At 42.8% G+C, this 72,089-nt stretch overlaps 1 protein-coding gene across 1 annotated transcript; it reads left to right on the top strand.

The window, feature by feature from the left end:
* Positions 1-47,480: 47,480 nt before the first annotated feature.
* Fbxo33 (F-box protein 33) lies at positions 47,481-66,106 on the top strand. Its single transcript, XM_021178901.2, has 4 exons — positions 47,481-48,365; positions 61,082-61,192; positions 62,167-62,852; positions 64,930-66,106. The coding sequence occupies exons 1-4, from the start codon at positions 47,737-47,739 to the stop codon at positions 65,199-65,201; spliced, it is 1,698 nt and encodes a 565-aa protein (XP_021034560.1). The 5' UTR covers positions 47,481-47,736; the 3' UTR covers positions 65,202-66,106.
* The last annotated feature ends 5,983 nt before the right edge of the window (positions 66,107-72,089 follow it).

Raw genomic sequence — 72,089 nt, 5'->3', positions numbered from 1 at the left:
CTCATTTTCGAGGTGCACGGAAGATGTAGGGAAGTGTGCAGAACATTAATAGATGCTAACATCATAATTCAAAAGCATACTTGTAGCCACTACCTGCAACCAGCACTTCAGTTGTGGATGAAGAGTGGGGAGTCTTTATTAAAGTATTAACTGTTGGCATTTCCTCTAGATTCCACCCCACAGTTACCTGGCATCAGCCAAGTGTGCCTGGACTCACTATAAACGGGGCTGCTTGCCCCTTCCTCACCCTCTCTTGCTCTTGCTCTTCCTTTCCTACCCTCTTCCCTCTCTGTCCCTTCTTCCCACCCCACCCCTTCATGGCCAGCCTCTCTCTCCTCTCTCTCTCTCTCTCTCTCTCTCTCTCTCTCTCTCTCTCTCTCTCTCTCTCTCTCCCTCCCTCCCTCCCTCCCTCCCTCCCTCCCCCTCCCCCTCCCCCCACCCCCACCCCCACCCCCACCCCCACCCCCTGCTTGTCTCTACTACCCTCTCAACCTGCTACCCATGCCCTAAATAAACTGTATACTATACCGGGTGTGGCTGGTACCTTAAGGGAAAGGGATGCCTCAGCCTGGGCCCGCAGAGGTACTCCTACACACACACACACACACACACACACACACACACACACCATACTGCGCCTCCACCAAACATCCCTGGCTTTTTTTTTTCTTTTTTATAAGACACAACATTAATTACATGGAAAACAGCCATTTTGCTTGTGTTTCAAGGTAATAAACTAAGACCACTGCCATCTAGAGAGGAAGGACCGTGCTACCTATGGGTCCTTCTGCCACAGAGCACCTTGGCTTTGGGTAGAGAAGCAGAAAAAGACAGAGAGGAAAGGAGAGAGGAGGGGACTGAGAAAAGACCAGGAAGAGAAAGGTGGGGTGAGGGAGGGGGTGGGAAAAGAGGAATCTAAGTTCCTTGGTAGAGCAGAGGGATAGAGGAGACATCCAGAGAAAGACTGAAATGGAAGAATGTAGTAAAACTCCATGGTGACAGGTGACTTAGGACCAGGATAGCAGAGGGGCTGCGGAGTCCATTAGAGGCTGCTTCTCGCTGCTGTGAAATCGCTGCCGCTATCCTTTTCCCAAATCTGCACAGAAGGCATTTACACTCATGAATGTTTTATGTGAAAGGGCTTTTAGTGGACATCAAGCAGGGAGCTCAGTATGGTTTCTGGGTCAGAGCAATGTAGAAATCTTGAGAAGGGCTTCAGAGTCCCCACAGGACTTGGAATAGGGGTGTCCGTGCCAGTCTTATGCGACTCTCTTGGGGTCCAGGAAGAATGAGAAGCGGGGGAGGAATCAGACATCACCTTATTCGAGGAAAGGCTGATTTGTGCAGAGGAGAATTTCAAAAGCACTTTTTCTTATCCATCTTTAACCCAGAGGACCCTCGTTACCAGGCTTGGAATTTTCAGAAAAGACGGGCCCAGCTTTTTCCACGGGGTCACATTGCCACCTGCTGGTGTTTATGAAACAGTACTGCTGGTAAGAATCTTAAAAGGTTTCCTTTACTAACTCATTCCTCCTTTCTATAGGAATACAGATTTGCCCGTTTGAGCATCATATGGTGATGTCTGATTCCTCCCCGCTTCTCATTCTTCTTGGGCCCCCAAGAGAGCCGCATAGGACTGGCATGGACACCCCATTCCAAGGCCTGCGGGGACTTTGAAGCCCTTCTCAAGATTTCTGCTCTGCTCTGACCCAGAAACCATGCTAACAGCAATCTTTTTTCTTTAAATATATTTTAATAAAAATATAGTTTCGCCATTCCACCACTTCTCCCCTCCCCTATAGTCCTTCCAACCCCTCCCACACCTCGCTCCCTCTCAAATCAGTGTTTTTTTTCCTTTGACCGTTATTGCTACATATATATTATATATTCATTCACAAGCATGTAACTACACTCTGCTGAATCATTTTCTCTTGTTTATGCGTATGTGACTTCAGCACTGAGCACTTTGTATTGAGAAACCAATTAGGTGGTTCTAATCCCTCCTCTCTTGGCAGTCATTAGATGACTACAGGTCTTTGTCTAGGAGTTGGACCCAATGAGACTTCCCCTACTTCCTTGCTGGCACATCTAATGGTATTGTCATTGTTCAGGCCCTGTTTAGGCAGCCATTTCTAGAAGACACAGTCTCACAGGAGAGTCTTTGGACCTTTGGGTCTTAAATTCTTTCTCCCCAAATTTCTCAATGTTCTTTTGACCTTAGATTCAGGATCTGTGGTGTAGATTTGTCAGTTGGAACTCAGCTCCCCAGAGTCCACTGGTCTCCAAGTTGTGTCTAGTTGTGTTTTTCTGCATTGGTCTCCATGTGCTATAAAGAGAAGCATATTTGATGAGAGGCAAGAACTACACTTACCTATGGGCATAAGGATAAGTTTTAAGATCTAGTTGGAAATTAGGCTGACCTAGTAAAGGGTCAATAGTAGGTTCTCTTCTAAGGTCCATGACCTCACTCTCCATCCCAGGGTACTTAGCTAGGTTTCTAATACAAGGAAATATTTCTCTCCCAGAAAGTACTATGCAAGCTGACAAAGAGGAGAAGAAATTAATACTCCTATCCAGTTCTGATGCCTATGAATTGTCTATGAATTCCTGCAAGGCAGGAAGGCCCTAAAGGTGCAATGCTGACATGCATATGCTAGCCATAACCAACAACTGCGTGTAAGCCCCACTACAGCAATCTTTTTGTTCCTAAAAGTTGTATTTCATTTTGTTTTGTTTTGTTTTGTGTTTTGTTTTGTTTTTTGAGACAGGGTCCCTCTATATAGACCTAGGTATCCTTGAACTCACTGTGTGAAACAGGCTGGCCTCAAACTCACTGTAATGACTGCCTCTGTCTCCAAGACACATGCACCACCATACCTGGCTACTAACAGCTCTATTAATATTAACACCTTGCCTTTCAGTATTCAGGAACCATTTAAACAGAAAAGCTTCTTTCACAAGTAGGTTCTCATCCCTGGACAAGTGGCTCCAATGGCCAAGTGGGTCTTCCTCCATCCTCTGCTTAAGGACCACTGTGGGCCTTCCTCCATCCTCTGCTTAAGGACCACATGGACCTTTCTCTATCCTCTGCTTAAGGACCACTGTGGGCCTTATTCCTCTATCCTCTGCCTAAGGACCACTGTGGGCCTTCCTCCATTCTCTGCTTAAGGACCACTGTGGGCCTTCCTCCATCCTCTGCGTAAGGACCACTGTGGGCCTTCCTCCATCCTCTGCTTAAGGACCACTGTGGGCCTTCCTCCATCCTCTGCTTAAAGACCACTGTGGGCCTTCCTCCATCCTCTGCTTAAGGACCACTGTGGGCCTTCCTCCATCCACTGCTTAAGGACCACATGGACCTTCCTCAATCCTCTGCTTGAGGACCACATGGGCCTTCCTCCATCCTCTGCTTAAGGACCACATGGACCTTCCTCCATCCTCTGCTTAAGGACCACTGTGGGCCTTCCTCCATCCTCTGCTTAAGGACCACCATGGGCCTTCCTCCATCCTCTGCTTAAGGACCACCATGGGCCTTCCTCCATCCTCTGCTTAAGGACCACCGTGGGCCTTCCTCCATTCTCTGCTTAAGGACCACTGTGGGCCTTCCTCCATCCTCTGCTTAAGGACCACATTGACCTTCCTCCATCCTCTGCTTGAGGACCACATGGGCCTTCCTCCATCCTCTGCTTAAGGACCACATGGACCTTCCTCCATCCTCTGCTTGAGGACCACATCGACCTTCCTCCATCCTCTGCTTGAGGACCACATGGGCCTTCCTCCATCCTCTGCTTAAGGACCACATGGACCTTCCTCCATCCTCTGCTTAAGGACCACATGGGCCTTCCTCCATCCTCTGCTTAAGGACCACTGTGGGCCTTCCACCAATCCTCTGCTTAAGGACCACATGGACCTTCCTGTATCCTCTGCTTGAGGACCACATGGGCCTTCCTCTATCCTCTGCTTAAGGACCATATGGACCTTCCTCTATCCTCTGCTTAACGAGCACTGTGGGCCTTCCTCCATCCTCTGCTTAAGGACCACTGTGGGCCTTCCACCAATCCTCTGCTTAAGGACCACATCGACCTTCCTCCATCCTCTACTTGAGGACCACATGGGCCTTCCTCCATCCTCTGCTTAAGGACCACATGGACCTTCCTCTATCCTCTGCTTAAGGACCACTGTGGGCCTTCTTCCTCTATGATCTGCCTAAGGACCACTGTGGGCCTTCCTGCATCCTCTGCTTAAGGACCACATGGACCTTCCTGCATCCTCTGCTTAAAGACCACATGGACCTTCCTCCATCCTCTACTTAAGGCCCACTGTGGGCCTTCCTCCATCCTCTGCTTAAGGACCACTGTGGGCCTTCCTCCATCCTCTGCTTAAGGACCACTGTGGGCCTTCCTCCATCCTCTGCTTAAGGACCACTCAGGGGCTTCTTCCTCTATGCTCTGCCTAAGGACCACTGTGGGCCTTCCTCCATCCTCTGCTTAAGGACCACATGGACCTTCCTCCATCCTCTGCTTAAGGACCACTGTGGGCCTTCTTCCTCTATGCTCTGCCTAAAGACAACTGTGGGCCTTCCTCCATCCTCTGCTTAAGGACCACATGGACCTTCCTCCATCTTCTGCTTAAGGACCACATGGACCTTCCTCCATCCTCTACTTAAGGCCCACTGTGGGCCTTCCTCCATCCTCTGCTTAAGGACCACTGTGGGCCTTCCTCCATCCTCTGCTTAAAGACCACCATGGGCCATCCTCCATCCTCTGCTTAAGGACCACATGGACCTTCCTGCATCCTCTGCTTAAGGACCACTGTGGGCCTTCCTCCATCCTCTGCTTAAGGACCACTGTGGGCCTTCCTCCATCCATGGCTTAAGGACCACATGGACCTTCCTCCATCCTCTGCTTAAGGACCACCATGGGCCTTCCTCCATCCTCTGCTTAAGGACCACCATGGGCCTTCCTCCATCCTCTGCTTAAGGACCACATGGACCTTCCTCCATCCTCTGCTTAAGGACCACATGGACCTTCCTCCATCCTCTGCTTAAGGACCACCATGGGCCTTCCTCCATCCTCTGCTTAAGGACCACATGGACCTTCCTCCATCCTCTGCTTAAGGACCACCATGGGCCTTCCTCCATCCTCTGCTTAAGGACCACATGGACCTTCCTCAATCCTCTGCTTAAGGACCACTGTGGGCCTTCCTCCATTCTCTGCTTAAGGACCACTGTGGGCCTTCCTCCATCCTCTGCTTAAGGACCACATGGACCTTCCTCCATTCTCTGCTTGAGAACCACATGGGCCTTCCTCCATCCTCTGCTTAAGGACCACATGGACCTTCCTCCTTCCTCTGCTTGAGGACCACATCGACCTTCCTCCATCCTCTGCTTGAGGACCACATGGGCCTTCCTCCATCCTCTGCTTAAGGACCACATGGACCTTCCTCCATCCTCTGCTTAAGGACCACATGGGCCTTCCTCCATCCTCTGCTTAAGGACCACTGTGGGCCTTCCACCAATCCTCTGCTTAAGGACCACATGGACCTTCCTTTATCCTCTGCTTAAGGACCACTGTGGGCCTTCTTCCTCTATGCTATGCCTAAGGACAACTGTGGGCCTTCCTCCATTCTCTGCTTAAGGACCACATGGACCTTCCTCCATCTTCTGCTTAAGGACCACATGGAACTTCCTCCATCCTCTGCTTAAAGACCACCATGGGCCTTCCTCCATCCTCTGCTTAAGGACCACATGGACCTTCCTGCATCCTCTGCTTAAGGACCACTGTGAGCCTTCCTCCATCCTCTGCTTAAGGACCACTGTGGGCCTTCCTACATCCTCTGCTTAAGGACCACTTTGGGCCTTCCTACATCCTCTGCTTAAGGACCACTGTGGGCCTTCCTCCATCCACTGCTTAAGGACCACATGGACCTTACTCCATCCTCTGCTTAAGGACCATATGGACCTTCCTCCATCCTCTGCTTAAGGACCATATGGACCTTCTTCCATCCTCTCCTTAAGGACCACATGGGCCTTCCTCTATCCTCTGCTTAAGGACCACATGGACCTTCCTGCATCCTCTGCTTAAGGACCACCGTGGGCCTTCCTCTATCCTCTGCTTAAGGACCACATGGACCTTCCTGCATCCTCTGCTTAAGGACCACCGTGGGCCTTCCTCCATCCTCTGCTTAAGGACCACATGGACCTTCCTCCATCCTCTGCTTAAGGACCATATGGACCTTCTTCCATCCTCTCCTTAAGGACCACATGGACCTTCCTCCATCCTCTGCTTAAGGACCACATGGACCTTCCTGCATCCTCTGCTTAAGGACCACCGTGGGCCTTCCTCTATACTCTGCTTAAGCACCACATGGACCTTCCTCTATCCTCTGCTTAAGGACCACATGGACCTTTCTCTATCCTCTGCTTAAGGACCACTGTGGGCCTTCTTGTTCTATCCTCTGCCTAAGGACCACTGTGGGCCTTCCTCCATCCTCTGCTTAAGGACCACTGTGGGCCTTCCTCCATCCACTGCTTAAGGACCACATGGACCTTCCTCAATCCTCTGCTTGAGGACCACATGGGCCTTCCTCCATCCTCTGCTTAAGGACCACATGGACCTTCCTCCATTCTCTGCTTAAGGACCATTGTGGGCCTTCCTCCATCCTCTGCTTAAGGACCACCATGGGCCTTCCTCCATCCTCTGCTTAAGGACCACCATGGGCCTTCCTCCATCCTCTGCTTAAGGACCACTGTGGGCCTTCCTCCATCCTCTGCTTAAGGACCACATGGACCTTCCTCCATCCTCTGCTTGAGGACCACATGGGCCTTCCTCCATCTTCTGCTTAAGGACCACTGTGGGCCTTCCTCCATCTACTGCTTAAGGACCACATGGACCTTCCTCCATCCTCTGCTTGAGGACCACATGGACCTTCCTCCATCCTCTGCTTAAGGACCACTGTGGGCCTTCCTCCATCCTCTGCTTAAGGACCACATGGACCTTCCTCCATCCTCTGCTTAAGGACCATCATGGGCCTTCCTCCATCCTCTGCTTAAGGACCACATGGACCTTCCTCCATCCTCTGCTTAAGGACCACCATGGGCCTTCCTCCATCCTCTGCTTAAGGACCACATGGACCTTCCTCAATCCTCTGCTTAAGGACCACTGTGGGCCTTCCTCCATTCTCTGCTTAAGGACCACTGTGGGCCTTCCTCCATCCTCTGCTTGAGAACCACATGGGCCTTCCTCCATCCTCTGCTTAAGGACCACATGGACCTTCCTCCTTCCTCTGCTTGAGGACCACATCGACCTTCCTCCATCCTCTGCTTGAGGACCACATGGGCCTTCCTCCATCCTCTGCTTAAGGACCACATGGACCTTCCTCCATCCTCTGCTTAAGGACCACATGGGCCTTCCTCCATCCTCTGCTTAAGGACCACTGTGGGCCTTCCACCAATCCTCTGCTTAAGGACCACATGGACCTTCCTTTATCCTCTGCTTAAGGACCACTGTGGGCCTTCTTCCTCTATGCTATGCCTAAGGACAACTGTGGGCCTTCCTCCATTCTCTGCTTAAGGACCACATGGACCTTCCTCCATCTCCTGCTTAAGGACCACATGGAACTTCCTCCATCCTCTGCTTAAAGACCACCATGGGCCTTCCTCCATCCTCTGCTTAAGGACCACATGGACCTTCCTGCATCCTCTGCTTAAGGACCACTGTGAGCCTTCCTCCATCCTCTGCTTAAGGACCACTGTGGGCCTTCCTACATCCTCTGCTTAAGGACCACTTTGGGCCTTCCTACATCCTCTGCTTAAGGACCACTGTGGGCCTTCCTCCATCCACTGCTTAAGGACCACATGGACCTTACTCCATCCTCTGCTTAAGGACCATATGGACCTTCCTCCATCCTCTGCTTAAGGACCATATGGACCTTCTTCCATCCTCTCCTTAAGGACCACATGGGCCTTCCTCTATCCTCTGCTTAAGGACCACATGGACCTTCCTGCATCCTCTGCTTAAGGACCACCGTGGGCCTTCCTCTATCCTCTGCTTAAGGACCACATGGACCTTCCTGCATCCTCTGCTTAAGGACCACCGTGGGCCTTCCTCCATCCTCTGCTTAAGGACCACATGGACCTTCCTCCATCCTCTGCTTAAGGACCATATGGACCTTCTTCCATCCTCTCCTTAAGGACCACATGGACCTTCCTCCATCCTCTGCTTAAGGACCACATGGACCTTCCTGCATCCTCTGCTTAAGGACCACCGTGGGCCTTCCTCTATCCTCTGCTTAAGCACCACATGGACCTTCCTCTATCCTCTGCTTAAGGACCACATGGACCTTTCTCTATCCTCTGCTTAAGGACCACTGTGGGCCTTCTTCTTCTATCCTCTGCCTAAGGACCACTGTGGGCCTTCCTCCATCCTCTGCTTAAGGACCACTGTGGGCCTTCCTCCATCCACTGCTTAAGGACCACATGGACCTTCCTCAATCCTCTGCTTGAGGACCACATGGGCCTTCCTCCATCCTCTGCTTAAGGACCACTTGGACCTTCCTCCATTCTCTGCTTAAGGACCATTGTGGGCCTTCCTCCATCCTCTGCTTAAGGACCACCATGGGCCTTCCTCCATCCTCTGCTTAAGGACCACCATGGGCCTTCCTCCATCCTCTGCTTAAGGACCACTGTGGGCCTTCCTCCATCCTCTGCTTAAGGACCACATGGACCTTCCTCCATCCTCTGCTTGAGGACCACATGGGCCTTCCTCCATCTTCTGCTTAAGGACCACTGTGGGCCTTCCTCCATCTACTGCTTAAGGACCACATGGACCTTCCTCCATCCTCTGCTTGAGGACCACATGGACCTTCCTCCATCCTCTGCTTGAGGACCACATGGGCCTTCCTCCATCCTCTGCTTAAGGACCACTGTGGGCCTTCTTCCTCTATGCTCTGCCTAAGGACAACTGTGGGCCTTCCTCCATCCTCTGCTTAAGGACCACATGGACCTTCCTCCATCTTCTGCTTAAGGACCACATGGAACTTCCTCCATCCTCTGCTTAAAGACCACTGTGGGCCTTCCTCCATCCTCTGCTTAAGGACCACATGGACCTTCCTGCATCCTCTGCTTAATGACCACTGTGGGCCTTCCTCCATCCTCTGCTTAAGGACCACTGTGGGCCTTCCTACATCCTCTGCTTAAGGACCACTGTGGGCCTTCCTCCATCCACTGCTTAAGGACCACATGGACCTTCCTCCATCCTCTGCCTAAGGACCATATGGACCTTCCTCCATCCTCTGCTTAAGGACCATATGGACCTTCTTCCATCCTCTCCTTAAGGACCACATGGGCCTTCCTCTATCCTCTGCTTAAGGACCACATGGACCTTCCTGCATCCTCTGCTTAAGGACCACCGTGGGCCTTCCTCTATCCTCTGCTTAAGGACCACATGGACCTTCCTGCATCCTCTGCTTAAGGACCACCGTGGGCCTTCCTCCATCCTCTGCTTAAGGACCACATGGACCTTCCTCCATCCTCTGCTTAAGGACCATATGGACCTTCTTCCATCCTCTCCTTAAGGACCACATGGACCTTCCTCCATCCTCTGCTTAAGGACCACATGGGCCTTCCTGCATCCTCTGCTTAAGGACCACCGTGGGCCTTCCTCTATCCTCTGCTTAAGCACCACATGGACCTTCCTCTATCCTCTGCTTAAGGACCACATGGACCTTTCTCTATCCTCTGCTTAAGGACCACTGTGGGCCTTCTTCCTCTATCCTCTGCCTAAGGACGACTGTGGGCCTTCCTCCATCCTCTGCTTAAGGACCACTGTGGGCCTTCCTCCATCCTCTGCTCAAGGACCATGTGGGCCTTCCTCCTTCCTCTGCTTAAGGACCACTGTGGGCCTTCCTCCATCCTCTGCTTAAAGACCACTGTGGGCCTTCCTCCATCCTCTGCTTAAGGACCACTGTGGGCCTTCCTCCATCCACTGCTTAAGGACCACATGGACCTTCCTCCATCCTCTGCTTGAGGACCACATGGGCCTTCCTCCATCCTCTGCTTAAGGACCACTGTGGGCCTTCCTCCATCCACTGCTTAAGGACCACATGGACCTCCTCCATCCTCTGCTTGAGGACCACATGGACCTTCCTCCATCCTCTGCTTAAGGACCACTGTGGGCCGTCCTCCATCCTCTACTTAAGTACCACTGTGGGCCTTCCTCTATCCTCTGCTTAAGGACCACTGTGGGCCTTCTCCATCCACTGCTAAGGACCACATGGACCTTCCTCCATCCTCTGCTTGAGGACCACATGGACCTTCCTCCATCCTCTGCTTAAGGACCACTGTGGGCCTTCCTCCATCCTCTACTTAAGGACCACTTTGGGCCTTCCTCTATCCTCTGCTTAAGGACCACTGTGGGCCTTCCTCCATCCTCTGCTTAAGGACCACATGGACCTTCCTCCATCCTCTGCTTAAGGACCACTGTGGGCCTTCCTCCATCCTCTGCTTAAGGACCACATGGACCTTCCTCCATCCTCTGCTTAAGGACCACATGGACCTTCCTCCATCCTCTCCTTAAGGACCACATGGGCCTTCCTCTATCCTCTGCTTAAGGACCACTGTGGGCCTTCCTCTCTCCTCTGCTTAAGGACCACATGGACCTTCCTCCATCCTCTGTTTAAAGACCACCGTCGACCTTCCTCCATCCTCTGCTTAAGGCTCCTTTCAGTCCATGCAATATACTGTACTTACTTTATTACAATGCCTGCCTCCCAAAACTAGATCATAAACCCCTTAATATTTTAAGATTGTACTTTTTCTGCATGTACATTCCCAACATCTTCACAAAACATGCATATGGAAGTTGACTAATAAAAATTTGAGTAACATTGAATCAAACAGCTTAAATCAGTTATGCAAACTTTTATATTAATAAAATGAATAAATAACCTTTTTATTTTTTGTTGAAAGTAGTTATAGTTTCATCACAGTTTTCCCAGCCCCGACACCTCCCAAATCCTTCTGACTTGCCCACCACCCTATTTCACACCTCTCTCTCTCTCTCTCTCTCTCTCTCTCTCTCTCTCTCTCTCTTTCTCTCTCTCTCTCTCTCTCCCCCCCCCAGCAAACATGCAAGAAAGCAAAATAAACAACAAAAAACAGGATAATAAAAATCACCTTGTGTATGCAGTGGCTTTTGCCCAATACTACATTTTACACAATCTATATATATAAATTCAGAATAAAGAACAAATATGGACTCCTCTTTGCTGCCTTTTTCTATTAGCATAGAAGAATTTTGCATGAAGAATTTTGAATTCTTAAGTGTAGGTTCAATTCCTATTGTCATAAAAATAAGAGGGTTTAAACCTCTATAATTTACTCTATCAAATAACTCTTTTATCAGACATATTTCTATAAGTATGGCGGGGTCCCCGCTAGGAACATTGGTAGAGAGATGTGTCATATGCATAATGTTAGTGTGGCAAAAAGTTTTGCCATATCTACTAGTAGTAGTAGCAAAAAGTTTTTTCATAGGAGATATATGAGTTGATCATAGCTTAAGAGGGGTAAGATGCTCGAATTCATAAGAATGTTGATAATAGTGGGTTTCTGTCATGAAATTAGTTGAATAAAGTTCTGGTAAGTTAATATAATGTAGTGGACCTAGGAAAATAATAGTTGTTAGGGCATTTATGAGAATAATATTAGTATACTCTGCTATTAAAAAATAATGCAAATGGGCCGGCTTTTATGTGTATGCTGGTTCAAGTGTAGTTGTGTGTGCATGCTTATAGAGGTTGGAACACAACCTTGGCTGTCATTCTTTAGACTTGTCTTCTCGGGTCTGAAGTTTGCTGAGTAAGCATGATTGTCTGGCTGGTGAGCCCTAGGAATCTACCTGCCTATCTCTTCCTCTTTGTCCCTGAGATTCTCAGGGACTGCTAGCATGCCAGCTTTTTTTTTTTCTTTTTTTTCTTTTTTTTTTTCTGCATGGCTTCTGTGGGTAGAAATTTTGTAAAATGTAGTATTGGGCAAAAGCCACTGCATACACAAGGTGATTTTTATTATCCTGGTGCTTACAAGGCAAACACTTTACCAACTGAATCATCTCTAACTGCTATTAGCATATAGCTTATAAACTCTTAATTGTCACAAGATACTCTAAAACAAAATACTGATACAGTCTGATGTCAGCTTTCAGAGGAAATAGACTAAGCAGGTCTAATTTATTTGATAATGCATTAGTATCATTAAGATTCAAATGAATATTAAAGGTTCATTATTTGATTTATTCATATTATTTACATAATACCGGGTCACAAAATAGAGTCGAAGCTGTGATCTACTGAAATCCCCATGTTGATCCTAATGAATATTAGGGTCCCCAAGCATCTCTTAAATATGATTACCCAGTATGGAAAAGACAGGTGACTTCAAACAAACCTCCTGCCTGCTTTAAACAACCAGGGCTAACACGTTCTCTTCTTCAGAGCCTCTGGAAAGGCACTTCCAGGAAGCAGAGCCATGCACAGTAAGAGCAAGGATGGTGGACAAGAAATGCAGGCAGTGGGAAGCCAAATGTGAAGCAATGTGTTAAGCAAGGCAGTGGTGACAGGGCTCTGCATAAGGAGCAGACAAGCTGCAACTACTAGTGCAACTGAGCAAAACTTGAGTCCTTCATGTGCTTCCTATCTGCCTCAGACTCTTCATTCGGTCCTTCCCATTTTCCTAAGGTGAATCTTATCCATTCCCAGGTAGGTTCTGAGTCCTTAATGCATAATGCATAACGCATCCCCTGCACTCTTCCTCCTTCCTCCTCTATATAAATGTAACACACCAATTTTGCTGTCTTAGGGGATAAAGTCATGTTCCTGGAGAGCCCAGGGATATATCCTACTTTCTTCTTCCCTTTACCACCAACCTTCATTTAAAACACACACACACACTCACTCATAGACCACACACACACATACACACACACACACACTCATATACTCTCATGTACACACATACTCATACACAAACACATTTTCATACACTCTCACATACACACACACTCATGCAATTCTGATGCCACAATTCTTTTTTCCCTTCATGGAATAATTCTGTGAAATTTTCACTCTTCTGGGTTCCTATCATTTTCCCAAAGTTAATAACTTCAATTTACCATATTCAGCTAATTCTTGATCAGTTTCTGGAGCTTGGGGAACAATGACTGCCTTGATTCACAGACATATCAGGTCCAAAACTTCACGTTCTTCTTGAATTACAGCTCTTCTCAATTCCTTCCCTGGAGCCTGTTCTGCCTTCCACATTTAAAATAGAAGTAGATGTACAAACCAGCTGAACACTCATCTCATTCTCTCTTGACATGTTCTTCCCTAGAGAGTTCATTCATTATTTTTATCCTTCCTCCCTTCACTGATGTAGCAAAGACTGATTAGAGGCCACCGGTATGACAGGTACTTCCTTAGAGCTTGGGATTCTGCAGTGGATGAGTCTGACAGCATCCCCATTATCAAAAGCTACCATCCTGGTGTGTGTATCTTTTAGAGGAAGGGTGGGAAATGACAGACTAAACAAATCAAAAGGAAAATAAGCAAAAAGTTATCAAAATAAGCTTTACAACTGATCCTCATCATTAGAAAGTAATAGAAAGTAGGCTTCCAGCCGGGCGTGGTGGCACATGCCTTTAATCCCAGCACTCGGGAGGCAGAGGCAGGCGGATTTCTCAGTTCGAGGCCAGCCTGGTCTACAAAGTGAGTTCCAGGACAGCCAGGGCTACACAGAGAAACCCTGTCTCGAAAAACCAAAAAAAAAAAAAAAAGAAAAAAAGAAAAAGAAAAGAAAGTAGGCTTCCCCAAAGCTGCCATCTATCAGCCCCAGAGCACCTAACTAGTAGGGAGCTTGCCAGTTGAACTTCCTGTGTAGAGTAGGCTCCAAGACTCCAGGGAAGACCCCTGGCATGAGCTGACCCTACCTCATAGCCAGACTACACAGGGCTCTCAAAAGCCAGGGGGCCTTGAAAGTGAGGAATCATAACTGGGAGGAAAAAAATCCTAGCAATTTAAATGCTGCAGGGAGAACAGCAACCAGCAAAAGACATCACCATAGCAACCAGAGGAGCCTTGGGACAATATGCAAAATTGAGAATCTTGCCTTCCTCCAGCCATAAAGACATAGAAACTGCCTTATGCCACAATCCCAGAGCTGTCTGAGGGACAGAAGCTATCTGAGAGTCTGAACAGGCACTAGGCATTCATGACAGGAAATGTTTACATTATCTTATGAGGCTAAATTTCAAAGCTGATTAAATGAGTTTCCTGGTATGCTTATACTGTTACTTTTTTTTTTTTAATCTCCCATGTTTCCAACGCTCTAGCAGTTTGAAAATTGTAAGTGGCTTAGGGCAGCAGTAACAAATTTCCCCACATGTAAGAGTTGTAAGACAAGAAGGCTTATGGTATGTGTCAATCTCTAATCCTGACCCATTTCTTGAGTTTCTTATCAACATTTCTAACAATCTGCTGGTTTAAAATGCATCTCTCCAACCTACAGAGACTGTCCCCTAAATTCTATGCCACAATTAAAATGATCTTTAGCCTTACATGATGGTATTCACCTATAATCTCAACACTTCAGGAAGCTGAGGCAAAATAAAATGCATCCATGATCCGTTTAATCAAGTTAGAAACAATGTTAGAGTTTTCAAAATGTCACAAACCTGGCCTGACATTACACAGAGATACTATTTACATACATTCTCACCAATACACTGCTAACTCAGGCCTTAACGCTGTTATAATTATAGGCTTCTTAACTTGAGGGTGGCCTGTGAAGGCAAATACAAAGTAAGAGGATCATTTTATCAAGTTCACATTCACCAGAGAGCATCCTCTAGGAAGAGGCACCAAGCACTTACTTAGAATATTAACCAACTGACTTCATCCACTTCTGTCATTTGTCATCAAAGTGCCAGCATAATGAACAATGTGGCCACGATGGCAGGGATGAACTCTACGTGAGGATCCCCCCCCCTCCGGAAAGATGAACTAGCTCTTAGTACAGCAGATTAGCCATCCTATCAGTAACAGAATCCAAAATTCACCGCCCCACATGACATATTCCTTCAAGGAGAACATACAGTTAGTGGGAAATGTATTTTACTGGACACTTTGCACTCTAGAAGAGGCAGTGGTTCATCTTGACAAAATATCAGTACATATTACAATATGAATTTGCCTTTACGGCCTACAGAGACTTAATCAACACTATCGCCTGGAAACTTACTGGTTCACTTTAACCATATCTCATATAACCTTGCCTCACATCAAGAAAGTCTATTGATAGCAAGGGGAATGTGAATACTTGAAGATAGGCCCCACTGGTCCCATCTCACTCTGCCATTCAGAAGATGTCAGCACGGCAGAGCAATGAGAGCATCCTGACAACACGGTAAGGCACCTCCCAGGAGATGCCATATGAGAACACAGAGCCCTTATCCAACACAAAGTTATAACCCCAAGCAATAACCATAACATAGTGACTACTTCTGCAACAGAGAAAATACAGGCAGCCAGGAAATGAAAAGGAGAAGCAGAAGTGGCCCCAGAGCTGTCATTCTCAGAAACCCACATCATTCCTATTTCCTTCCCCATGAATGAATCCTGATCAATCCCACCAAAGAAAAGAGCCCATTAATATTTGCCACTGTTAATTGATCATGTCAAGAACCAGAGCCAAGAAACCAGACAAGTGATCTATTTAGTCTTGATAACTCGGTCACTATTTAGTCTTAATAACTAGCTTGATCGTTAGAAAGAGGTTTGGCTCTGTCACACAGGAGGACAGAAAAAAGAAAAACATTTTTATCACCCAGATGATGAACATAGTGTTTGTCCCATGGGGATATGTACAAAAGGTATCTCATCACACACTTTTGCACATTAAAAAAAAAAAAACTGTAATGCTGGTTGGCCAGGAAACCACTAGACAAGTTTGGTCTCAAACTCACAGAGATCAACCTGCTTCTTTCTCCCAAACACTGGGGTTTTGCCCTGCTTTCACCTCATTTTGATAACAAATGAAGAAAGTTAACAGAGTCTTCGGGAAGCTAACAAGGGCCTCAGTGATCCAACATGTGAAGAAATTGAAGTAAGTCCTTCTTAACTTCCACTTGTATTTCCAGAAAGAGACTGATAAGGCTTGAATATGGTTTGAGTACCCCCACCTCAAGGCTTCCTGTGTTAAAATTTAATCTCCATTATAAGATACTAAGACTTTAGAAACTGGGTTGAAAAGATGGCCACTCAGTACAGTGCTCGCTCATAAACCTGAGGAATTGAGATAGATCCATAGATCCCACATGAATAATAAAAATGCCAGGCATGGTGGCATATGGTTTTAGTCCCAGATCAGGGTAGGCAGAGGCAGGTAGATCCCTAGGACTCACTGGCCATCTACTTATGAGCACAGAGAGAGAGAGAGAGAGAGAGAGAGAGAGAGAGAGAGAGAGAGAGGCATCCGCACATGCACACACAAATGTTCACTTGAACACATGCTAAGTCCTGGTGTCTTTGTAGGAAGAGGGTGAAAGACTAGACAGTTACACATGTACACCTTGTCCCATGCTGCACGATCCCCTGTGGTACCACAGGATTCTGTCAACATGATGTAGCCCTCTTGACCTTAAACTTCCAGAACTGTGAACCAAAATGAACCTCTTTTCTTTACAAATTACCTTGCCTCCAATATTTCTCAGTAGCCATGGGAAACAAAGACAGATCAAGCAAAATCTCGGGGGATCTGTTCCCAGACAGAGTGAATATATTTTGTGAAACAGGTAGATAGTGGCAAGAGTATATTGTGTAAGAGACTCTTCCTTGGTGGAAAAAAGTATTATTGTGAAAGCTCATAACTTATACGGATCCAGGTGTCTTCCATTAAAAGGAGTTTTCAGCCAGGCGATGGTGGCGCACACCTTTAATCCCAGCACTTGGGAGGCAGAGGCAGGCAAATTTCTGAGTTCGAGGCCAGCCTGGTCTACAAAGTGAGTCCCAGGACAGCCAGGGCTACACAGAGAAACCCTGTCTCGGGGGGCTGGGGGGGGGAGTGTTTCTTACAAGGAGTTTCCACACCAAAGTTTAAGTGCCCTGTTTTAGGGGAGGTCCACATCCGTGAGGGATATCAGAGCCTAGCCTCCTTGCCTCCATTCATTATAACTTGGGATGCTCATCCACAGATGCCCCCCATGGCCCCATGTCACACTCAGTGTATTGCTTGCCAGTGCTGCCTTGCTATGCTCCTTGGTGGTGTTTTTCTCTGAAAAGTGAGCCCCAATAAATGCCTCGCATGCACGCTCTTGCTGCCCATTTGGCGTGCCCGGTTGATCTTTGAGTGTGTTCTTGCTTTCTGTCACAGGAAAACAACAGATAGTCATCTTCTTGTCTTGCCCTAGAACAGGTCATTTCTAAAGGAGTGCCCCTGAGATAAAAGAAAAATAATGGAAGGGAAATTGTTGAATGTAGGTGAAAGTCCTTTAATTTTTTTTCTTTGCTTGAAAGATCAGATTGAGGCATAAAGGAGTAAAGGAAAAAAAACTTGACAATTTGCAATAAACATTTGCTGGTGGTACATCATTAACCAGAGACTGAAAACAGTTCAGCTCATTATTCACAGCTAGTTCCTCTTTGTATCTTTATATACTCTAACTAACTACTTAAGCCCATTTGATGGTTAGCCTATTTTATCAAAACTTCTGTGGTTCTGAATTACATATACAAATAACATTGTCTCTAAGAGGTGACTGGTGGCTCAACCTAGTTATAGGATTCAGTGGTATAATTTTCTGGCCCGTGGCACCATTATACCATCTCCATTGAGCCAGTACACTAGTCTCCAGAGCTGCACACAGCAAGTTCAATATCAGTCTAATTCTTTTAGCCTTTTGCAACTGTTGTGGACTATGAGAAGGATAAGGGGGTGCCTGGTTGTAAGGCACCCAGTCACTTGGGACATAGATTCAAAAGGTATATCTTGTCCCTAGCCCCTTTCCTCGCTGGTTCTCTCTGCCTCCTCTATGCTATAAGGTGGGCTATTTTGCTCACCACGTCTGCCAACCATGAAGTTCTGCTTCACCCTACATGAGCTCAGAAGCAATGGAGCCAACTTACTGCAGCCTGAAACCATAAGTCACATAAATTCTTCCTCATTTAAATTGTTTTCTCAGGCATTTTGTTACCGAGACAAAAGTTGCAAACAGAAAGTAACTTGCTGTTACTACATGGACCCCTAAAGTGTTGTCATTGACCTAGGAGTTTTAGATGAGTATACATACTAAATGCTTTCTCCCACTAAGTGAAGGAGCAGGGTACCTGTCAGGAGCCATAATGAGACAAGCTAATAACTAGCAGGTGATCATCCTGAAATGGCCTGCTTCGAATTATTATATAATCTGCGACAGGTGTGCCCTTATTAAGCAAGGCTGTAAGGGATTCATTTTAGGACATATTCCTGCTATTAATATGCTTTTCCTGTCATTATTAAACATATATAATAATCACTAATAGCACACCCCTTTGAAGTGGATCTCTGCAGATCTATATAGTTATGCTATATAGATAAATAGATGACTTAAGTCTTTATGATGATCCTATAAGAATTCCTAAAATTATACCAGTGATTATTAAGCTCACTTATAGTGGGACTGCTACCAGGTCCTTTTCTGATAGTCAAAACTGCGATGAGAACTCTGCCGGTCTCCCAAGTGTCACCAGTTAATTGCTCTCAGATAGTAACCAGACTTTCTCCTACTCAGAGCACATTCCAAGAGGTTGTAAAACAATCAACCAAAACTCATAAAAAGGGAACTAACAATTTATTGTAGGTGCTAGGACAGAAGATAAAATATTGACTGGGTTTATCTATATAAAACTTCACTAATAACTTAGTTATGTTTTAAACCTTCAGTGAACCTGTGGAGCTGAGACAGGTGATAGATGTTTAGTCAGATAATTACTCCTAATGTTTATGCATGTAAACATTCTCTGTTGTAAACTTCTATTTCAATTTATGATTTGATTTTCTGTGTGAACTTGTGATGGACTTTTTAACATGTGATCATGTATTCTGAATGATGTTTAAGGGCTGAGGACAAAAAGAAGAGTCAGAACTGAGGGACTGAGTCGAGAGGAATGGAGGTGAGAAGAACTGAGCTGAGGAGAAGTTTTTAGACAGAACACTTTTTAGATTAGAAGGAGAATGCAAAGCGGTATAACTTAGAAACTATAGGTAACATAAAATACTAAGAGAGCAATGTACAGAATGCAGAGGGAAAGAGGAAAAAGGAAGATACTTCAGAGAGCAGAAGGAGCAGGCAGGCTTCTCCTTACCCTGGGACAGAGCAGATCCCATGGTAAGGACAAGGCAGGCTTAGTCTTATTAAAAGAAACAAAATTTTTTTTTCTTACAAACATGGGTTTAATTAATTTAGCATTAAAAGGGTAGAAGCCTTTTCTTTCTCTATGTAATAAAGATTGGAGTTCATTTTTCATCCAGAATGAGTGAGTTCTTTCCACACCAGTGCTTGGTCTTTTGCTCCATATGCATATGTTAGTATGGATGTGTGTGTAAGTATGTAATTGTGAGAATGCATGCAGGCTGGGCCCAACTGTACATGAATCTGTATATGAACTTATGTGAGATTATGCATATTTGCTTATGTAAGAGTTTTTCCTTCTGTGAGTGTTATTCTCCTCTCCTGGTTCAATAGAAGTTTATTGCTCCAAACCTCCCCCTACAACAAGCAAGAGGCATCTGGACAACAGGGTAAAGGCTCTAGAGATTAATCCTTTACTTAATCTCCTGCTGTTTTAGGCTGAAGTGCTAAGTGCCTGAGACTGCAGTCTCTGGCCTCAGGTACACAGAAGGCAGGTCAGCTACAATAGCAGAGTAACTTAGATAAGTAAACTTTTTATTGTACAGCAACCCTAAATTTCTTGTAAGACAAAGTCTTACCCTAGAATTTCGTAAGACAGAGTCTTACCATCATCAGCCTACACTCTTCCCCCTCCACTTCCTCAAGAAGAACTGACAAGAAAGAAGAACTTCATCCACACTGGGATTGGTCCCCAGCAGGTACCCTCCAAGCTACAGATCTGTATCTTTCTTTTAATGAGGGCTTTCTATTTTTAATGTATGTGTGTGCATGTACACACATATGAACTTCTTTTGTGTTCTTAGGTTTTAGGTGTTTCTTCCTTCTGAATTCTCCTACCTGTGGATTCAGATATGTTTCCAGACTGCATGTTTCTTAAGTTTATCTACAATGACTTTTTGTTTGTTTGTTTGTTTGTTTTGTTTTGTTTTGTTTTTTTGAGACAGGGTTTCTCTGTGTGGCCCTGGCTGTCCTGGAACTCACTCTGTAGACCAGGCTGGCCTCAAACTCAGAAATTCGCCTGCCTCTGCCTCTCAAGTGCTGGGATTAAAGGCATGTGCCACCATGCTCGGCTGACTTTTTGATCTAGGTATAGACCCTTAAGTTCAAAGACAAAAAATATGTTTTTTATAAAGTCTTCCACAAAACAAATCATAATACATCTTTTAAAATAAACATTTAACAAGCCATAATCACTGATTATAATTCACTTCAATGAATAAACAATTGGTAAATGACTTGAAAGATTTCTTGTTGCTTTTTCTTTTTGTTTTTGTTTTGAGGGTTGTTTTTGTTTGAGGGGTTGGTTTTTTGTTTGTCAGTTCACTTGCTTGCTTTTTTTTTAATTTTTATTAATCCTTTATGAGTGTCACATCATACACCCCAGTTCCTTCATCTCCCCATCCCCTTATATCTGCCCTTTGCCCTTGAAGCCTCCCACCCAAAATAAAACACAAACAAACAAAAAAAATGTATAGAAAATATCTCATCGTGGAATCTGTAGTATGTCACAGTGTGTCCCACAGTATCTCTGTCCATATGTCTTCACTTGCAAATGTTCATGACAAATGAGTCTTTAGTCTGATACGAGATCTCTGGCTTCTGTGACACCATCAATACCGGATCCTCACCAAGACTCCTTCCGGCTATCCTGTTGTTGCCCTATGTCTTGGAGATCCCGCAGCTTTGGAGCAGCAGGACTGGCCCTTTCACAAGCCCCAGACATTCGCAGATTATATAGATTTTGGGGTGGGCCACTTCAGAGCCCTAGATCTATGCCCTGGGTGGCAGTTGAGATGGTCAGCCCACCAGCTCTCCCTTATCCACATCACTGGAGCAAGCTCTCCAGCATTGCACTAGCTAGAGGCACAGTCCTCCTACTCTCATGCCCTCAGGTGGCTCAGCCACACCCACACCTCCAGAGCCAGCTCCACTGTACTCCCAGTCAAGGTGCAGGGCCCACTTTACAGAGTGCTACAGCCCATGAGAGGGTGGAGCTAGGTTTCCTGTTCTCATGACCCCTGGGGCCAATTCTCCCGACCTCAGTAGGTGGCAAGGACACTGGAGAATGCATCACCCCACACCCATGCCACCACATGGAGCACAAATGGTGGGGCCACCTCTCCTGGACTCTCTCCCTCAAGACTAACTCACCTGCACTCCTGCTACCAGGGTCAGCTCCGCTATGCTGTCCAGATAAGGTACTGCAGCTGGTGAGGCGCAGGGCTAGTTCTTCTGAGCTCATGACCCTGTGGGCAGCTTTCCTGACTGCTGAAGGTGTTGAGGAATGTGGGTGGGGGCATCACCTCTGCACCCATTCCAACCATGCAGACACTCATGCCTCCAGGGCCAAGAGGAAGGACTCTCCCACACTCATGCCTCCAGGACTGGCTCACCCACACCCCTGCCACCAGAACCAGCTCTCCAGAGCACTGCCCCAGTGAGGGGCAGGGGCAGTTATGCACAGCCCGTGGATATCCCCGTGGTCCCTGGTGGCTGCCCAAACTAAGGATGTCCCCATGTTCTCTAGTGGTATGATGAGCCATGGTCATTGACACTAACCCCCACCACTGCATATCCATGGACTCAGACTTGTATGAAATTCCCAAATAACCAATAAAAATATCATGTTGGGGAAATAATAAATAAATAAATGAGCCAAATGAGCCAAGAACAAATCACAAAATACCCAATCACAAAATAAGAGAATGGAAAGGTGATTTTTCAAAAAGTAATAATAATATACTGAAGGACAATTAAACTTCAGTTCTACCTCTCTCCTTTTCAACACTGTATTTTATTTGTGTACACACACACACACATTTGTGCTAGTGCCCAAAGAGGCCAGAAGAGAGTGTTTAATCCCTAGAACCAGAGTTACAAGCAGTTTTGAGCCACCCCACATAGGTGCTTGATGCCAGGGGCATCAAGAGCTCTCAATCATTGAGTCATCTCTCCAGCCCCTTGGTTTGATTTTTTGAGACACTCTTACAGTCATTATGCTTCAGTGAAGAGATTACAGGCATGCACCACTGGTTTAGAGATTACAATATGACTTAAAGTGATACATTACTTAAAGTATTCCTTGCCAAATTAAAAAAGTGAAATACATCCAAATCCACTTAAAAAGCCAGTATAAACTTTATTACAAAAATTTAATTTAAGAAGAATAAACCTTAAAAATGCAATTACTTGTTTTAGTTTAGGTTTTTGTCAACTTGACACCTAGACATATCTGGGAAGAGAAAATCTTAATTGAGAAAACGCAGTAGTCAATTCTGTGGGATACTCTTTTGATTAACTGAGGGGGGAGGGTCCTGCCCATTGTGGGTGGTGCCCCACTCCTAAGGTGGTCCTGAGTGGTAGAAGGAAGCAGGCTGATCAAGCCTTGGGGACCAAGCCACTAAGTCAATGGCTCTCAACCTTCCTAATGCCGGAACCCTTGAATACAGTTCCTTGTGTTGTGGTGACTCCTAAGCACAAAATTATTTTTAACTATAAAATCATAGCTGTAGTTTTGCTACTGTTATGAATTGTAATGAAACTATCTGTGTTTTCCAGTGGTCTTAGGTCTTAGGTCTTAGTCCCAAAGGGTTTAGAACTACAATTATCTGTGGTTATAAAGTTAAATAATTAGGCTGCAGTTAGGTATTATACTGACTTAGGAAAAGTGGTGATAGTAGGTTCTCCTCTAAGACTATGAGCTCCCTAACCCTGGGTAGGTGGCTAGCTCTCCGGTATCAGGTGTGATTTCCCTTATATTGAGAAGGCCTTAAGTCCACTTAGAGAACTGTTGGTCACTGCCAGGACACTGTCACTTCTGCACCTTTGAGGATATCTTGCTATCCTGGTCATTCATAAGCATCCTCACATCAGCTATTTGTCTTACATACTCCAGACTCAACTGCTTGGATGGTATCCACAGTAGTCTGGTCCCTCCTATGTTAATTAACAATTAAGTAAATGCACTCACAGACATGTCTGCAGGCTGCTTTGATAGAGGCAATTCTTCAGTTGAGGTTTCCTCTTCCCAGGCTTGTCAAGTTGACAACCAAGATTAGCCATCCCACATGCTATTCCCTAAACATCTCTTTTTAAGATTTATTTTTATTATTTTTAAGTGTGTATATGTGTTGTGCTGTGTGTTTGTGTGCATGTGCGTACGTGTGTGTGTGTGTGTGTGTGTGTGTGTGTGTGTGTGTGTACAAGAGTGCAGGTAACCACAGAAGCCAGAGGTGTTGGAGCTCACTGGAACAACAGGCACCTCGTGGTGATGAACCACCTGACCTGGGTTCTGGGAAACAAACTAGGGTCCTTTGAAAGAGCAAGGCATGCTCTTAACATCTGAGCCACCTCTCCAGACCCTCCCTAAACATCCTTTCATGCCTGGGTGAGTAGGGGCTTCCAATCACCCTCTCTGCTTCCTGTTATGCCACAATTTCCTGACAAGACCATAGACTAGATCTTCCACAGCCTTTTCTTAATTTTAGAATTGTCTTGCCATCTGGAGGAACTGGAAAATAGAAAGTTTTATTTTCAAACCCCACCAAGTCCTAGCTCCTTTATATTTAACGATTCCTTCTTTAGCTCATCCCTCTCTTCCTTAGCTCATCTCTTCCCTATATTTTTCTGTAAGCAGCAAGAAGTCAGACCCCTTACATTCTTTCCCTGGAAAGAACCTTACTGAATTTTATTATAGCCATGCCCTGTTTGTCACAACACCATGGTGGGAATGTCACTGAGCCTTCTGCTTTGGCATAGTCACCTGCTTTTCTCCAGCTCCTTCATACACTACTCCACTTCATTCCAGTCCTCTCCAAAACCTCCCCAAGGGCTCTCAAGTTCCCAGTCTCCCTAAAGCAGCCTCACTTCTTCCCACTCTCCTGTACTGTCCAGTCTAGCCTTGGTCTGCCTCGAGTTTAAGTTTCCAACACAGAGCATTCCAATTTCAGATAGTGACATCTATTTCAGTTTCTGCGGCTACGTGAAAATTTTCTTCCAAAATTTAATGGTTGCAGTAGTTACTTTCCACATCCTTGTGGTCAAAATACCTGACAGAAACAACTTGGTGTGGGGGGGGGGGGGTGTAGGAGAGATGACTCAGCAGTTAAGAACATGTGCTGCTCTTTCAGAATACCAGGTTCTGTTCCCAGTACCTACACAATGGCTCACAACCACCAGTAACTCCAGTTCCAGGAGATCCAATGCCCTCTTCTAGTTTCTGTGGGCACCAGACATTCACATGGTACACAAACAAACATTCAGGGCCTCACAAAAATTTTTTTAAAAATCATTTTTAAGAGTTGAGAGAAGGGCTGGAGAGATGACTCAGCAGTTAAGAGCACTGACTGCTCTTCCAGAGGTTCTGAGTTCAATTCCCATCAACCACATGGTAGCTCACAAACATCTGTAATGGAATCTGATGCCCTCTTCTGGTGTGTCTGAAGGGAGGGATAATGTACTCATATAAAATAAATAAATACATCTTTAAAAAAACAAAGAGTTGAGAGAAAGGTTTATTTGTTTAATGGTTTCATAAGGTCCGTTGTGATTTATAATAGCCAGAAGCTGGAAAGAACCCAGATGTCCCTCAACAGAGGAATGGATACAGAAATTATGGTACATTTACACAATGGAGTACTACTCAGCTATTAAAAAGAATGAATTTATGAAATTCCTAGCCAAATGGATGGACCTGGAGGGCATCATCTTGAGTGAAGTAACACAATCACAAAAGAACTCACACAATATGTATTCACTGATAAGTGGATATTAGCCCAAAACTTAGGATACCCAAGATTTAAGATACAATTTGCTAAACGCATGAAACTCAAGAAGAATGAAGACCAAAGTGTGGACACTGTGCACCTTCTCAGAATTGGGAACAAAACACCCAGGGAAGGAGTTACAGAGACAAAGTTCGTAGCGGTGATGAAAGGATGGACCATTTAGAGACTGCGGTACCCAGGGATCCATCCCATAATCAACTTCTAAACGCTGACACCATTGCATACACTAGCAAGATTTTGCTGAAAGGACCCAAATATAGCTGTCTCTTGTGAGACGATGCTGGGGCCTAGCAAACACAGGAGTGGATGTTCACAGTCAGCTATTGGATGTATCACAGGGCTCCCAATGGAGAAGCTAGAGTAAGTACCCAAGGAGCTAAAGGGATCTGCAACCCTATTGTTGGAACAACATGATGTACTAACTAGAACCCCGGAGCTCTTGTCTCTAGCTGCATATGTATCGAAAGATGGCCTAGTCAGCCATCAATGGAAAGAGAGGCCCATTGGACTTGCAAACTTTATATGCCCCAATATAGGGGAATTCCAGGGCCAAAAGAATGGGAATGGGTGGATAGGGAAGTGGGGGGGCGCTATGGGGGACTTTTGGGATAGCATTGGAAACGTATTGAGGAAAATATGTAATAAAAATATTAAAAAAAAAAAAAATAAGGTCCATTGTGGTGAGGGAAACACAGCAGACCAGCCATGGTTGTGGGTGACATGTAGAAGAGGCCTACTCACTTCACAACATGCAGGAAGCAGAGAAAGCAAGCTAGAGCCTCCAAGTGGCCTGTTGCCACCTTCTAGACCTCACCTACCAAACATCAAATCACTTCTCCAAACAGTAAAATAGCTGGGGACCAAGTGTTCAGACCCATGAATCCTGTTTTTTACCACAAAATGGAGGAGCCTGAAAGACATTATATCAGGTGGAATAAACCAGGCAGGGAATGATAGTATCACATCTTTTTTTCCTCATATGGGCTGAAAAAGTCAATGTAACATAAGCAATTCCTAGAGTTTCGGAAAGTATATGTGTGAATATTTCATATTCAAACCATGACCATAGCTCAAAGAAGTCCTATTTACTTTGGTTGAGAATCTGCAATTTCTGTATTCTTGTGGTCCCAAAGTCCACGTCAGGACCAGTGTGGGAAGCCACACGTGCTGTTGCAGGGTGGCTCTGGCTACCGCTGGCCACCATGCATACATAGGCAGTAAAGTTTTTTGCCAAAATGAGGTTTTGAGAATTAACCAATCAGATGAGAGACAAGTTAACCAATCAGATGAGAGACAAGTTAACCAATCAGATGTGAGACATGCAAATGAGGTGGTAAGCATAACCCATGCATAACCAATCCGGGTGTGAGACACGCCTCTCCTAGGCCTATATAAGCAGCACCAGTTCTGGGCTTGGGGTCTCTTCGCCTCTGCAATCAAGCTCATCCTGTTGCAGCGTCGTTCGGGCGCAAGCAAGAGACCAGATTTGTGACTGCAGCAGTCCTAGTTCCCATGACAGGCTTAGAGCTTGGCCCACAGGGGCCCCAGAGTTTCTGGAGGGACTGAGATTTAAACTTGGATGGCCCAGAGTTTCCCAAAGGACTAGAGTTCTGACTCCAGCCCCAGCCACTACACAAAGATCAACATGTTACTGGGGTTTGACTCCACAAGTTCCCTTGGTAATTCATGTGCACTTCTGCTCACGACCCCAGGATCACCCCCACCATGGAATCCGTGATGAGTGTCACCAGTCTCTACAGATGAACTTCACAAGACATTCCTGTGGGAAGACTGGCAGGAAACTCGAAACAACCAACTCGAGCAGAAGTTAAAACTGGAAGACAAATCAATTCCAGCAGATGCACAAAACATAAAAGAAACACAACTGCCCACCATTCTCATCCTTAACCTCTCAGCTCCCCTCTAATGGTATTAGCTTATTGTTGGGTGTAACTTTTGCTACCCTGCCTTAACTCCACAATCAGACCATGCTACCAGCTCCCACCCAGAGATTATTGGATCCGCAGATGAAAAACATAGACACACACAGTTGTTCAATTTCAATTTACCTTATTGTCACAGTTGCTAGGCGCCCCCCCCCAATCTGCCTTAGCTAGTGTGCCCTTTCCAGAACTCCCATCTCAGCACCCTAAATCTGCACTCAACTTCAGTTGCTCAGCCACCTTCAGTCCCAGGTCAACACCTCCAAACTCCCACCTGTAGAATCAGCTCATGGCCGCTCTGCCTGAGATCCTACATATCTCACACCCAACATCTTATATATCCTCTAATGGATAACCCATAGTTCATTCTTCCTTCACCTTCTATTTAACTTGTATTAGAGGGCTTTCCTAATCACTCTTCCCAAATAAGCAACTAACCTCCAAGCATGGGTACTTCCCATGCATTTGCTTTCTATCTGCTCTCAGTGGAGAAACACTCTGTGAAGGCAAAGGTGTCTATTTGTTGGACATTCACTAACTCGTTGTCTTTAAAATGAGAGAGACAGAAGTTCTAAAAGCTAAAAAAGATGAATGGGATGTTGAACCACAAGGACACAGTCTTTCAAGCAAGGAACCCATAAATGCCCCTATGTCCATTCCCCTGTGTTTATTGCTCTTGGAGTGTTCTTACTATAAACCCATTACTTACCTCCTTTTAAAATGATGGTTTTTATGATTAATGTACTACATTGCATGTTCGTGCTGCAATAGTGTAATACACAATGCACTGATCAAATTCGTCATCCCCTTCCATCCTTCCCAGCACACATATACTTTCCGAAACTCTAGGAATTGCTTATGTTACATTGACTTTTTCAGCCCATATGAGGAAAAAAAGATGTGATACTATCATTCCCTGCCTGGTTTATTCCACCTGATATAATGTCTTTCAGGCTCCTCCATTTTGTGGTAAAGAACAGGATTCTCTTCTTTATGACTGGATAATCTTTCCTTGTGAGTATAGGTCTCAGAACTAAAGCACGGGTGTGAGCACAACCCCTCCTTCTCCTTGTATACTCATCACAGTTCATCAGTTTCATACTTTATTCCATGTGATCTTCACAAAAACACAAGGAAATAGATGCCTTATCAGCCTTTTTTTTTTTTTTCAGATAAATTAGTAGAGTTCAAAAAGTTAAGTCACAGCCAGGCGTGGTGGTGCACGCCTTTAATCCCAGCACTTGGGAGGCAGAGGCAGGGGGGATTTCTGAGTTTGAGGCCAGCCTTGTCTACAAAATGAGTTCCAGGACAGGGCTATACAGAGAAACCCTGTCTCAAAAAAAAAAAAAAAAAAAGTTAAGTCACCCAGTGTTCTGACCACCACTTCTCTACCACTCCAGGTATTGTTAATTACCTGTGGAGTCGAAAACCCACACAGCCGTGTTCCAGCCCATACATGCTAATTCATCCAATCTGAATGAGAATCTAGTACTGTTATATCCTACAAGGTTGGCAGAGGATCCTCATATACACACCAATAAACCATTACTTCATTACAAAGTTCCACCAAATATCATTTTCTTGCTTGGAATATTGTGATGGCTTTCAAGGTATGCAAGGTGCTGTTTGGCATTCAAAGCCTTGAGCAATGGTCCCATGTTGTCTTTCCAGTCACTAAACAGAGACAAAGCTGGGCTGGGCTGCCCTGGCTCCTGGGCTATGTCCCTTCCTTCTGCTCCTGCAGCTCCGAGTGAGGTAAGGCTCATTTTTCCCCCACCACTCAGCCCAGGATCACATTTCTCCAGGTGTCAAAGAGCAGATCAAAATCAAGACATCCAGAAACACTTGACATTAATTTCTCCTACCCTGTGTTTGAGGAACTAATGTCGCATCCACCAAAATGTAAACCCCTGTAGACTGGGGTCTCTGCTTATGCTGTTCTTCCAATAACTGGCACCTGCATTATGTAACCAATACATGCAAAATTAAAATTCAGCTTGCTTGCACTGCTGAATGGTAGAACACTACAGCTGCCCTCCATGGTCTAGCAGGACTTATAAAAGCTCTCATACAAAGGGTTGTGAAGGCAGACTATGCTACCCAGCTGCCAGGTCAATATGTCATTCAGTCAAAAAATTCTTACCTGTCAGGTCCTATGCTTGCATTGAACATTAAAAAAAAAAAAATGACAACCAATCAACATCTATAAGTTGCAATAGGAAAGGGTCTCGAGGAGAGTTAGTTGTTTGTTTTTTAAAGTGCCAAGGAATAGATGTTTTCTATGATCCTGAGAGAGGTGAATGAGTGGTACATGGCTGGAAAGGCTATCACTGGGAGCAGCCAGAGGGAGTTCCCCAGGCATTCTGTATTTCTAAGTCACAGCCACGCCTCAGAAGGAAAAAGGATTAACTATGCTGTCTAGGACATCTACCAAAACTGAGTGAATGAGGCCTGCAGTTATGTGAAGAGATTGCTTGCTCCCCATAGCTTACTTAGTCTGCTTTTTTATAGAACTCAGGGATGGCACCACACACAGTGGGCTTGGGTCTTTCCCATCAATCACTAATTAAGAAAAATGCCTTACAGCTGGATCTTATGGAGGCATTTCCTTAATTGAGGTTCTCTCTTTTTAGAGAACTATAGTTTGAGTGTCAAGTTGACATTAAGACTAGCCAGCACATCACCCATCAGTCAGTGGATAGAGTAGGCACAGAGTTAATGGAAAAACAGTTGAGTCCAATAATAAACATTTTGTTTTAGGTAATAGTTGATCATATCTGAGGATTTTTAAAATGCAGAATTGTGAGCCAAAAGCTAAGAAATATTGACTTATAAAAGTATTTTCCCCCACAGAGAGATAATTGAAACAGGAAAAAGTGAGACTTCCAAACAAAAGTCATGAAGAAAACCATAGGAAACTTGTGAACTTACAGGTCAGGGGAAGAGAGAAGTGTGAATGAGCATGATAGTGAAGATAGAAAGAAATAAAACAGGACAGCTCTAAGTAGATACAGCCATAAGAATTTACTCAGGTTTTAAGAATAATCAAGCTATCATTGCTCTCATATTTAATAATTTCTCAAATATATTCATTTAAGTCCTCAAAATCTGAAACGAAATGAAAGAAAGCAACATTTCATTTCAATCTTTATTTTAAATTGTCAGACTGACATATTTTTCCAATAACCTCTGAGATGAAGATACAGCTTGTGTCCTTTTGCACATTTAATTGGAATTTGGATGAAAGATAAAGAATATGATGCAACAAGACTCTGTCACCCAGGAAACCAACTAATATCATGGAAAAATCATGCAGCCTTCTTTATAAATATGCGTCAACCCTGCTTGACATCTGGGCTAGTTCCATATATAAAAGGAACATCTAATCCATATTTACTTACACTGGTAGCAAATTGAATAAGTTAGAAAATAGAGAAATGGGTAACTTTACAATAATTCACGGAAGGGACAGCTTTTAAGTAATTAGTTTATGGAGGAGTAGGGAATGAGGATTTGGTATTTGGCGTGTGCCTCTCAGTTTCAGTTTGGGAAGATGCGCAAGTTTCTATAAATAGTGCCTATACAGAGTGTCTGTATACCCAGTGCACTGGCGTGCAATAGTTAAAATAGTAGTCTTATGTGTACTTTGTCACAGTTTAAAAAATTACTTCAATTAACAGTTTATAGTGTAAAATAAGAGCTAATTCCCAGGAACAATGACTTTATCAATTTTATTTTAGTCCCAGGTCTCTGAATTCATGCCTGAAATTTAGTAATGAGGTGGGAAAAGTGGGTTAAGCCTAAGATGATATTGACAGGGGAAATAAAGAACAGGATAAAGACAATTCTTTTTTTTTAATTGCTTTTATCAATTATTCTCTATTGGTTTTTTTTTTGTTTTTTTTTTTGTTTTTTTGTTTTTTTGTTTTTTGTTTTTTTTTGTCTAATTTGGTTTCTTATTAGGGACATGTTCGGCAATAGCTAAATTTTAAACCTTTTTTTTTTTTTCAACAAAATCTCAATTGTTCAATTTTATCAATGAAGACAAAATCTCAATTGTTCAATTTTACCAATGAAGACACAGGAGCCAGATGCTGGGGTGAAAGCCTGCGAGCTCAGAGAGACAAAGAAAGCACCTAGCTGACTTTCCTTCTCTCACACATCAGCTCAAAGATCCTCCTTCCAACTAAATGTCCCTTCTATTTCCTATGTGTCTCTCTATCCCTCCTCCTGACCCCCTCATACTCTCAATAACTTTTTCTCAATAATCCTATGTTCACTTCCTGTCAACTGGTTGCTTGCTCTGTCTCTTGACCTATGGTTGACTTTTATTTTATTTTATTTAGTCCTTTTTACAATATTCAAACAAAGAGCTCTTAAAAGCGGGGTTTTCCAGTAAATAACATAATCTTGGGGTTCATAGTGAGATCAAATATCCTGCAACAAAGACAAATATCAAATATGAAAAATTTAAGTGGCACTCACAATGACCAGGTCTGTAAAGAGAGAATCAGCCATGAATGTTTGAGAAATGAAGTTTTTTTTTATTTTCTCCCTGACTTCACTTAAGCAGTTACCAAACAAGAAGGAAATGTTTGTGTCATCTGGTATCTGGTCAGCTCACTATTGATTTGATTTGTAACACTGCCTCTTTTTTTATGATCTTTTTCCTTTAAAATTTTTTATGTGTATGAGTCTCTTGCTTGTATGGATACATGTTTGTGAACTATGTGTGTACAGGTATCAGTGGAGTCTAGAAGTGGGCATCAGATCACCTGGAACTACAATTATAAATGGTTTTGAGCTGCCATGTGGGTGCTGGGAATTGAACTCAGGTCCTCTGGAAGAGGAACCAGTGCTCTTAACTGCTGAGCCTTCATCTGTCCAGCAGATTAAAAATCCTCAGATATGATCTACTATTAACTAAAACAAAATGTTTATTGGACTCAACTGTTTTTTCATTTCATTTTTTTCAACTCTGTGCCCACCCTATCCACTGATTGATGGGTGGTGTGCTGGCTAGTCTTATGTCAACTTGACACTCAAACTATAGTTCTCTAAAAAGAGAGAACCTCAATTGAGGAAATGCCTCCATAAGATCCAGCTGTAAGGCATTTTTCTTAATTAGTGATTGATGGGAAAGCCCAAAGCCCACTATGAGTGGTACCATTCCTGGGTTCTATTTAAAAAGCACAATGAGCAAGCCATGGGGACCAAACCAGTAAGCAGCACCCCTCCATAGCCTCTGTACCATCTCCTGCCTCCAGGTTCCTGCCCCATTTGAGCGCCTGTCCTGACTTCCTTTGATGATGAATAGCAACATGGATGTGTAAGCCAAATAAACCTTTTCCTCCACAACTTGCTTTTTGGTGTTTTGTCACAGCAATAGAAATCCTATCAAGGCCAGATGGATGAATGGATGAGTTGGTTGACTAATACTCGAGATAAGCTCAGAGCCTGGCACATACTAAGCATATGCTCTCTTACCACTGAGCTCCTGGGACCACCCCCTTTTATAATGCCACTTGTCATTATCCACACTTTACACTTCATGGCAACTCTCTTCTATTCAAAGGGCCACCAAATCCTTTTCTTGTCCATTTCCATAACATTTTGCAATGGTAAGTAAAAAGTTGCTTGCTACAGCCAGAAGATGATAGTAAAAGAAGCACTTAGGTAAGTTCTCAAGGCAGAGCCTCCCCTATAACTATTAAAGCAAAGGGCTTTTATTAGCGATCTCATACATAATCACATGATATAGAGGCACATTCCTCAGTACACATGCTAACCCCTATATAGATTTCTCAAAAATAGCAGGCAGAACTGTCCCATAGCGCTAAAATGGAACATCCCAATGATTATACAAGTACATTTTACTGTAGATCACCAAGAAGGAATGAGTTTGGGAACTGTTTTAAAGAAGTTCTTGAGGTTTTCTAAGGAAGGCCTTATCTGAAACAGAAAAACAATAGAGGACTGTTAATAGAGTAACAGTAATTCTAAACTGTGACGCTGCTCTCTTCCCCCAGGGCACAAACATACATAATTGCCCATAAAAGTGCCTGCCTAGTCTCTACCACCATCCTCCCCACGACCTTTGCAGGGCCTGGAGGCTCATGTCTAGTCCATTGCAACAGTTATCTACCAACATAAAGTTTTCTTTTAAAAATATTTTATATATACTTATTTTAGGGTATGTATGAGTGTGCCTGAGTGTATATATGGGTACCACATGTGTTCAGGAGATCTTGGAGGTCAAAAGAGGCATCAGATCCCCCAGAACCAGAATTGCAGACAGTTGTAAGCCACCATGTGGGTGCTGGGAACCAAAAGGAAATCTTCTGCAAGAGCAACGAGTGCTCCTAACTGCCTAAGTGCTCCTAGCTGCCTCTTCCGTCCAAGAAAATCATTATTTAACCCTTACAGCACTTTCTTACAATTCTTATGTGAAAGTTTATTTTAGATTATAGTTGATTTGTATCTCATCAATGTCTGTTTCATGTTTATTACCTTCCCTCCCCCCACAAAAGCCATGTATCAGTAGTCGATACTCAATTTATTGTATGTGTGTCAATAATAGTATTTTAACCACGTACTTTGTGCAACATTGCCAAGTTGTTTCATCATTAAGCAAATATTTGAGTGCTTATTACACATCAAGGACTCTTGACATTAAGGATATAACAATCAACAAATACAAAGTTATGAACTCTGCTTGCCTGTATTCTAGTGAAAGTGGGGAATGATAAATTGGCAAAATACGTGGCGTTCTAGGTGATGACAACTGCAAAAGAAAAATGAGTGAATAAAGGAGACGAGGTTCGGGGGATATAGCCAGAGGTAGAGAGCTTGCCTAAGATGTACAAGCTCCTGGATTTGGTCTACAGCACCTCAGACACTCAAAGCATGGGCTGTGTCAAGGGGAGGGGATAGATATTCTGGATAAGGTAATACAGGTGGCATTTAAGTGAAAGCATGAATGAAGATTGCAGTAGATATGTGGGGGAAGAGGCTTCCAAGCAAATTGGCAATGAGGCTGAAGATGAGCTTTCATAAAAATCCATGTGGATACGTTCTCAGAAGCTGGCACAAGTTTGATAAATGTGATGATTATCTCTTGATGTTCTATAGAATGGTGTACTGGCTATTTTTGTGTCAACTTGACACAGCTGAGTTATCACAGAGAAAGGAGCTTCAGTTGAGGAAATGCCTCCATGAGATCCAACTGTAAGGCATTTTCTCAATTAGTGATCAAGGGGGAAAGGCCCCTGTGGGTGGGACCATCCCTGGGCTGGTAGTCTTGGGTTCTATAAGAGAGTAGGCTGAGCAAGCCAGGGGAGGCAAGCCAGTAAAGAACATCCCTCCATGGCCTCTGCATCAGCTCCTGCTTTCTGACCTGCTTGAGTTCCAGTCCTGACTTCCTTTGGTGATGAACAGCAGTATGGAAGTGTAAGCCGAATAAACCCTTTCCTCCCCAACTTGCTTCTTGGTCATGATGTTTGTGCAGGAATAGAAACCATGACTAAAACAAATTGGTACCAGGAGTGGGGTATTCCTGTGACAACCTGACCATGTTTTGGGAGGACTGTGGAAGGACTTTGGAACTTTGGGCTTGAAGATCCATTCGTTGTTAAGAGCTCTGTCAGATGTTGTGTAGGAGCTTGGAAGATAATGTTGAGAACAGTGCAGAAGATGGAGGTCTGGTTGTGAAATTTCAGAGGGAAAATTAAAGACTCTTTTCAGGGCCGTTGCTGTTTTGTGAAGATTTTGTAGTTCTGGTTAGCTGGGGCTGAAGAATCAGCTGTGATTAACAAGATACCAGAACTACTAAAGCAAAAACTTTGCATTACTGGGACTATTGATGCTGGTTAGCTGGAGCTAAGAAATTAGCGGTGATTAAGAAGAGACCAGCATCGTTGAGGTGACATCTTCTGGGAAGTGTTTTCTGAAAGCACAAAGAAGCTGTGTTCCAGAGATAGGCAAGGTTGTACTCCTTCTGCAGCGGGACTTGGTAATGTGTAAGGGTCACCCATGTGGTACTGGTTTTGAAGGCATGAAGGGGTCATGCAGAGCAGCTGAGGCTAAGCACTGTGAGAGGCCATGGAAGGCCATTGGTGAAGGTGCAGCCTCAGTTGTAATTGAAGGCCCAGGACTGAAGGGGTCATGCAGTGTTTTGGAGATGCCAGTACCATGAGATGACCACCAAGAGCAGCAGCAGCAGTGGAGTACAGGCATCTGGAGCCCAGAGGACGACGTGTGTGCTACAAAGGGCATGGCTGGAGAAGTGACCCAAGCCCTTGGAGGAGCCCAGAAGATCGTGAGTTGGATCCCAGACGTTGGACAGTTGGAGATTGATTTTTGCTTTGATTGTGACTGTGCCCTGATATTTTCCCTCTTGAAGGAAGAAACTGTTTCAGTGGAGCCCACAGTTAAGAGACTTTTAATTGTAAAAAGACTTTGGATTTTAAAAGAGATGGATATTTTAAAGAGATTCAAATTTTAAGAATATGTAAAGACTGTGGGACTTTTAAAGTTATTTAGATCTTGGGGATGAATAAGAATGTAAGGGTTGAGGCTTACTAGTGATGTGTTTGTGTGTCAAGTTGACAAGGGGTCAATTGTACTGGCTATTTTTGTGTCAACTTGACACAGCTGAGTTATCACAGAGAAAGGAGCTTCAGTTGAGGAAATGCCTCCATGAGATCCAACTGTAAGGCATTTTCTCAATTAGTGATCAAGGGGGAAAGGCCCCTGTGGGTGGGACCATCCCTGGGCTGGTAGTCTTGGGTTCTATAAGAGAGTAGGCTGAGCAAGCCAGGGGAGGCAAGCCAGTAAAGAACATCCCTCCATGGCCTCTGCATCAGCTCCTGCTTTCTGACCTGCTTGAGTTCCAGTCCTGACTTCCTTTGGTGATGAACAGCAGTATGGAAGTGTAAGCCGAATAAACCCTTTCCTCCCCAACTTGCTTCTTGGTCATGATGTTTGTGCAGGAATAGAAACCATGACTAAAACAGATGGCTAGACGTACCTGGTAGAAAGTTTTTGCCCTCCAGACTGAAGAAGTTCTTTGACACTGTTTATTTTCTCTTCCATTCATCTGGTCTTAAACTATTTTATTCATTTCTTTCCACTGTCTGAGTTTTCAGAGATTTCCTTAAGAGATTTGTTCATTTATTCTTTAAGGACCTCAATCATATTGATAAAGGCTGGTTTAAGGCCATTGTCTTGTGCCTCAGCTGTGTTGCAATACTAGGGACTTAATGGAGACACTATCCTGGCTGTTATTGTCTTTGTATGCTGATATCTAGGCATCTGGCCTTAAGATTATCATTCTAGGTGCTGATATCTGATCTTGAATTTATTGTGTGAGTGTTTGTTCCTTGGTTTCTGTTTCCTCTCTGGTTCTTAGGAGAGTACGGTGGCTGTGTGTGGCCTGATATGGAATTCTTCTGAGATGCTGATAGATGTTGCCACTGTGGGTTCCAGGTAAAATGAGATTCTGGATAATGAGAGATGACACTTAGGAATGGGGAAGGGCTAGGGGTGTGTGTGTACAACAAAAGAAGAAAACATATGCTAATGTATTGTCACATAAAATGACCATTGAGCTAGACCAGGGGTAGAAAATACATATCATTCATATAACTAGTTTCTTTTTTTTTTTAACCACCATCACAGACATTACAAGTCAAACACAATAACGAAAAAAACACCTCAAAATCTCCCTCAACACAGTACTATTGCTGGAAATTAGCAGGGACTTTCATCTGGGTGCCTCATGTGGCATGTCATTGGGGTTCCTTCTTAGGATGTCTACTCTCCTTAATAAAATAAATTAAAAACAGATTCAGAAGGAAGCTTGAGGACAATCTTATTAAAGTTAAAAATAAAAACTACAGAGATAGCTCAGCAGCTGCCTGGGGACTAAAGGAGGGAAAAGGGAAAACATGGCTTCTGAGCTAGGCATGAACGTTAGCACTAGAATCAGACCAAATCACCATATGGCAGAAACGGAGGGTAGGAAGGGGAGTTTGGAAAGAGAGTGGGAAATGCCAGAGTGTCCAATAAAGTATACCCAGGATATGACAAGTATTTAAAAGAGAAAGAGGGAAAAGAGCAATGAAAGATTAAATGTATGTTGGGAAGAGGAGCAAACAGAAGGGCCCAGTAAGTCCAAGTTTGTCTTCAGGGTACGCATGCAAACTTTGGGCTTAAATAGAAAAATAATTAGGGTGGGAGGGTGTACTGGCCGACTTTGTGAGTCAACTTGACACAAGATGGAATTATCACAGAGAAAGGAGCTTCAGTTGGGGAAATGCTTCCATGAGATCCAGCTGTAAGGCATTTTCTTAATTAGTGATCAAGGGGGAAGGGCCCATTGTGGGTGGTGCCATCCCTGGGCTGGTAGTCTTGATCACAGGGCTCCCAATGGAGAAGCTAGAGAAAGTACCCAAGGAGCTAAAGGGATCTGCAACCCTATAGTTGGAACAACATGATGAACTAACCAGTACCCCGGAGCTCTTGTCTCTAGCTGCATATGTATCGAAAGATGGCCTAGTCGGCCATCAATGGAAAGAGAGGCCCATTGGACTTGCAAACTTTATATGCCCCAATATAGGGGAATGCCAGGGCCAAAAGAATGGGAATGGGTGGGTAGGGAAGTGGGGGGCGCTATGGGGGACTTTTGGGATAGCATTGGAAATGTAATTGTGGAAAATATGTAATAAAAAATATTAAAAATTTAAAAAAAAACAAAAACAAACAAACAAAAAAAAGCAAGCTGAGCAAGCCAGGAGAAGCAAGCCAGTAAGTAACATCCCTCCATGGTCTCTGCATCAGCTCCTGCCTCCAAGTTCCTGCCCAGTGTGAGTTCCAGTCCTGACTTCCTTTGGTAATGAACAGCAATGTGGAAGTGTAAGCTGAATAAACTCTTTCCTTCCCAACTGGCTTCTTGTTCATGATGTTTGTACAGGAATAGAAACCCTGACTAAGATAGAGAGGTAATACATAATTAAATAGACCTGGTCAAGGTGTGGTCCTCACTTTTACTATATTAACTTAGGTCCTGCAAAGTGGCCCAGAAGAAGTTATTAATCACTGATATGCTCAAAGGAACTGGCTTAGTTTCTTTCCTGTTCCTGCAGCAGAAATGCCTTAAGGTACAGTTCAAAGTATAGTTTATCATAGTGAGGAAGTCAAGGCAACAAGAGCTTGAAAAAGCTAATCATCGTATTGTCCATCAAGACAAAGCAAAGAATGCTTGCCAGTGCTCAGTTTGCTTCCTCCATTTTATATAGTCCAGGATTCAAGCTAGGGAATGGTGCCACCCATAGTGGACAGGTCTTCCTACTTAAGTTACTATAATTATGATAATTCGCCCAGAGGCCCATCTCCAGGGATTCAAGGATCTGTCAAGTTGAAATTAATACAACAACACAGCACTAATCCAGTTCTGCCAAGATGATCTGCCCCAGGGTGTCCAGTTAAGTCCAATTTTCTTCAGTATAGAATTATAGGCATCTTTGCTTAAGCAATAACTGAGCCATAATATCTACCGTGAAAGATGGATTTCAGAGTGAGTATAAGGCCTTACAGAATCAGTTCTTTGAATCAGAAAAAAAGCTCTTTGTTCTCTTAAATCTTTATTTCTCTGTCCATCTATCCAAAGAACCAAATAATGATCAGATGCTCTAAATTCAGCTCATTAGACAAAAACAGAAATATATAGATGAAAAGTACCCAGTAAAGTATGTCCCTAAGATAACCTGAGTAGATTCCCTCAGAAATTTCAACCTAAGACACAGAAGAAATCTGTTCATGAAATTAGAATCTGTAGCTAGGTCTTAGAGAGTTGGACCAGCAGTTAAGAGTCCTGTGTAAAATAAATTAGCTAAAATGTCTGAAAAGGAAACAGAAACTCTGGTACATGGTGAGATGGAGAGAGTGGTTGCTATGAACTTAAGTTAGTCACGAGCATGTGGATGTTCTCAAAGCTTCCTGTTATATCAAGGAGAAAAAGAAAGAGAAGAGGATGAACACAGAGGGGAGGGAGGGAATATTTTCAATATTTCAACTTGTTTAGCAACCAAAGAAACCAAATTGAAGTCACTACTCCGAGACCTACCCTTGTTAATCATCAAATCATTGATTTTTAATTATGTATCAGAAACTCTTTGTGGTTGAATAAAAGACCTTAAAATAGTGATATTTGTATTTTAATTATATATAGTATATGTTTAATCAATAAAATATACCCCTGAAAGTATCTATCCTTCTCAGTAAAAGGCCCAAAATCAACATATTTTAAAATAGTCATACAAGATAAACTTTTTTTCTTTTTGTTTAAATTTAGTGTGGAGGGTGGAGAAGTATCACTGGAGTGAACTTAAATGTAAGCTAGCAGACCCAGACAGAAGAATAAAAAGGCATGCCACCCCCAAGCTTCACAATTTGAGGAATTTGTAATTCAATGCCCTAAAGACCAACTCTTGTCTCATACATCTGCAGAATATTTTTAATGTGAATTAAGCATCAATCAAGAGATTTCATCACTTTAAACATTGTTTTAATTACTCCTGAAAAACTATGAAACCTGGTGTGGTGGTTTGAATAAAAATGACCCCAACTGGCCCATAGGACGTGGAATTATTAGGAGACGTGGCCTTGGGGACAAGGCATAGCCTTGTTGGAGGATTTGTGTTATTGGAGGCAGGCTTTGAGAGTGGCTCACTGTCTCCTCCTACTGCCTGCAGATGTAGAACTCTGTTACCTCTCTCCACTACCATGTCTGTCTGCATGCCACCAGCTTCCTTCCATGACAATGGACTGAATCTCTGAACTGTAAGGCAGCCCCAGTGAAATGTTTTCCTTTATAGGAGTTGCCGGGGCTGGTGAGATGGCTCAGTGGGTAAGAGCACCCGACTGCTCTTCCGAAGGTCCAGAGTTCAAATCCCAGCAACCACATGGTGGCTCACAACCATCCGTAACAAGATCTGACCCCCTCTTCTGGCGTGTCTGAAGACAGCTACAGTGTACTTCATCTGACCCCCTCTTCTGGTGTGTCTGAAGACAGCTACAGTGTACTTACATATAATAATATATAAATCTTTTAAAAAAAAGAGTTGCCTTGGTCATGGTGCCTCTTCACAACAATATAAGCCCTAACTATGACACCTGAGAACACACAGGTTGTCTCACTGCCAGTAAAAGTCCCTTCCAGAGAACAACAGCTTCTCACCCTGTCTCACCACATAGGTTCCAGTTCTCTCAATGCTCCCAACCAGATTTTCTTGGGATATGAGATACCAATCCCTGTTTTGTTAATGTAGACCTTCCAATTTCCAAATGTGTACAACCAACTTATAAATGGCTTACACAGGACAGGTTCAGATACATTCCAGCAACCAGCAATTCACTATGCTCAAACCAAAACACAAGCTATGGGATTTTTAATGAAAATGAGAATGGCTCACGTATGTCCCTATCTTCAAATGCTTAGTCACTAGGGAGTGGAATTATTTGAGAAGGATTAGAAATGGCCATCTTATTAGAGGAGGTGTGCCACTGAAAATGAGCTTTGAGCTTCTCTCTGTATGCATCTCTGTCTCTGTTTCTCTTCCTTCTCCCTCTCTCTCTCTCTCTCCCTGCTACCTGTGGATATATAAAGCTTTCAGCTATTTCTTTATTCTCTAGTGCCATGTCCTTCTGCTTCCCATCATGATAATCATAGAATAACCCCCTGTCTTAGTCAGAGCTTCTATTCCTGCACAAACATCACGACCAAGAAGCAAGTTGGGGAGGAAAGGGTTTATTCTGTTTACACTTTTCACATTGCTGTTGATCACCAAAGGATTTCAGGACTGAAACTCAGGCAGGTCAGGAAGCAGGAGCTGATGCAGAGGCCATGGAGGGATGTTACTTACTGGCTTGCTTCCCCTGGCTTGCTCAGCCTGCTCTCTTATAGAACCAAGACTATCAGCCCAGAGATGGCACCACCCACAAGGGGACCTCCCCCTTGATCACTAATTGAGAAAATGCCTTGCAGCTGGATCTCGTGGAGGCATTTTCCCCAACTGAAGCTCCTTTCTCTGTGATAACTCCAGCCTGTGTCAAGTTAACACAAAACTAACCAATACACCCTCTAAAACTATAAGCAAGCCCTGAATCAAAAAGCTGAGAGTTAACCTGGTCACAGTTTTTCATCACAGCAATAGTAACCCTAAGACACCAACTACAGGTCGTTTGTTCTGTTTAGCTAACCACTTTCTAAAAAGCAAGTTCTCTTCAATCCTTCATTTATTTTCCCTGTAATAGGATCCTACTAAGAGCTGTTTCCATCTTACAGACTAAGAAAGAAAGAAATCATATTCAAATTGTAAGATCTATTTTCACAGAAGACCCCATGCATGTATGTCTTACACTTAGGCAGGATCTCACTATGTAGTCCTGGTTGGCCTGATGCTGAGCTACACTGGCTTCAAACTTACAAAGTTCCCACCTGCTTCTACCTCCAAGTGTTAAATTTTTTTAATTATTTATTTACATTCCAAATATTGCCCATCTTCTTAGTTCCCCCCTTTCTGAGTTCTTCACCCCATCCTCCCCTTTTGCTTCTGAAAGGGTGCTCCCCTACACACCCATCCACCCCCACCTCACCCCCACTCGTATCTCTCTTCCCCAGGGCATCAAGTTTTTACAGGATTAAACACATCCTCATCCACTGAGGCCAGACAAGGCAGCCACCTGCTACATATATTCAGGGGGCCATGGACCAGCCCACTTTATGCTGTTTGGTTGGTGGCTTAGTCTCTGGGAGCTCTAAGGCTCTGAGTTAGTTGATAGTGTTGTTCTTCCTATGGGGCTGAAATCCCCTTTAGTTCCTTCAGTCCTTCCCCTAATTCTTCCATAGGGGGTCCACAAATTCAGTCCAATAGTTGGCTGTGAGCATCTGCATCTGTCTCAGTCAGCTGGTGATAGAGCCTCTCAGAGGACAGCCAGGCTAGGCTCCTGTCTGCAAGTACAACATGGCATCAGTGATAGTGTCAGGGTTTGGTGCCTGCCCACGGGATGGATCCCAAGTTGGGGTGGTCACTGGATGGCCTTTCCCTCAGTCTCTGCTCCATTTTTGTCCCTGCATTTGTTTTAGACAGGAACAATTCTGAGTCAAAAATTTTGAAGACAGGTGGGTACATAAGCCTCAACTGGGTATATGCCTGGCTACCTCTGGGTAAACTTATCAATGCACTAAGAGATCATTTGGAAGAGAGTTACGCTGTCTTCACCTGCCAACATTATCTAAGATTATCTAAGACTTGCTCAGGGAAAAGATAACTTTTTCACAAAATGAATTTAAGAAACTGTTTTATCAGTAGCCCTAAGTATCATAAAATGAATTCTGTCACAGCCATTTTTATCTGTTATAAAATTGTCCATGATTCAGTAATTACGAAAATTATATTTAGCTCAAAACAAGTTGCCAAATTTAAGCAACAATGGGGAGAAAATCCTAATTACCTAACGGGGGGGGGGGGAAGCACTAAATTTAGCATGTTTTAAAAAGCAGCATATAAAACCGCTGAATACTTAAATTTTCTTTTGGAAAGATAAAGGCAAAACAACTAATACATCTCTACAAAAGAGTTATGAGAAAAAGCAGACCCACTGCCTGTCAACAGGTAGGTAATTCAATCCAACCCATCTACCTGGATAAGGCGGCCCTAACAACCACTGGTTGCCTAGGATTCAAATCCAAATAAGCATGGTGGTTACCATGGTGATGATATGCCTCTTTTGGAACCTGGAACTCAGTAGTACTAGGTATTTCTGAGCTTCGTAGCACCAGTGCCTCCTCCCACACTCTGAATCATAGCGCAGGCTTTATAACTTCATGAAACCTGATTTCAAACTGACTTCTGTCAGTCGACAGTGATCCTTTAGCAATATAATGAGTGCATAAATGTCAAAAAAACATCTAGCTCACCTGATGCACTAAGTGCACACACTCAGTAGACAATTAAGTGTATTGCCTTGATAAGCTCTGTGGCACTGTTGGAAACTGCTGTCTTCTTACTGCAACATGACCGTATCTTACTAATTCATCTCTTAGCTTACAGCTATAGGTAACAGCTCTTAAATAACATTCTTAATTATTAAAGCCTAGCCCAAGAAGGCATCATATTGCCAGTAAAATACTAAAGAAAAAATATCAGTTACAAATCAGAGTACATTTTTGTTCACAGTTCTCTTCCTTTCTTCCTTCCTTCCTTTCTTTCTTTCTTTCTATTTATATTTTGGCCTCCAATTCAGAGATCTGCCTGTCTCTGCTTCCTGAGAGCTGTGATTGAAGGTTGTATCACCACTGCCCATGTTCACATTTTTTTTTTTGATGTATTTTGGTGCTGGGCATCTAATAGACTGCAAATGACATTTGTGCTGCTACTTCTGATCCCCCCCCCGCCCCCGCTCAGTTGCTAGCTTGAATTAAAGAATAGCATACTTATAACAGTCAGAACTGGAAACAATCTAACCATCTATCCATTACTGAATGGACATAACCCAAAAAAAAAAAATGCAGAATGTAATACTACTTTGCAACACACAGGAATGTGTGGCATATTATGAATGAACCTTAAAACATTATGCTAAGTAAAAGAAACCAGGGAGTCATATATTGTATAATTCCATCTGAAACGTCCAAAACAAGTGATACAGGCAAAAATGGACACAATGGTCTGGGAAATGGTTGAGGCGACGGTCAGCCAAAAGTGGAAACTTATTGGTGGGATGAAGATGTTCTGAATCTGATTTATGGTGATGGCTGAATCATTTGACAAAATTACTAAAGACCATCCAGTTACATACTTGTAATAGAAAGTTTTATGGCATGTAAAATATATCTCAATAAAAAGGTGTGTGTGTGGGGGGGGTTGTTTTGTTTTGTTTGTTTTTTTCGAGACAGGGTTTCTCTGTGGAGCCCTGGCTGTCCTGGAACTCACTTTGTAGATCAGGCTGGCCTCGAACTCAGAAATCCGCCTGCCTCTGCCTCCCAAGTGCTGGGATTAAAGGTGTGCACCACCACCATCCGGCAGGTGTGTGTTTTTAAGAGCCAAAGACCAGGGTTGCAGGAATCTCTTCCCAGATGAAAAAGCAAAGACCAAACAGGTTAAGCAACATGTTTAAGGTTCACTCTATTCCACCACAACAGGAAACTCAGAAAAACAAGGCTGCGACTCACTTTCACCTTTCCACTCATTTTTCGAAACTGCAAAAGGACTTTTTTTTAATTTACTCCTTGTTGATTGAATTTGTTCTTTCATATTTATATATATATATATATATATATATATATATATATATATATATTGGTTTTTCGAGACAGGTTTCTCTGTATAGCCCTGTCTGTACTGGAACTCACTTTGTAGACTAGGCTGGCCTCGAACTCAGAAATCCGCCTGCCTCTGCCTCCCAAGTGCTGGGATTAAAGGCATGCTCCATCACGCCCGGCCTATGTTACTACTTTTTTAAAGAAAGCTTAAGTCTACAGAATAATGCAAACTAATAACTGTAGATGCAATGATGGAAAAGAAAGTTACTACCATTTGAACACTGATTTAGGAAAGAATCATGAATTGTTGTCAGACCTACTAAGTGTATGGCTAGAGGAAGAGGAGGACATTTAAGGAAACAAAAATACTTCCCAGATTATTTAATGGAGGAAAATAAAATTTTAAATTACATAAAGAAATGCAAGTGTGGCCCTTACTTGGATCCTGGTTTGTACAAAGCATCTATAAAACTATTTTGGAAAATAATTTAAATATGGAATGTTAGTAAATATTCAAATATTTTTGCCACCTGTGATGTCATCTTTGTAATTTGTTCTTATAGAGGTTGTATTAGTCAGAGTCCTCTAGAGTCACAGACCTTATATATATTCCATATATATGGAATTGATTGGGCAGACTTACAGACTACAGTGTAACTAATCCACAATGGCTAGCTGTGAATGGAAAGTCCAGGAATCTAGTAGCTGTTCAGTCCCACAAGGCTGGAAGTGTCTCAACTGGGTGTCTGTATATTCTGGAATTCCAAAGTAGGCTCCAAAGCCAGGGAAAGAATGAATGTGCCACAAGAGAGAACACTCAGGCAAAGAGCAGAACCTTCCTTCTTCCAAGTTATATAAACTTCCTTTTTTTTTTTTTTTTTAATTTGGTTTTTCGAGACAGGGTTTCTCTGTGTAGTCCTGGCTGTCCTGGAACTCACTCTGTAGACCAGGCTGGCCTCGAACTCAGAAATCCACCTACCAAGTGCTACCTAGCCTTCCAAGTGCTAGGATTAAAGGTGTGTGCCACCACTGCCTGGCTAAAGGTTGATTTATTTATTTACCTCATGTATGTAAGTACACTGCAGCTGTCTTCAGACACACCAGAAAAGGACATCGGATCCCATGTAGTTGCTGGGAATTGAACTCAGGACCTCTGGAAGATGAGTCAGTGCTCTTAACCATCTCTCCAACCCCACATGTAGACTTCCAACAGAAGATGTGGCCCAGGTTAAAGGTGTGTCTTCTTGTCTCAAGATCCAAATTAGGCTTGTCTTTCACCTCAAAGGTCCTAACTGGAAGTGAATCTATCCACGTCAAACCAAGCAGAATATCTTTCACAAGTCTGCCCTCCATTTCTAGATTGTACTTCATTCCAGATATAGTCACACTGGCATCCAAGAATACCCTTAACAGAGGTGTAAACTAAAGCGGAGCTCCAGAAGTCTACGGCTCTCTTCAAAATACTTAAATGACTATGAAACTGAAGTCCAAATCCAAGTCTCAATTCCCTGATTTACTGTTACACTTAATGTTCATTGCATGATTATAAAATGGTAATTACATAGAATTTTACAGACAAGGGTTCAAAGAAATGACCTACCTGGAATACATTTTTTATTCAAAGTACCAACTGAGCTGATGTAAATTTAGAGGTAAAAGAATACTATTATTGAGCCGGGCATGGTAGCACACGCCTTTAATTACAGCACTCCGGAGGCAGAGGCAGGCAGATTTCCGAGTTCGAGGCCAGCCTGGTCTACAAAGTGAGTTCCAGGACAGCCAGGGCTATACAGAGAAACCCTGTCTTGAAAAACAAAAACAAAAAACAAAACAAAACAAAAAAATACTATTATTAGTAGCTTACTAGGTTCGTGACATCACACTGTATAAAAGAAATGTTACAGAAGGTCTGCTGTTACATCACAGGGCTAAAAACATCTAGACTAGCTAGTTTCTTAGTGTGATTCGAAGCAACAGACATAAAATCTCTTAACCAGGCCCGGCGTGGTGGCGCATGCCTTTAATCCCAGCACTCGGGAGGCAGAGGCAGAGGCAGAGGCAGAGGCAGGCGGATTTCTGAGTTCAAGGCCAGCCTGGTCTACAAGATATCACTGCTTCCTACAATTTGAGTGAGCTACTTTGCATGCTGAGAACGTGAAGAGCTGTTTTTAAAATCCCTTTCTTTGGGGGCACCAAACTAAAGAAAAGCTCTCCTCTCCAACTTGTTTGTAGGAGTATCAGAGACTATCAAAATAGCTACTTTATTTCATCCATGTTACTTTTGTATACAGGGGTATGTTGTTACAGAAGTACAGTGGTACACTGATAATCTGTCTACAGCTCTCTTCACAAACACTTCAGTGACTAAGAAACTGAAAATTAAAACCTGTCTTAACTTCCTAATTTGATGTTACCACTAAGTGATCGTTAGCTACTAATAAAACATACTAATTATACAGAACTTTTGCAGACAAGGGTTCAGAGAGCTTTTAAATCTGGGTACCAGCCCTAAAGATGAAAATCGTTAGCCATTTTTTTCCTGCCCCTCTAAAGACGAAGGATGGCGCTGTCGTCACTCGTTCCGCAATGGGGCGTGTGCGGCCTCCGCACGTCGGAAGAGGAAGGTCCGCGTGCCGCCACGATCCGCCTTTCTTAGGGAGCCGATTTTGTCCTGCTCTGAACAAGATGTAAAACAGAGCCCGCATGCGAGCCCTCGGCTGCCGCGACATCAGCCCAGCGAATGAGAGAGCGTCGGGACTTCGCGCAGCACGCCGGGGTTCCGCCTCGAGCACGCTGCAAGGGCCAGACCTACCCGGCGAGGGACGCCCAGAGTGGCTCCGCCCCCCACGCCTCTAGCCCCGCCCCGGGTCGCTGACGTCAAGGGTCACGTGCCGCGAGATCCAAGCAACCAGGAGCGCCCCCGGTTCCGGAAGTCTCGCAAAGCGGCGCCAGGCTCCGCCCGTCGCCGTGACGTCACTCTCAGTCCCTACCACTACCGAGCCTCCGCGTCCGGGTACCGGGAGAGCCACGGTTTCCTCGGAAGCAGCGCGGTCGCCTCCGCGTCCCTGGTCCGTTCGAGAGAGGATTTCGAGGTCGTTGCCCGGGCCGGCCGGAGAGCACTTGCGTGCGGTACGGAAAGTCAGCGGCGCGCAGGCCTCCCCGCGCCAGCTTTTCCCCCCTCTCAGCCGGTCGGGGTGCACTTGGTTCCGCCGAGGCGCACGACGGTTCCGCCCCCTTCTTCCTTGTCATTGATGTTGTTGTTCTTGTCAGTGCCGCAGCCCCGACCGCCGGGAGCGCGAACCCGAGCCGGGGCCGCCCGGTTGGTGCGGTGGCGGCGGCGGCAGCGGCTGCGGCTGCGGCAGCTGCAGCTGCGCCGGCTGCGGGGGCTGCTGCGAGGACTGCGCAGGCGGCCGGGGACGGGCGGCCGGCGGCCGAACCGGATGGCTCTGTGCGGGCAGGCGGCCGGCGCCGCGTCGCTGCCCAGCGAGCTCATCGTGCACATCTTCTCCTTTCTGCCGGCGCCCGACCGGCTGCGGGCCTCGGCCTCCTGCTCGCACTGGCGGGAGTGCCTCTTCTACCCAGCGCTGTGGCCCCAGCTCCGCATCTGCCTCCGCGTCTCGCCGGCGGAACAGCCGCGGCTAGAGTTCCTCATGCGCAAGTGCGGCTGGTTCGTACGGGAGCTGCGGGTTGAGTTCGCCGCGGAGAATTATCTGAGCGGAGGCGGCGGCCCGGGCGACGGCGGCAGTAGCGGCGGCGGCACCGACACGGGCACCGGAGGGGAAGACGGGGAGGCCCTGCAGCTCTCCTCCCGCTGGCTGGAAGTACTGCGCATCTACTTGGAGCTGGTGTTGTGCGTGCTGCTCAGCATCCGGAACAACAGGTAGGCTTGCTTGGGGACCGCGACGGTCTGGCCTTCCGCTGGCCTTGGGAAAGATCCTGTGGTGTGTGCCGGCCGGCCTCAGGATGGCCTTGTGTAGGTGCAGCTATCCGTTCCTGACCAGACTATTTCCGGATACAGAAGAGGTGATAACGGGACTTGGGGAGACACTTTATCAAACGCCATTTCTGGAGCGTCTCAGGCATGCTTTCATTCATCCGTTCTTGTCCATGGGCTAGAGCTACTAGGCAATGTCATTATCTTGTGCGTGGGAAAGTTGTGAATTAAGGGTGAGGCCTGTACAAAAAATAAGGTGGTTTTCTGATTCTGAATTTGACCATTGGTGATGGGTAATTAATTCATAGTGACGAGGTGAGTAATTTTCCTTGCTGATGTCCATGATTACAAGAATTAACCTGTAAGAATTCTTTAACAGTCCTTTTCTTACCTGAAATAGTTTTATTAGCCTGGGTCATGTCCAAAGACTGGGAGGAGTGCTAGTTAAAATCATTAGGGGAGAAAATTGTCAGACTTGAAGCCGCATCCCATGCACCATCAGGCTGGACTTACTCCCAGTGATTCACACAAAAGTAACGCTACCTAACTTGGGGTGGGATAAAGGAGCTGGGCAGACTGTGGGGGTTAAGTATGAGACTGTCATTGTGTATCAGGACTTTACTATAATTCCACCTAGAGCTCACAGCCCATATTCGGACTCCAGGGCATAGTCCCTATGAAAGTCTAGTGCCTGTCAAGCCATATTTATATTTTCTTTATCTGGATATTCATTCCAACCTTACAATGGCACTCTTAATTTGGAAGAAAAATAATTGCAGCAGTTTACAAATAATTTAGTGATTGGACATTCCAACACTGCTAGGGTCAAGGCAGAAAATATTGTACTGTAGAGAGCAGAACTGGGTGCTTACTAGGTCAAGTGATGTACACGCTGTTCTGTGGCAGTTTTTCTCTAAGCGGTGTCCTTCCTTTCACAATCAATATTCCACCATGTTTATGTTAAATAGGGTTGAGAATAGATTGTGATTAATGCTAAGTCATATGTGTCATGTACATTTTTTCGTGATCTATAATTAAATCAAGAGTTTAAGCAGGGTGGTGGCAGCACACGCCTTTAATGCTAGAGCTTGGGAGGCAAAGGCAGGAGGATCTGTGACTTTGAGGACAACCTGGACTACAGAGTGAGTTCCAGAAAAGCCAGAGTTTCACAGAGAAACCCTGCTTCAAATAGGTTAAACTGTAAGTATTATAGCCTCATTGTGTATGGAAGCCAGGCATGATACAGATCTGGAATCCCAGTACATGGGAGCTAGAGGCCGGGAGCCTAGGAGTTCAAGGTCATCATCTTGGGCCAGCATGTGCTTTGTGAACTCCTGCCTCAAGAAACAAAACAAGGCTCGGAGTGGTGGCACATGTCTTTAATCCCAGCACTTGGGAGGCAGAGGCAGGTGAATTTCTGAGTTCGAGGCCATCCTGGTCTACAGAGTTAGTGAGTCCCAGAACAGCCAGGGCCACACAGAGAAACCCTGTCTCAAAAAATCAAAAAAAGAAAAAAAATTGTTTATGGGAACATGACTCCATTTTTTCCAGTGCCCTGTTTCCTAAGCTTTCACGTGAAGCCATTCCACTTCCTTGCTTTGATTTTATCTGTCAAGATAAGTAAGGCTAAAATTTTTTTTAATCAGGTTGGGGGCTTTCTCTCAAAGTTGAGCATAGCTAGAGACCAGCTGATTTGTTCTGTAATCAACCAGCCCTGAAAAAAAAAAGCGGGGGGGGGGGGGGGGGGGGGGAGGCATAGTGCCTTTGATTCAAGTAAGAACTTCTCAGTGCCTAGTTCTTTTTGGTATTTTAATCATCTATGGGTAGATCTATAGCATGTATACACAACAGTACTGTGCCACATTTTGGCTTTAATTCTTTTTCTTTCATCCTTACCATTTAAGTTTCTGTCATAATGTAACTTGTCTGCTCTTCTGAGTCTGCTGTCACTTCTGCTCACAGCTGGTGGTTGTCCACGAGAGTACACTGTGGTGCTTAGTAGCGTGTTCACTATGGACGTTCGTATTTGTACTATGCTATCTCTTTTTAAATTAAATCATATTTATTGGACTGGGGTGTGGCTTTGTTGATAGGTGCTTTTAACTTTTAGTGACACTTGTGATTCTGTGATTAAAAACTACAAATCTAAAACAGTGTATTAAAAATGTCACTTAGAAGTTTTTTGGTTGTTCTTCTAGTGTTGAAGTACAAGTGTGTTCAACCACTGCCAGTTTAAGTGCTGCTGGGAACTGAACCGAGTGCTTCCTGTATGCCAAAAACTTAATAACTAATAAGTATAAATATATATTCTTTATTTTTATAATGCTCTTGCTTTATGGTTTCTGCCATTTTTTAAGCAGAAGTGTATGAATTATACTGTATCAGCCATTCCGCTTCCGGGCCTTGTGCTAAATTGCCTTTCACAATGCATAGTCATGCCCCACAGGAAAAGAGCTAGCATGTTAACTTAGAGTTGTAGGGTATAATCAGTGGTGCCAATCTTCTGAGAGAATAACAGTTGGCTTGTTTTGATTTGTCAGAGTGATTATGGCTGCCATACTGGTATTGAATGTGTTAAGAACAGATGATCATCAACAATAAAGAGTACCTCTTTGCCAATAAAACACAGGGTTTCAGAAATCTTTTTCTAAAGGAGGCAAGACCTCCTACTTGTCTGGAACTGCAGTAAGAGCTCATTAAAATGTTTTGGGGAGAGGGCGGTGATGGCATTTTTTTGTTTTTGCTTTTCAAGACAGGGTTTCTCTCTGTAGCCTTGACTGCCCTGGAATTTTCTGTAAACCATGCTGACTCACAGAGATCCGCTTGTTTCTGCCTCCACAGTGCTGGGATTAAATGTGAGCCCCACCATCTGCAACTTAAAATGGTATTAAATGGATTAACTTGACTCTGCAGTGGTTCTGTAAGATGTTCTACCACATTCAAAACCAGTTCAGAAATACACTTGGAGCTTGTAGTCAAGGTGTTATAGTCTTGAGATGCTGTACTTCAGACTTAAGAAAGATGAAAACTGTGTAAGTTATCAGTAAGGTTTGGGATAATATGTAATAGCTCATTTATTAAAAAATACTCTCTTTAGGAGCATTCCCTGAATCTCATGTGATTCCCTGACTCACCTAGGCAGGTGTAGTTTTTTAACAGTAGATGTTGACATAATAATACTGTATAATTGATGTTTATCTCCTCTGTGTGCACGTTGCATGTAAGCTTTTCTGAATTGGAACATTGCACCAGGCCAGAGAATATGTGGGGTTGGGTTTTCTTCTTTACAGTTCTGACTTTGCCTCTCCTTCCTAGTGTGTAGACTGGCTACTTTATAGTTACATCTCTTCATTATCCTGTGTGTTAGTCAGCTTTTCTTATTCCTATAACATGTTTCAGTTAAATTAACTAATGAAAAGAAAGAGTTGTTAGACTTGGTGGTGTGTGGTTTTAATCTCAGCACTTGGGAAGTGGAGGCATGTGGATCTCTGTGAGATTGATGCCAGCCTGGTCTACAGAATGAGTTTCAGGACAGTCAGGGCTACGTAAAGATAGCCTGTCAAAAAAATAATAATTTCAATTACTATTTTGAAGGTTTTAGTCTGACCTATTGTTGGCTCTAATATTGTTGTCTGCCCAGTATGATCCCACTAGCCACATAAGTTTATTGAGATTTTAAATTAAGTAAATACCATTAAAATGTTGACTCATCCCACCTTACTCATGTAAGCAGCCCTAGTTAAATGCCCATGGTCATTTGCCCTGTTGCTTTTAGACCCATCCCAACTTTTAAATTTTCCACCACCGTCCAGAATGGATGTTCAAGCCTACTTGAACCATGGACTTTGAGAATAATCCACATCTAAATTTCAGCACTATCTCATTTAAATAAAAAATAATTTTAAAAAGGGTCCATTAATTCAACAAACTTGAGCCTTACTTTTCTTGAAAGAAAATGTTCTCCAGCACCTAACAGATACTGTATGAGATAGCTTTCATCTTGATGCGCTCACTATTTCGTACTTAAATGGCTCATTCTAGAATGAATATAATCTGTGGGGAGGTAGTGACCAGTTCATTCTGCCCAAGAAGTAGTGCTGGTGGAGAAAATAGGGGAGTCTGTGCATTCCCAAACAACTCCATACCTTAAAATGATGGTAATGGAGGGCCCCAAAGATAACTTTGAGGTCACTGTGAATAGACGCTAATCAAACTTCCCAGAAGAGCTCAATGAGAGTAAAATCTCAACCTTGCTTTAATCCTCGATATTCTTTCTTCTACTTGATCTAGTGTGCTAACCCCTGGGCTCATAGGATATGCCATCCACTGGGCTAAATCTGTTTTAAGCTTTGCTGAGCTGTTTCATTTCCAAAGTTTCTGTAAGGGAAGGGGTAGTGTTGAGTGGTTTTTAGAATCTCCCTTGGCTGAATTTCTTATACAAATTGTTGAAATTTTCATCCTAGTCTGGAATTGGCTTCCTTATGCCTTTTTTGAATCTTCTTTTCATTTTGAATATGTTTAAAACTAAGTATTTTAATTCCTTAGCTTTTCAACCATTTTGGTATATTTGACTCAGTTATTGAGGAGTGAACTACTAAAGCATTTATAGTGCCTTTATATTTCTTGTGTTTCTTCACTGCAAATTTGTACATCTATTGGGATCTGTGTCTTTTACATAGGGTCTTAATCGTCTTAGTCAAAGATTTCTCTTGGGGTGTTAATCCTCAATGCTACTCAAAGGAGAGAAAGCAGACATAGTAACAGCAATTCAGAAGCAGCCCAGAGAGTTAATTAAAAGCATAGAAAAATAAAAACAAGGCCAGGTGTGGCAATATCTTTAATCCCAGCACTCAGAGGCAGAGACAAGTGGACCTCTGTGAGTTCAAGGCCAGACTAGTCTACATATCAAATTCGAGGACAGTCAAGGGCTATATAGAGAGACCCTATCTCAAGCAAGAGAGTAAGGATGGAGGGAAGAAAAGAAAAAGAAGGAAAGATAGACAGACAGACAGACAGACAGACAGACAGACAGACAGACATCAACTATGGTAAATGTCTTCTCATACCAGAGACTCTCTTCTGTGCTAATGTGGGCATGGACATGGAAAATGCCTGCAAAGCAGCAGAGCCAAGGCAGTCTGTGTTGACATGTCAGGGCACAGACACTTAAAGTGTTCAGTCATACCCAGCATGTTGGTCAGTCCCAGTGTAAAGGGCTTCAGTATTCTTGTGTGGTAGAACCCACACACTTTCCTCACATAGACTCGTGTCTATGAATTAGTATCCTGGACATAAGCAGTTCCCAGGACATACTCTGACTCTCAGAGTTGTCACTTGATGGAAAGAGGAGACCTTTGGGGCTTGTGGATATAAAAATTCAGAGGCTACTGCTCTTATTGGAGGTGAAATTTGACTACAATAACTCTCATAAGATAACAAAGCACCACAGATAACCTAGTTATTTCCTTGCCCAGCACTGATGGTGTGCAAATATCAGATATCCCTTTTTAAGCTGTGTTGTCGATTTTCTTTTAAATCTTTCAGTCGTATATGTGTGAGTATTTTGTCTGCATGTATGTCTATGCACCATGTGGCCAGAGAGGGTGTTGGAACCCCTGGAACTGGAGTTAACAGGCAACTGTCAGTCACCTTGTGGGTGCTGGGATCCAAACCCAGTGAGACCCTCCTCAGAAAAGAAAGCTTTAGGGCTGGAGAATTGGCTCAGTGAGTGCTCTTATGTGTCTGATATTTCCTAGTTCCATCCATTCCCCTGCAAAGTTCATGAAGTCATTGTTTTTAATAGCTGAGTAGTACTCCATTGTGTAAATGTTCCACATTTTCTGTATCCACTCCTCTGTTGAGGGACATCTGGCATATTTCAGCTTCTGGCTTTTATAAATAAATAGGGCAGCTAGAAACATAGTGAAGCATCTGTCCTTGTTATGTGTTTGCAGCATCTTTTGGGTATATGCCCAGGAGTGGTATAGCTGGGTCTTCAGATAAATTGATTTCCAAAATGGTTACCAGCTTGCAGTTCCACCAGCAATGGAGGAGTGTTCCTCTTTTTCCACATCCTGCTGTCACCTGCATTTTTGATCTGAGTCATTCTGATTGGTGTGAGGTGGAATCTCGGGGTCATTTTGATTTCCATTTGCCTGATGACTAAAGATATTGAACATTTCTTTAAGTGCTTTTCAGGCACTGGAGATTGCTCAGTTGAGAATTCTCTGTTTATCTCTGTACCCCATTTTTAGTAGGGTTATTTTATTCTCTGGAGTCTTAACTTCTTGAGTTCTTTGTATATATTGAATATTAGCCCTCTACTGGATGCAGGCTTGTTAAAGACCTTTTCTTGATCTGTGGGTTACCATTTTGTCCAGTTGACAGTGTCCTTTGTCTTACAGAAGCTTTGCAATTTTATGAGGTACCATTTTTCAATTGTTGAACTAAGAGCATAAGCCATTGGTGTTCTGTTCAGGAAATTTTCCCCTGTGCACATGTGTTCAAGGCTCTTCCCCACTTTTTCCTCTATTAAATAAATTCAGCATATCTAGTTTTATGTGGAGGTTGTTGATCCACTTAGACTTGAGCTTTGTACAAGGAGATAAGAATGGATTGATTTGCATTCTTCTACACACTAACTGCCAGTTGAGCCAGTTGTTGAAAATGCTGTCTTGTTCCCACTGGATGGTTTTTCCTTTGTCAAAGATCAAGTGATCATAGGTGTGTGGGTTCATTTCTGGTTCTTCAATTCAATTCCATTGATCTACCTGCCTGTCATTGTACCAATACCATGCAGTTTGTATCACAATTGCTCTATAGTACAGCTTGAGGTCAGGGATGGTGATTCCACCAGAAGTTCTTATATTGTTGAGAATAGTTCTTGCTATCCTGAGTTTTTTGTTATTCCAAATAAATTTGCAAATTGCTCTTTCTAACTCTATGAAGAATTGAGTTGGGATTTTGATGGGGATTGCATTGAATCTGTAGATTACTTTTAGCAAGATGGCCATTTTTACTATATTAATCCTGCCAATCTATGAGCATGGGAGATTTTTCCATCTTCTGAGGTCTTTTCAATTTCTTTCTTCAGGGACTTGAAGTTCTTATACAAACCTTTCACTTGCTTGGTTAGAGTCACACCAAGATATTTTATATTATTATTAGTGACTATTGTGAAGGGTGTCGTTTCCCTGATTTCTTTCTCAGCCCATTTATCCTTTCAGTAGAGGAAGGCTACTGATTTGTTAGTTACTTTTATATCCAGCCACTTTGCTGAAGTTGTTTATCGGCTGTAGGAGCTCTCTGGTAGAATGTTGGGGGTCAATTATGTATACTATTATATCATCTGCAAATAGTGATATATTGAATTCCTCCTTCCCAATTTGTATCCCTTTGATCTCCTTTTGTTGTCTAATTGCTCTGGCTAGAACTTCAAGTATTATATTGAATAGGTAGGGAGAGAGTGGGCAGCCTTGTCTTGTCCCTGATTTAAATGAGATTGCTTTGAGTTTCTCTCCATTTAGTTTGATGTTGGCTACTGCTTTGCTGTATGTTGCTTTTATTGTGTTTATGTATGCGCCTTGAACACTTAACATGAAGGATTGTTGTATTTTGTCAAAGGCTTTTTCAGCATCTAATGAGATGATCATGTGGGTTTTTTCTTTTAGTTTGTTTATAAAGTAGGTTACGTTGCTAGATTTCCATATATTGAGCCATCCCTGCATCCCTGGGATGAAGCCTACTTGATCATAGTGAGTTATCGTTTTTGATGTGTTCTTGGATTCGGTTTGCAAGAATTTTATTGAGTGTTTTTGCATTGATATTCATAAGGGAAATTGAGCTGAAGTTCTCTTTTGTTGTGTCTTTGGTTTAGATTATCAGAGTATTATCAGTGTAACTATGTTTTCATAGAAAGAATTGGGTAGTGTTCCTTCTGTTTCTATTTTGTGGAATACTTTGAAGAGTATTGGTATTAGGTCTTTGAAGGTCTGATAGAATTCTGCTCTAAAACCATTTGGCCTTGGGCATTTTTGGTTGGGAGACTATTAATGACTGCTTCTGTTTCCTATAGGACTGTTTAGATGACTTATCTGATCCTGATTTAATTTTGGTACCTGGTATCTGTCTAGAAAATCATCGATTTCATCTAGATTTTACAGTTTTGTTGAATATAGGATCTGATGTTTTTATTAATTTCTTCAGTTTGTGTTGTTATGTTTCCCTTTTCATTCCTGATTTTGGTAATTTGGATACTATCTCTGCCCTCTATTTAGTTTGGCTACGGATTTATCTATCTTGTTGATTTTTCTCAAAGAACCAGCTCCTAGTTTTATTGATTCTTTGTATAGTCCTCTTTGTTTCTACTTGGTTGATTTCATTCCTGAGTTTGATTTATTTCCTGCTGTCTACTCCTCTTGTATTTGCTTCTTTTTGTTCTAGAGCTTTCAGGTGTGCTGTTAAGCTGCTAGTGTATGATCTCTTCAATGTCTTTAAGGGAGGCACTCAGGACTATGAGTTTTCCTCATAGCTCTGCTTTCATTGTGTCCCATAAGTTGGGATATGTTGTGCCTTCATTTTCATTAATTTCATTAATTCTTAAAAGTCTTTAATGTCTTTATTTATTCCTTCCCAGACCAAGTTATCATTGAATAGATAGTTGTTAAGCTTCCACATGTATTGGGGCTTTCTGTTGTTTTTGTTATTGAAGACTAGCCTTAGTCTGTGGTGGTCCAGTACAATACATGGGATTAATTCAATATTCTTGTGTCTGTTAGGGTTTATTTTGTGTCCAATTATATGGTCGATTTTTGAGAAGATACATGAGGTGCAGAGAAGAAGGTATATTGTTTTAGGATTAAATGTTCTGTAGATATCTGTTAAATCCATTTGGTTCATAAGTTCTATTAGTTTCACTGTGTCTCTGGTTACTTTCTGTTTCCATGATCTGTCAGTTGGTGAGAGTGGAGTGTTAAAGTCTCCTACTATTATTGCTGAGGTTCAATGTGTACTTTGAGCTTTAGTAAAGTTTCTTTTACAAATGTGGGTGCCCTTATATTTGGGACATAGATGTTCAGAATTGAGAGTTCATCTTGGTGGATTTTTCCTTTGAATATGTACTGTCCTTCCCCATCTTTTTTGATAACTTTTGGCTAAAAGTGTATTTTATTTGAATGGCTCCTCTGGCTTGTTTCTTTAAACCATTTGCTTGGAAAATTGTTTTCCAGCCCTTTTTTTACTCTGAGATAGTGTCTGTCTTTGACACTAAGTAAGGTGTTGTTCCTGCATGCAGCAAAATGCTGTGTCCTATTTACATATCCAGTCTGTTAGCCTTTGTCTTTTTATTGGGGAATTGAGTCCATTGATGTTGAGAGATATTAGGGACCAATGATTGTTGATTCTTGCTTTTTCTTGGGTGTAGTTTCCCTCCTTGTTTTGGACTTTATCTTCTATTATCCTCTGTAAGGCTAGATTAAAGATATTGTGTAAATTTGGTTTTGTCTTGGAATACCTTGGTTTCTCCATCTATGATAATTGAAAGTTTTGCTGGGTATAATAGCCTGGGCTGGCATTTGTGTTCTCTTAGAGTCTGAATGACATCTGACCAGGCTCTTCTGGCTTTCATAGTCTCTGTTGAGAAGTCTGGTGTAATTCTGATAGGTCCGATTGTATGTGTTACTTGACCTTTTTCCCTTACCACTTTCAGTATTCTCTTTGTTCTGTGCATGAGGTGTTTTAATTATGTGTCAGCAGGAATTTCTTTTCTGGTCCCTTCTGTTTGGTGTTTTGTAGGCTTCTTGTAAGTTTATGGGCATCTCCTTTTTTAGCTTAGGGAAGTTTTCTTCTGTAATTTTGTTGAAGATGTTTTCTGGCCCTTTAAGTTGGGAATCTTGACTCTCTCCTATACTTATTATCCTTAGGTTTGGTCTTTTCATTGTGTCCTGGATTTCTTGAATGTTTTGAGTTAGGAGCTTTTTGCTTTATGTATTTTCCTTGACTGTTATGTCAATGTTTTCTATGGTATCTTCTGCACCTGAGATTCTCTCTTCTAACTCTTGTATTCTGTTGGTAGTGCTTGCATCTGTGACTCCTGCTCTCTTTCCTAGGTTTTCTATCTCCAGGGTTGTCTTCCTTTGTGTTTTCTTTAATGTTTCTATTTCCGTTTTTAGAACCTGGATAGTTTTGTTCAGTTCCTTCACCTGTTTGATTGTGTTCTTCCTGTATTTATTTAAGGGATTTATGTGTTCTCCCATATTTCTTTCTCTTTTTTTTTAAAGATTTTAAATTTTATGTATATGAGTGCTCAATTTGCATGCATGCCTGCATGACAGAAGAAGACATCTATATTCCATTATAGATGGTTGTATGTGACCATATAGTTGCTGGGAATTGAACTCAGGGCAACCAGTGATCTTCACCACTGAGCCATCTCTCCAGCCCTCTCCTGTATTTCTTTAAGGGAGTTTTTTATGTACTCCTTAAAGTTCTCTATTATCTTCATGAGATGAGAATTTATATCTGAATCTTGCTTTTCTGTTGTGTTAGGGTATCCAGGGCTTGCTGTGGTGAGAGAACTTGGTTCTGATGTTGTCAAGTAGTATTGGTTTCTATTGCTTATGTTCTTGCTCTTGCCTCTCCCTATCTGTTATCTCTAGTGTTAACTGGTTTCTCTGTCTCTGACTGGAGCCTGTCCCACCCGTGAACCTGTGAGTCTGTGATCCTATGATTTTATGATCCTGGCTGAGTCAGAGCTCCTGGGGGTCATGCTGCCTCTGGGTGTGGACTGAGTGGGTGAGGATCCAGAGCAGAGACTCTGCTCCCAGCACAGGTGCAATCCGGAAGGAACACAGATCACATCACCTCTTACTCATTTTAAAGAGTATAGTTGAAGAAATGTTTAATGATTAATTCTGCTATATGACCACCAAATTCAACATGTAGAACTTTTTTTGGCAAAGAAATTCTACTCTGTCCACCATCTTTAGCCCTAAGGAAACAGTGACCTAACCCTACTGTTCAATTGTTCTAGAATTTCATACAAAAAGAATAATACAATAAATGTGATTTTTATACTTTTGCTTTATATACATAGTATAGTATATATATGAACTTTTTTATTGTTTATTCCATTGTGTAGATATGTTAATGATGTGTTTACCAACTGGATAATATTTAAATTGTTTCTATTTTTTTTCTATTATGAATAAAGGAGCTTTTGAATCTAATTCTTTATATGAATATATGCTTTTATCTCTCCTGGATAAGTTCTTCCTGTTGGAATTATTAACCTGTATCTTAACTTTTTAGCAAATTGAACTATTTTAAGAGTGTATCATTTTTCACTCTCAGCAAAATGTGCACACTTGGTGTGAGATCTAGTTGTTCCATATCTTTGCCCACACTTGGTGTTGTGAATCTTTGTAATTTTAGATATTCCGGGGTAAAGTCACATTCTTACTGTGGTTTTAACTTCCTCCCTGATAAAAGATGAACGTCTTTCATATGCAATTCATCTTTCATCTGTGTTGGTTGCAATGTTCTTTCAAACTCGATATATGTGTTTTATTGGCTTTGTTTTTGGCATGTTTTTCTTTTTCTGAGGTAGACTGTCCTGGAACTCACTGTGGAGCACTTTGGTCTTGGGTGTGTTGCAGTCCCTCTTTAGCCTCCCATGTGCTGGAATTTCAAGCATGTACCACCACATCTGCTTAAAAGTCTTTTTTGAATCACAGTCTTTTAATTAAATACATGTTTTAAAAATAGTTCCTGTGATCTCTGTTTTGCCTTGACAAAGGTAAACATCTCTTGCCTGTGTGCTTTACTGCCCCACACACATGTGGGCTTGTAATAGTCACAGTGGAAGTTGAATGGCAGAGGAAAACACTGGGATTGGTGACTCCTCTGGCAAAAATGGAAAGTGACATCATTTTACTTTATAGACTCTTATCCTCTGAGCATTTCCTTTAGACAAGTTTTGGTTGGGTTGGGTTGGTTTGGTTTGGTATTGGTTTGGTTGGGGTGTGGGTGTGTTTTATGGGTTTTTGTTTTTGTTTTTTCTGAGGTTTTTTTGGTTGGTTGGTTAGGTTAGGTTGGTTTGGTTTGGTGTTGGAGTGTAGGGGTTGGGGGATGTTTGTGTGTGGATGTGTTTTATGGGTTTTTTGGTTGGTTGGTTTGAATTTTTTTGCTTCTCGAGACAGAGTTTCTGCGTGTAACAGCCCTGGTGGTTGTCCTAGGACTAGCTTTGAAGACCAGGCTGACCTTGAATGTACAGCCTGCCTGTGCCTCACTAGTGTTGAGATCAAAGATGTGCGCCACCTCCTCCAGCTTATGGCTTATTTGAGTTCTTACAATTGACATCTCTTATAACTTGAAGGGTTTCATTTCCTAGTGTTGCACATTATTTGCATAAGGCCTGTAAGCTCAGTATTTGGGTTCCACAGTCAGTAAAGCCTGAGTACGAGTTTTTTATCAGGTCCACCTTCTTTAACATGCATGCTGTTTCTTCATACTGTGTGGCTGAACATGGTTAGCAGTCTGAAGCTCATTTGGAGTGTAAGTGAGTCAGAGGGTGGAAGCTCCTCTAGAATGTCCTCTACATAGTTTAGTATGTATGTGTATTAGTAAACATTTAAAAAATAAGTTTAACCATTTTTCTCCCATAGGAATCTCCAGAAGTTTAGTCTTTTTGGAGACATAAGTGTTGTACACCAGCAAGGAAGTTTGTCCAGCACATACCTCAGCAGGGTAGACCCTGACGGCAAGAAGATTAAGCAGTAAGTCATACAGTAAGCTCTACAGAGGCTTGTGCTAATTAGTCTAGCTCTTTTCTAGAAATCACAAGACACAATCAAGAATGGTTTTTGTTTTCAGAAAATATATGGGGCTTGGCAGTTAAGCACTTAACCCATAACCATGAAGAACCCATATGAATGCAGTATGGGCGTGGCAGACTACCTGTTCTAACCTTGAAAAGCTGAGAGACCAGGAATCCCCAGAGCAAGCTGAGCAGCTGACTAGCCCTTTCAGCAAGCTCTGGTCTGATTGAGAGACCTTCAAATGCATGCATGCACGCACGCACGCACGCACATTACAGAAGGAGGGGGGGAGGGAAGGAGTGTGCATGTGTTGGGGTAGACTATTTGTCCTAGAAACGTCTTAACCATACGTTTTAATAATAGTTATATGACACATGGCCTAAATCTTTTAGGATAAATCATATAACTTGCTGGGTAATTATTGGGGTATAAATTCTTAATACTTCACTTGTGTTTGAGTGTTTTGCCTGAATATGTATATATGCACTACATTTATGTCTGGTTCCCACAAAGGTTAGAAGAGGGAGTTAGATCCCCTGGAAATAGAATTGCAGGTGTTACGAGCCACTGTGTGGGTGCTGGGAAATGAAACTGCATTCCCTGCAGAACAAAATTCTCTTGCACACAGTCTCTTACTGCTACTTAGAGGTGTTAATTTTTCATTTGCCTTTGTTATAAAATAGGTCATATATATCAGTCTTCCATATTATTAGTATAAAAAACACTATTCTCCTAAGATAAGAAGCATTTCTACATGTTTAATGTATCTTATTTATTATATTGTAATGTGAATTTTAATTGCATTTGTAGGCTTAGTTAATAGAAATCAATTATTCAGAAAAAATATATCTCAACATTGAATGCCATGTAAAGTCACCATTAAAAAATTAATGCTGAGTACTAGTGACAAAATTGTGACATTTTCCTTGTAGAATTCAGCAACTGTTTGAAGAAATACTGAGCAATAGTAGGCAACTAAAATGGCTGTCCTGTGGGTTTATGCTGGAAATAGTAACCCCAACATCACTGTCGTCTCTGTCTGACCCAATTGCCAACACCATGGAACACCTGAGTTTACTGGACAACAACATTCCTGGCAATAGCACGCTGATCACTGCAGTCGAACTAGAGCGGTTTGTAAATCTGCGCTCACTTGCCCTGGATTTCTGTGACTTTACAGCTGAGATGGCGAGAGTCTTGACCGATAGCAACCATGTGCCTTTGCAGCGACTGTCTCTTCTGGTCCACAATGCTTCAGTGATGCTCAAGTCATTAGACAACATGCCAAACGATGAGCACTGGAAAGCCCTGTCACGAAAGAGCTCCAGCCTTCGGGTCTATCTAATGGTTTTTGATGTTAAAAGTGAAGACATGCTAAAGATTCTGAAACCCAGTATACCACTTGAGAGGGTTCACTTTGACAGCTACGTCACTTGTGTCTCAGGGGCTATTGTTGATCTTATATCCAGGCAGTATGACAAGTTCCTTACCCATTTTATATTGATGAATGATATGATTGACACATCTGGTTTTCCAGATCTTAGTGACAACCGAAATGAAGATCCATTGGTTTTATTAGCATGGAGGTGCACAAAGCTCACCCTTTTGGCAATTCATGGTATGTGGTTTTGTTCACTATAACTTGATATTAACATCATTCCTGAAATATCTTATGCTAGTAAATATCTTACAAGTAAAAAGTTATATCCCAGCCCTGAGTACTCTGAGCACTCCTCTAATGCTTTTCTCCTGCTACGGCTAAGTAAATAGATTGTGTTCCCCTGCTGTCATGGATGTGTTTGTTCCAGTCGGAAGATCCTAAACTACTTAGCACAGAAGGAGGGAAAGTATGGCTGGTATGTGTACAGTCTCATCCTTTAGGTTCTAGTGTCGGTATATTTACAATATTGTTGAAATAACTATTGGTTAGGTACATGTTTACTTCTTAAGCATTCATCTTAGTGTGTGAACTGTTCTCATTTGAATGGAATTGCTATTCTGATAAGCTAAGAATGTTTTACTAAGAAGACAGTTACAAAAATATTCTATGAAAATGACTTAGTCAAACATGGTATCGCACATTGTCATGAGTTTGAGGGGCTATGTAAGTGAGTTCTAGCCCTGCCTAAGCTACAGAGTGAGTCCTTGTTTAAAAATAACAAAACAAGCAAGGAATATCTTAAGTTCTCTATGCTATCTCTTGCATTGTTTTCGAAACCATTTTTCTTAGCCTACAGTTGTGATTTTCACATCTTCATAATTGGGCCATGCATTACAGATAGTAGCAAGAAATCGGTACATGTTAAAAGTAGTAGTAAGGGGTTCTTGGGAGAACTGGTTCAGTGAACTAAATGCTTACTGTGCGAATGTAGGACCAGAGTTGAGATCCCATGTAATAAATAGCCAGCCAGGGCTGGTGAGATGGCTCAGTGGGTAAGAGCACCCGACTGCTCTTCCAAAGGTCCAGAGTTCGAATCCCAGCAACCACATGGTGGCTCACAACCATCCGTAGCGAGATCTGGCGCCCTCTTCTGGAGTGTCTGAAGACAGCTACAGTGTACTTACATATAATAAATAAATAAATCTAAAAAATAAATAAATAAATAGCCAGCCATGCTTGGTGGCAACCTCAAACCCCATACTAGACCCTGAGTCCAACTGACTAGCTAGATGAGCCAGTTGAGATCTCGCTCCATTTCAAGATCCTGGCTCAACGAATAAAGTATGGAGAACAAGAAGGGCAACACCGGGCTGGTGAGATGGCTCAGTGGGTAAGAGCACCCGACTGCTCTTCGGAAGGTCCAGAGTTCAAATCCCAGCAACCACATGGTGGCTCACAACCATCCGTAACGAGATCTGGCGCCCTCTTCTGGAGTGTCTGAGGACAGCTACAGTGTACTTACATATAATAAATAAATAAATCTTTAAAAAAAAAAAAAAAAAAAAAAAAAGAAGGGCAACACCCAGTATCATATTGGGTCCTCCACAGGCAGGCCTATTCATGTGCACCCACACACATGTAAAAATATGCTTAAATGCATACACGCTTATACAATACACACACACCAAAAAATGTATGAAGTGAAACGGAGATCAGCAAACATCAAGTTATTTAAAAGTTAATTTAAACCAGCCCTTTTATTACATTTTTTCTTTAAAGATGTTAGCTAGGTAAAGCTTGCCTATCATCTGTCCCCCTTACCCTTTCCCAGAGGGGACCTCTATCTGGAGTATTTCTATGACTTCTGATAATGAACAGTTAACTTTAAAGTTTCAAGTGTCATAAACTTGTGACTGACTGTGAGACACCATAGAGAATGATTTTTACAATGAAAAACTGCAGGCTACTGTATATTGATAGAGACTCATGTTGAGAATGAAATTTATTCCTTGTGATACGTCATTATCCAAAGTTAAAGTTTTATTTATATATTTTAAATGTCTTCTATTTTGCTGAGTAAAATACCAGAATAAGATTATACACCACTTAACAGGTCACAATTCTGTGGTGTTCTTAAAGATAGTACGAACTCTAGATCGTGTTTCTTTATTTTCATTGTGTTCTAAGGGGGAAAGACCAACCTGGTAAATAAATGCAAATGTGAAGCTTCACAAGAAGTGCTTACTGAGGACAGACTAACTTACCGGAGACAGGATGAAACGAGAATGACAGTTGCCTTTTGCTTGTCTTTAAGGTTACACCGTGTGGGCACACAACCTCATTGCCATTGCTCGTCTTCGGGGCTCTGACCTAAAAGTGCTTCAAGTCACTGAAGAAAGCATTGATTTTGACCAAGGTGAACTAGCCGACCAGGATGTGGATCCAGTACAGAACCTTATTGAGCAGGTATCACTGGGCCTTGGTCAATCTTGGCACGCAGTCTTGGACATTGAGTCACTCAGTGTCTTCACTGAACCAAATCGTCATTTTTACAGAGAGATGCAAAGCTTCAGCGAAGACATTTAGCTTTTTTAAAATGTGTAATTCCTGTGGCTACATATGCAAGTAGGGTCCCATTATGTTTTTTTTTCATTAGTGGAAACTAATCCTTTTGTGCTGTGTTTAATCAGTATTAGCTTTATAGAATTCTAAATGTATATTCTACTTCTTGATCAAAGAACGTAGTTGGGTATTGGTTTTAGAAGTTCAAAGTGACACTGTATAGGGCTTTCACGGTTAATGGGATTGTTAGCAGACCTTAAGGACATACAGCCAATGATTATCTGAGGTTACTGGCTAACTGTTTTTCACTGAGTTACTCTGCCTTTTTGACATTTTTATTCTTTGTTTGTCAGAATCCAGAGCTCAGGAGCCAAATATTTTTATACATAAATATATATATATAAATATCCATAGCCTGGTGGATTTGTATGCAATGCACTGCATCTATGTATTCTGATAGCATCTCATTGATTTTTGTTTGAAATAGAAGGAAAGATAGTATCCCAAATGAGTTATCTTTAACAGAAAGCTGAGTTTAACTTTTATTACCTATATAATAATTGATATTGCCAATTACCATTCTGAATTTCATATAGTATAAGTTAGACATTGCTTAATCCCTTTTTAAATGTATTTACATAGACACGAACACTCAAATTGCTGGATTTTTTTAAACTATATCTGACATAATTTTTTCATCTGTTACATTAAAGTTAGCTTGTTTAGCCCAGATATCAAAACAGTAGAGGAAGAAAGGAGCCATATTCCAGGGAAACCTCTGAGGCTAAGTCAAAGCACAGAACTGTAAATGCACAGGCTTGCAAACCAACATTAGTCGTGAAATCCCTAACAAGTCACTGGATTCTCTCTGTCAGCGCAAGTGTCAGCTGCCAAAGAATAGATTTACATGAAGAAGTGCCCACATGCTGGCAGGGGCTGGCCAGCTTTGGCCAGCCAGATACTGCTAGATTGTAATATTTAAGGTCGAATTTCGACCTGTGGTACACAGCTGTGCTGTGGCTCAGTCAGCAACCTCAGAACTCTGAAAAAAAAAAACATAAAAAAAAGAAAAAAAGAAAAAAAAATGCACCTGTTTCACTGTGAATAGTGAATGTAAAGGAAAGAAAGGAAAACCAAAAGCTTGTTCCATCCAGGTATGAGCTGCTATGATACATGAAGAACATTCCATGAAGTATGTTTTAAAACCTTGTTATATCTGAGAGGCTTTAAAAGCCAATTTAACTGTTTCAGGGCAACCGCGGTACAGACGTGGTCTCTGTGAGACTTCCACCTGACCCAAGTTTTAAGTGGTACGAATGTTGTGCATTTAATGTTAAGGACAGTCTGCAATAATAAAGTAGCCAACGTGGGTGCCCAGCAGTGCTGAGACCTGGCTGCTCTATTGTAAGCTTTGGAAACACAATTTATGCAACAGATGTCCAGATATGATTCTATTTATGGAAAAAGTTTATATGTTTTACAAATGGTTTTACCATCTTATATTAAATGACCTTTTGACAGGTGTGCACTGTTTTGTCTCCAGTGAGCACATACCATGCGGATTTTATATGTACATCAGTAGTGTGAATCCACTGGCACAGTGTGTGTAAATGCCAGATGTGGTGAGATTTTATCTTGTATATGTGATCAGATAAAATAACTCCTGACAGAAACTGTAAGGAAACCAGCTGAATGTTTGACCTGATGACTGATGTTGTATGGTTTATGTTAAATGTATATTCTTTTAATCAATGAATAAAGCATTAAAAAGTGACTTGTGATTAATTTTATTGTATATAAAATGCTCAAAGTGTCTGTGTTGGGTTTTTGTTTTTTTTTTTTTGTTTTTTTTTTTTGGTTTTCGAGACAGGGTTTCTCTGTGTAGCCCTGGTTGTCCTAGAACTCACTTTGACCAAGACCAGGCTGGCCTTGAACTCAGAAATCCTTCTGCCTCTGCCTTCCAAGTGCTGGGATTAAAGGCGTGTGCCACCACCGCCAGGCGAGTGTCTGTTTAAATAAAAAACTTAGGCTGCATAGTTTAGAGATTTTTATTTTCTTTCCCTTTTAGAAAAGGAATTCTTAGAAACAGATACTAAGCGAGCACTATGACACGCCCCTATAATCCCAGCTCTTGGAAAGTGAAGATAGGAAGATCAGAAGTCAAGCTCGGTGTCTTAGTTACTTTTCAGTTGCCCTGACAAAACTCCATGATCAAGGCATTTTATTAAAGAAACTGTTTCATTGGTCTCACGGTTTCAGAGGGTTAACGTCCATGACAGTGGAAAAAGCATGGCAGCAGAGACATCTGAGAATTCACATCTTGAACCACAAATTGGAGACAGCAGCATAGGGCTGGCAGGCAGGGAGTGACTTGGCTTGGCATGAACTTTTGAACCTCAGAGCCAGCACCCAACCACAAACCCCCTTCAACAAGGCTAAACTTACCAGTTTTTCCAGACAGTCTACATAGCTAAGTATGGGGGCCATTCTCATTCAAACCACCCCCCCCCCACCCTCAGTGACAGGCCACACCTCCTAATCCTTCCCAGACAGTTCTGTCAACTGAAGACCAAGTGTTCAAACCTGAGCCTAGTGAGGCCACTCTTACTCAAACCACTACAGTCACCTGCTGTGGCATAGTGAGTTTGAAGACAGCGTGGACTCCATGCTGCCTAAGACCCATCAAAAGAAAACGCAAAGATACTGAACAAAATCCCATCGTACTGGGCATTTAGTATACCTTACTGATACTGCAAACTTAAAGGCGCTTATTTTTAACGTTACTTTATTAAATGCAAAAATAATTGCCCCTTTTAAATACTTAAGTCCCTATATTGCTGTCTTAATATTGCTGTCCTAATGCAGTCTCCATTCTTGCTCCTAGAAATGAACAGCCTTCATTCGAGGGAAAAGAAAATGGCTTCTTTCTTTTTTCCATCCTTTCTTTATTGTTGTGGGCACTGATTCCTCTTGGAGTCATCTAGTGTCTTTTGCGTCTGCCTTTGAATGACTCAGCATGTTTGTGTAAATGGACCCACATGTGTGCAAAGGGAAGGACTTAGTAACGATGACCTATGACGGGCATCCTGGGAAAGAGGCAAGGGCTCTCGAGTTCTGACTCAACCTGCTTCAACACAGGCTCCTTCGGTTTCCATTTCTCTTAAGTAAGAATGGGACTTAGTGATGTATGCCTTTAATCCTAGCCGGCAGATCTCTGAGCTCCAGGCCAGCCTGGTCTATAGAGCTCCCAGGACAGACAGTGCTACACAGAGAAATGCTGTTTCAATAAACCAAAAGAAAATAACAAGCAAAAATAGAGTAGGACTTGGTTATCCCATACTGCTCTCCCCTTTTTGAAAATCTCAGCTGCTTTTAGCTTAACCGCTTCTAGACAAATAAGATCTTTAAAGTATAAATATTGAATGTTTGCAACATGGTGATCTAAACTGCCTTTTTACTGAACCAAAAATAAACCTTAATGATAAAGTGTTTCCCTCTCATGTGCAGGCATCAGTCACTAGCAGTTGCTTTAGGAAAGTTCCAAATGGGTGGTTTAAATTATAACATTGTGGAGATTAAAAAAAAAAAAAAAAAAAAAAAACAATTCTGGTTAAAGGATACAGATAGACTTAGGTTAGGCCATGTACCACAGACTATAGTTTTATATTTCTTTTATTTATATATACAGTAATGTAGGCTTCAAATTTGCTAACATTACACCTCAAATCTTTTAAATGTACACACAAATTAACATTGTGATACATTAGTTAGGCTGATTGGGCTGATCATCTCATCTGTTAAAGTATGTACAAACTTTTTGTTTGTTTTTTCAAAACAGGGTGTCTTTCTGACTATCCTGGAACTCCCTGTAGAGCAGGCTGGTCTCAAACTCAAAGAGATCTGCCTGCCTCCGCTTCCAAAGTACTGGGATTAAGGGTATGTGCCAACACTGCCTGGCATATACAAACTTTTGACAGTCATGCCTCATTAAAGTTTAAAAGGCCCCTGCAGTTGAGTGTGCAGTTTAGAGTGCTGCTGTCATCCACGTTAAGGGTATTTGGTGCAGTCTACAAAAGATGCAGAAGTAAACACAAGACAGTAGATAGAGATGGGTGAGACCCTCAACGATGCCACCCTGAAGAACCATTCATACCTCCCTTTAGCTCGTAATTCGGATAAGCCTGTTAATAGTTCCTCAGTCTGCAGTGGATGAGAGCAGAGACTGGCCTAGGGTCACAGAGCTTATCTTGCCTGCACCAAGGCTGAAATAATGTGATGGTTAAATCAGTATATAAATATTGCATTGTATTTGTCTGTTACCTCTCCACCCCTGTGACTTTAATACCCAATAGAAACACTGTAAGGAAAGAGTCGGGCCCACCAAAGTACCTAAAGTACATTGTTGACTGTGTGTGAAGCACTGCTTTAAATGCTCGAGTAAGTATTCAATTACTTAATTCTCACAGCAGCCCTGGAGTCACTATCATCTCATCTCCATTGAATGAGGAAACTGAAACTTAATGTTCTTGTCCAATTCCAAGGCCAATTAATGAGAACGAAAATGCAGGCGGTCAGATGGACCCCTATGTTCTATCACCCCATCCTACCACTCACTGTGTAGCCCTGGCTAGCCCTGAAACTTCGCTGTATAAACCAGGCTGGCCTCCAACTCCTAGAGATCAGCTTGCCTCTGCCTCCCTGGAAATAAATCTAAGATGAAAGGTGTGTGTACCCTCACCCCACCCCCACTCCTGACCCCTTCCTGCCACTCTCAAAGCCTGCAATTACACCCCTGGTGAGAAGACTGTAGAGATTTTCCGCTTATGTAAGTGTTAAACCACCTCTGTGTTCATGTGCCAGTGTATTCCAAGTGTCCTGAAGTGCGTTATCTGTGCCTGGTGTGGTTGTATCAGTCTACTGAACCGCAAAGCAAGAGAATGGCTGTAGGGGTATTAACTTAGGTCTACTACAGAGTAGCTGTGGCGGCATAGTGGAAAATGTAAATAGACTAGGCTTACAATTTTATTCCAGTTTTAATAAAAGTCATGGTTGGTATGCAGCCTACCTACTGTTAAGCAGCTGTAAAATCAGACCAGCAATACTTGTTGTTATATTTCTGCAGGCTAAGAATTCTGCTCGCCTGTGATGATGTGATGTTGAAGGTTGTTTTCCAGTACTGAAATAAAATGGAGTTCTGTACTTTGTGAGCACTTTCTTACAGATACTTGTAAACCTAGATGGAATCTTATTTATCAAAGGTTAGCTGACCAAGTTTGTTAACATACTTGCTGACCGCTCTTGTTCCCTTCTAAGTTATTAAATAAATAAACTATTCTGGCACCTTTATCAGCTGTAGGTCATTATGTGACCCGTTTCTCCAAAGTAAGGAGATTAAATTCTTTTGACTTAGTGTAGTCCTTGGGAAAAATGTTAATAACTAATTTTTATTAAAATACCACATAGAAAAATGAGAGTTTCAGATTTCTGAGTTAATGCTAAAATAAAACATACTCTTATGGACATTATTTGAACATGTAAAGTTAACACATTTAGTAATTTGAGAAATAATCAAGAGGGAACTTAAATGCCGAATCAGCCAAATGGGAATAGGCAATTGCTTCTGATGGGATTTAATAATCCTGAGAAGGGAGTCTAAGTCTGGTACTGAAAGCCCAGTCAGAAGTCTGGCCCGGGAGCACAGAGACCACAGACGCTCACACCACAGGAGGGAGGAGTTCAAGTCTGGTGCAGTAAACATGGTTGAAATCCCAAAGCCTAGAAATCAGCTGTTATTCTGCTGAATGGACATTTGCCATATGGACACCAGATTGCCTTCCAAATAGTTATGTTTCTATCCATAGGGGAGCAGTGCTGTTCTCTGCTTAGACAAGCTCCCGTTTGCCAGGGGTAGAAGTAACTACAGAGACTCGTAACTTGTCAAAGTGGTAAATGTTCAACCAGAATTCTACAGAATTCCAGAGCATGGCTGTTCTACCTAATCCTGACCTGAGCTGAACTCACTACAAGAGGTATGTATGAGAACTTTTCAGAGCTGATGATATATAACACAGTACAAATTCAAATGAGACTACACAGCATGCCATCTGCTAGAGTAGTCATGAAGTTGCAGGTCACGTGCAGCAACATGGATATTTATATTCTGGTTCATTGGAGTTTTTTTTGTTTTTTGGTTTTTTTTTTTTTTGGTTTTTTGAGACAGGGTTTCTCTGTGTAGCCCTGGCTGTCCTGGAACTCACTCTGTAGACCAGGCTGGCCTCGAACTCAGTAATCTGCCTGCCTCTGCCTCCCAAATGCTGGGATTAAAGGCGTGAGCCACCATGCCCGGCTTTTTTTTTTTTTTTTTTTTTTCCTTTTCTTTTTGGAGATTTTTTTACAGCCTTTAAGCATGGCGTTTTTGAGTAGTAAGCAGTGCAATCTTGCTGTTTTCAGGCGTTTCTGATATTCTGGCACGTTTTCCCATTACCTTTGCCTCATGCTCATAGATCTAGCTGGAGAGATGAAGGGGCTTTCGTTCATGCTGACCTACATCCTCTTGAGCTTCAGTTTTGGTTCTAAAAACCAAATTACAAAGACCTGCTTCCTAAATCTAAAACAAAAATGAAAACGCCAGCTGTAACTGCTTTACGGAGTTATTTTGAAGAAGTATGAAACATCAGATGCAAAAATCAGTTTCTCCTAACATGCGGAGGCCTAGAGGTGTCAGGAATCCTGGTTACCCCTCCAGCCTCGTAAGCATCTCTCCGACAGTGAACCAGTGCCCCGTGACCTCTGAGCTCTGATAGAAAGAGGGCAACTTCCAAGCACTGCTTACCATTTGGATACAAAACAAATTCTCTAAGGATAAACATCTATTTGCTCTAATTAATCACAGGTATGTGCATGAAGGAGTGT

This window comes from Mus caroli, unplaced genomic scaffold, assembly GCF_978045245.1.
Source record: "Mus caroli unplaced genomic scaffold, Mus_caroli_1 scaffold_14, whole genome shotgun sequence".
Classification (NCBI taxonomy): Eukaryota; Metazoa; Chordata; class Mammalia; order Rodentia; family Muridae; genus Mus; species Mus caroli.
This window is presented reverse-complemented; position numbering and strand designations above follow the sequence as displayed.

What these genes read in the sequence shown, in the direction of transcription:
- Fbxo33 (XM_021178901.2), top strand. Translation starts at nt 47,737, where the DNA reads ATGTTGTTGTTCTTGTCAGTGCCGCAGCCCCGACCGCCGGGAGCGCGA. An exon ending in CTCAGCATCCGGAACAACAG is followed by an intron (nt 48,366 to 61,081) that starts GTAGGCTTGCTT and finishes TTTCTCCCATAG; the next exon opens with GAATCTCCAGAAGTTTAGTC. An exon ending in GACGGCAAGAAGATTAAGCA is followed by an intron (nt 61,193 to 62,166) that starts GTAAGTCATACA and finishes TTTTCCTTGTAG; the next exon opens with AATTCAGCAACTGTTTGAAG.